This window comes from Lactuca serriola, chromosome 1 (assembly GCF_051521515.1).
Source record: "Lactuca serriola cultivar US96UC23 chromosome 1, Lser_US96UC23_V15, whole genome shotgun sequence".
NCBI lineage: Eukaryota > Viridiplantae > Streptophyta > Magnoliopsida > Asterales > Asteraceae > Lactuca > Lactuca serriola.
Window position 1 is genome coordinate 62,806,170 of NC_136408.1, and position 72,089 is coordinate 62,878,258.

At 37.6% G+C, this 72,089-nt stretch overlaps 1 non-coding gene across 1 annotated transcript; it reads left to right on the forward strand.

Annotated features, from left to right (window-relative positions):
* Positions 1–29,518: 29,518 nt before the first annotated feature.
* Positions 29,519–29,625, forward strand: LOC145080822 (small nucleolar RNA R71). Its single transcript, XR_013695404.1, has one exon. It is a non-coding gene; the product is annotated as a small nucleolar RNA R71 (small nucleolar RNA).
* The last annotated feature ends 42,464 nt before the right edge of the window (positions 29,626–72,089 follow it).

Genomic DNA, 72,089 nt, shown 5'->3' on the forward strand with positions numbered 1-72,089 from the left:
TAATGGACGATATTAGTTTTAGTGTTTAGATAAATATTTTGAAACTTGTAATAGCTAAATCGTAATTGACGTTTGATGATTGAATAAAAGGAGTTTTATTTATAAGTAAAGTTACTGTGTTGTGTCAATTATTTACTATTGTTTCACTTTTGCATCTTTTGATTTCCAGAATAATAAGATTATTCAAATTATCCACAGTCGATCATACTTTGGAAGTAGGTTATGAGGTTAGACTGTCATGAATTTGGATTGTAGATTGTCTAAGGTGTTAGACATAGTAAAAGTATGCTACAACATTCATGAGTGCTCCTGAAATAAGATTTGAGTATTGGATTAAACCCACGCTCACCTGAATCACTTCATGTAATTTATCACGAGTGATTGTGAGAAGATAATATCATATAGTCTTCAAACTATGATATATGAGTTGTTGACTATGAGTTGGTTGTGCATTGACGATACGAAAACACATCAGTAACTTGATGTTACAAAACGTATCGTTGTGCATGATTAATGAGTAGTTAGTACAAGCATATAATGTCGAAGTTCATATGTTCCTTTTATCCTAAGAGTATTAAAAGCGATATCTTGGGCCGCTTGATGATTTTGTTTTCACTTATGTTACAGGACCAGTTAGAAATAATTTGATGTGTTCAGTTATGTTCTATGTTATACAAATCGAAAATCGGGAAACAAATTGCAGGACAATAAGCATGACTATGTTTCATGTATTCGTCCGCATGATATCTTGAGAATAGAGGAATATATGATCGCTTATCTAAAGGACGCATCACTGACTAGGTAAGAGTTCGATAGCGTCTTTTGAAAGCTACGATTGCTAATCGGAGCCTGAAGGCACATCGGTAGTTATAGTTATTAGACTTAACCAAGTGGGAGACTGTTGGATTTAGTGTCTATGCCCATAACTATAACTAGGATGCACTTGACCCGATTGTAGCATGGTCCTTTTGGGTTGCCTTCACCAGTGCAATTTGATAGGATGGACTTTTGAAAATAAGGCTATTTGTGATTTATTAATATATTATAAGTATAATATATTAATTGAGAAATCATATTATTTAATTAGTATTGATCAAGAGTTAATTTGGAATTAATTTTGTGATCAAAAGAGACTAATTAAATATACGGGGACTGATTAAGTAAATCAATGGTTCTTATAGTGTGAGCCAATGATCCATGGTTAATTGGGATGGGCTAAACCAACGTGATAGTCCATGAATAGTCCATGGAGGTTTAACCCATGGAGCCTAAGTAATATGAAAGGTCATGGTGCCTTCGGGTTTGCAAAGATGTAACCCTAGCATTTGTTACATTATAAATGGAATCCCCTAGAGCCAAAATCTATTGCACCTATCATTCTAAGAGTTTAATATTGATTTTGTGCTAACTAGCTTATTCTCTCATGCCTCCTTTTACTACTACATCAAGAGGTATTCATCTAACTATGAGTTTTGTATTGTATATCCTCCATTGCATGCTAGTTAGGATGTATGCTTTGGAAAATTGAAAATGCATGTATAATTATAGAAAACATAGATCCAAAGCATCTAGGGTTGCATGTGCACCATAGGAGTGTTATAGTTCTTAAAACCGAACACGATGAACCATATGCCATCCATGGTTGTTACCATGACACTATAAGCAATTACCACATGAACCATGACCCATATATCATCCATGGGTGTTACCATGACACTATAAGCAACTAACACATCGAACTATGACCCATACGTCTTTTATATATAAATTTTGATTCAAACATAGCAACATAAGAATGTATAGTTTATTATTGTTTAATTCTCGTTTATAATTTTAAATTAAAATTATGGTATGAAGACCTCGTTACTCTTTGTACTTTGTTGACGTTAGATACCCTTTCTATGAAACTAGAACTACTTTAAAACATTTGAATTACTACATATTTAGCACTAATTTGTACAATTTGAATTTTTCATTAGTGGAGATTCAAAATATTTCGCAATTCCTTTCTCTCTAACCTACACACGTTAAGGCTTCATATTAGGGTAAGTTAACTTATTAGAAATAGGGTTTACATTTTTTGCAATCATCTTCGGCGGGTAATTGATCGAAATCTTTCTTCATTACGTTTGTGCACTGACTTTGGCGATATAGGTTGTCACTCATCTACAATTTATTTTTATTTAATTTACTATTGTCGTGATCATCGTTTCTTATTCTCTGATAATCTTCATATATATTATTATCTTAAATTACAACTACATTGGTTTTGATTTCATAATCTATGATTCCCGCACTTTAATTACATGTTAACTAAGTAGGCAATATTAATTGTATTCAATAGTATGCATGTGTAGTAATACCTTCATCTATAATTTATTTTTATTGTAAGATTGTTATCTGCTCATCAATAGTTATCATATTTAATACCTTGGTATTGACTATAGTTTTTTTTATTTTATAAGCAAGAAAGATGTCAAACTTGAAACCAAAAGGAGCATTAGGTGTGAAGGCAACTAAATTCATTGCACCATCGGTTTTGAACCACAACGGGACTTCAACTGCAAAATTCATAAGCAGAAAATTATAAGAGAAAGAAGTAGACTTCCCAAAATTAGCAACCACATCCAATACACCTATAACATCTAGCACCAAATCCCCTAAACCTAAATCATTAACACCAACCATGACTACTACTTTCTCAACATCACTTACAATATCCACACCATCCTCAACATATACATTTAAAACTTCAACAACTGGATCAATACCATCCTCAACACGTACATATACAACCAAAAGTACTTCAGCATTTACATCATTGAAACCATCCTCAACACTGACATACACTACCACATCATCAACACCTATATCTACTACCACAACCTCAAAACCTTCATCGACACTACCATCCTCAATAATTACGGTAACTACAACATCCTCCTTACCTAAAGGAACTACCGCATCCTCAACATACACATCTATCCCAACATCTACCCCAGAATATACCCCATCACCAACACCTATCCCATAACCTATCCCATCACCAACACAACCAACCGTGAGTGGATCTATTGTGGAAAATGTAGAAGGTGAAAACAATTCCTCTGATGATTGTGGACCAGATGGACGTTTAACTGTTCATGTTTGGAAAAAAAATGTGAGTTACCAATCATATCTTACATCTTTTTTCTATGTATAACCTTTTGGTGTACACGCACATATGAATTCTAAACTACAACAATCACATGATTATTTGCAGGCTCATGCCACCATGCCCTTTGTGCACACATTATTATTCGGTCCTTTTTACAAAGAGTAGATCCACAAGGGTAAACTTGGGGAAATGTAAGCAAAGAAATGCGCGAAATATACTTTGAGGAGATCCAAGTAGTTAACTATATGTGATAAATTGTTGTTTCGTAAACATTTACATTTAAACTTATGTTTATATTGTTAACGTGTAGAAAAAATGTTGTTGGGGTGAAACAATAGACTCACTGGTGAGGCAAGCTTGGGCAAGTAAAGCAACACAAAGTTATTGTAACAATGTAAATTTCCAAAACAATTTTTCAATTTCAAAACATACTTTTATTCATAAGATAATATCAAAACATAATGTATCCAATGTTATCATGACAAAAAAATATCCCAGAATCTCAAGACATAAACTCCATGAGTGTGTACGGATCATGCTGGCGCCTTCCCGCGATCCTCACTAGTACCTGAAACACATAACATAACATCTGTAAGCATAATTTCTTAGTGATTTGCCCAAAATACCACATACAACACATACGCCACTCAAGGCCATAACTTTGTGGGACCTTCTGGTCCAAGTGTCTCAGGGGACTTCCGTCCCGAAATCCTGGTAGACCTTCCGGTCCTACCCGTATCGACCTTCCGGTCCATAGCCTCCTGACCTTCTGGTCCATATCATCCTGACCTTCCGGTCCTTATCATTCATAACAGACATAACACACACATAGCATATAACAGCATACAACACATACATCTCATAGCATATAAGACCTTCCAGTCACACTTAGGTACCACTCCAGGTACAGTATAGTGAGAAGACTCACCTCGTACGATATCAGATAATCTCCCGTGCTCGGATACCCAATCTAGCCTCCTCCTATCAACAGAATAACATCCCTAATCAATACTTTCTCACAATCTCATCTCTAATGATGGGTAGAAGACCATTCTACCCCTCCCAGAACTCTCTTGAATCAGCTTGACCAAAACCCTAAGGTCAACTGAAGTCAACGGTCAAACTTTGACCCGACTCGTCGAGTGCACATAGGCGAATCGGCGAGTCCATGCGGGTCCTCTGAATATTCTAGCCTCACTTAGCACGCCGAGTCATCCCTTCACTCGATGGGTTACTCCTGTCATGAATCGCGGGGCAACCCCGACTCGACTCGTCGAGTCCACTTTTGAACTCGGCGAGTTACATCCATGGCAACACTCAATTGACCTTCTGAGGTCAGATCCGCTTCTCTAACCTATAGATATGACCTTCCCATACCCACTAATCACGTAAATGTGAAACCTTTACACTCATGCAACACATATATGGTTCCTTTTGAAGAAATAGCCTCAAAAAATGGCAACCTAAGTTCATTCCTTCCATAAGTCTTCATAAAGCAAGATGGATAATGCTATCCGGACCTCTATGGGTTCAGATCTGAAGTCTAACACATAAAGGGACCATAAACTCATCAATTCAAGCTATAAAAAGGGTATAGAAAACCCTAAATTCATAGATCTTAGCCAAAACAGAAGGAGAGTTCGATTTGCTACCTCAACACTGCAGATCCAAGCTTGGAAACCATAGATTAGCAACCCTCTTGACCTCCTCTAGCTGGAAACACCTTCTTCTTTGTAAAACAACACCAAAAAGGATGAAAATGGCTTGCTCTCACACACAATTCGCCCAAGCTCTCTAGGGTTTCACTCTTTGGACTGGTAGCCGCAAATGAGGGCTATAAGGTCCTTTAAATTGGGATCACGCCCGCAGATTTAGGTTTTTTGACCTCATTGCGGACTCGTCGAGTCACCCTGCCAACTTGTCGAGTCCATTCATTAATCCAGTCAGCAAATCGCGATCCTACTCGACGAGTCTACGCGTCGACTCGTCGAGTCCTTCTCTCTAAATCAAAATAAATGAATAACATAGAATACGTAGGAATCCGGATGTTACAATTCTCCCCCACTAGAATCAGACTTCATCCTCGAAGTGTCGCTCTGCAAACAGCTCTGGAAGCCGCTCCTGCATCTCCAACTTCGGCTCCCAAGTCAGCTCGGAGCCTCTCCGATGTTTCCACTCGACCTGAACCAGGGGCACCTCCTTGTTCCTCAGAACCTTGATCTTACGATCCAAAATCACGACTAGTCTCTCAACGTAATTCAGGCTCGCATCCACCTGAATATCCTCTAGTGGTAACACCGTCAACTCGTCGGCTATACACTTCCTCAACTAAGACACGTGGAAGGCATCATGAATCTAGATCAACTCCGCAGGTAGCTCCAAATGATACGCTACCCTTCCCACTTTCGCGGTCACCCTAAACGGACCAATGTATCGGGGCCCTAGCTTGCCACTCTTCCTAAATCGGATCACTCCTTTCCAAGGAGACACCTTCAGGAGTACGGAGTCTCCCACCTGAAACTCAAGCTTGAATCGTCGCCTATCCGCATAAGTCTTCTGGCGACACTGAGCTGTCAACAACCTCTGCCTGACCTGTTGTATCTGCTCAGTCGTCTGAAGCACTGTCTCAGTGCTACCCATCATGCGCTGCCCTACCTCTCCCTAGCAAATGGGAGTCCGACATCTCCTCCCATACAACAAATCGAAGGGAGGCATACCAATACTCGAATGGTGACTGTTGTTATAGGAAAACTCAGCCAACGGCAAGTACGTGTCCCAACATCCTCCGATGTCCAGCACACATGCTCGAAGCATGTCCTCGAGCGTCTGAATCATCCGCTCACTCTGTCCATCCGTCTGTGGGTGGTAAGCGGTACTGAAATGCAACCTTGTACCCAACTCCTCATGGACCTTCTTCCAGGACCTGGAAGTGAAACGTACATCTCGATCTGACACAATCGAGATCGGTACTCCATGACGCGATACCACTTCTCTCACATACAACTCTGCCAGCCTCTTAGCGGAAGAGCTCTCACTGATAGCAAGAAAGTGAGCGCTCTTCGTCAGCCAATCGACTATCAGCCAAATTTCAATGACACCCCCTTGTGGTCCTCAGCAATTTGGTGATAAAATCCATAGAAATTTGTTCCCACTTCCACTGGGGAATCTCAAGTGGCTGCAACTTGCCATGCGGACGCTGGTGCTCGGCCTTAACCCTGCAACATGTCAAGCACCTCTCAACGAACCACGCAACATCCCTCTTCAAACAGGGCCACCGATAGTCTCTCTTCAGATCCTAATACATCTTAGTGGCCCCGGGATGGATCGAGAACCTCGATCTATGCGCTTCCTCCATCAATATGGTACGTGCCCCTCCTGCAAATGGCACCCAAATCCGATACTGAAAGGTCATAAGCCCTCGGCTATCGGTAACGAACTCAGACACCTGCCCGATCACCCGCTCCCTCTTGCGGTTCTCTGGTGTCACGGCCTCTGCATGGGCCTCCCGAATGGTGTCCAACACCGTAGTCATCACCGTCATCCGCATACAAGTGTCTCGAATCGGGGCAATCTCTGAAATACGGCTCAGAGCATCAGCTATAGCATTAGCTTTGCCCAGGTGGTACAGGATCTCGCAATCATAATTCTTTACTACATCTAACCATCTCCTTTGATGCATATTCAGGTTGGGCTGATCCATCAAATACTTCAAACTCTTGTGGTCCGTGTATATGGTACACCGAACCCCATACAGATAGTGACGTCAGATCTTGAGGGCGAACACCACTGCCCCCAACTCCAGATCGTGGGTGGCATACCTCATCTGATAAGGCTTCAGCTGCCTCGATGCATACGCTATCATATGCCCTATCTTCATAAGCACCGCACCCAACCCCGATATCGATGCGTCGCAGTACACCACAAAATCCTCCATTCCCTCTGGAAGGGATAACACCAGGGCTTCGCAAAATCTCTGGCGAAGAGTCTCAAACGATGGCTGCTGCTCCCGACCCCACGAAAAAGCAACGCCTTTCTGGGTCAACCTGGTGAGAGGCACAGCAATCTTGGAGAAATCCTTGATAAATCTCGGATAATAACCGGCCAATCCTAGAAAACTCCTGATCTCGGTAGGGGATTTCGGCACCTCCCAACTCATCACACCCTTAATTTTGGCTGGATCGACCAATATCCCATTCTGGTTAACGAGATGCCCCAAGAACTAGACCTCCCGTAACCAGAACTCGCACTTCGAGAATTTGGCATAGAGCCTCTCTGATCTCAAAACTCCGAGAATCTCTCTCAGATGCTCCTCATGCTGCTCTCTAGATCTCGAATACACCAAAATATCATCGATGAATACAATCACCGACCTATCCAACATCAGTCTGCATAACCCGTTCATGAGATCCATGAAAGTTGCTGGTGCATTGGTGAGCCCAAAAGGCATCACCACAAACTCGTAGTGCCTATAACGAGTCTTAAAAGCAATCTTTTTTTATATCCTCATCCCGCACCCTCATCTGGTGATATCCAAGCCTCAAATCTATCTTGGAGAACCAAGATGCTCCCTGCAACTGATCGAACAGATTATCAATCCTCGGCAGTGGATAACGGTTCTTGACCGTCAACTTGTTCAGCTCCTGGTAATCAATGCACATCCGGTGTGAACCATCCTTTTTCTTGACAAAAAGGATTGTTGCTCCCCAAGGTGAGCTACTTGGCCTGATAAATCCTTTCCCCAACAGCTCCTGAAGCTGTGAGGATAACTCTTGCATCTCTGTTGGCGTAAGGCGATAAGGTACCGCTCCAAGAACCAAATCGTTGCGAAACTCCACCTGCCTCTCAGGAGGCACACCCGGAAACTCCTCGGGGAAAACATTCGGGAACTCACGCACTATCGGCACATCACTAACCGAACCCGGCCCCTCTACGGCGAAATTCATCACATAAGCCACAAATCTGCTACAGCCCTGCTGTAAGCTCCGCCTCGCTCTAGCAGCCGAACAAAATGTTGACCCAGAACGGGTACCCTCATCGTACACCGTAAGTACTCCCCTACTAGGGTCTCGTATCATCACCAACTGTTGCTCGTAGTCTATAACAGCCCCAAATCGGCTCAACCAATCCATGGCCACTATGACACACACGTCCCCCATCACAATCGGGACCAGATCTATCGGGAACTCAACACTGAAGATCTCGAGTACACATCCACGAATCATGTCCGTAGCATACACCGCTCGCTCGTCAGCTATGGAAACTCGTAGAGGTCGACTCAACGCCTCCCATTGGATACTGATGTGCTGACTAACTGCTAAAGACACAAATGACCGACTCGCACCTGAGTCAAATAACACCAAAGCAGGTACAAAACTCACAAGAAAAGTACCTACGCATATCATAATATAAGCACAATATCTCAAACTCAGCATAAATAAATGAAAGAATACATACCAGCCATGACATCGAGCGTTGCGCGGACCTCCTCTTCTGTCAACTGGAAGGCTCTCCCGCGAGCCTTCGGTGCCTCGGCCTTCACTGGCCGAACCTCAATAGCTTGCACGGCACCAGGGGCACATCCCCACGGTGCTCCCTGTGCTGACACCCGCAGCTGCAGTCACTCGGCCTTCCGGTGTCCGGTTTGGTTGCACTGAAAGCAAACCATGAACTCCTTGGGTCAATCCTTGGCTATGTTCCCCTCCTTGCAACATTTGTAGCAAGCACTTGATCGACAAACCCCATCATGTCCCTTGACGCACTTCCCACAAGTGCGACCCTTCTGGCCTCCAGATCTCGAATTGGCAGGCTTTGGCCGCTTGGCTGCCGGCTGAGACTATGTCGACCACCGATCCTTCCCCTGAGACTCGGCCTTCTCCTAGGCCTGAGTCTCCTGCTCAATCTCCCTCTTCCGGGCATTTTCCTGGAGCTCAGCAAATGTCTGGTATGATGAGTTCGCCACCAACTCCCTAATATCCCTCCTCAAAATGCTCAAGTACCGCCTCATGCGTGCCTGCTCAGACGACACTTGCTCAAGGAAAAACAACGCCCTCTCATGGAACATCCGTGTGATCACAGTCACTGACTCCGTCCCCTGCTTGAGGGACATAAACTCATGTGCCAAACGTTCCCTCTCCACCGTGGAAACATACTCGTCTCTGAACATGACGGTGAACCTCTCCCATGTCATCTCCGAAATCTCTTCAAGAGTGAAGTTTGATGTCACAAACTTCCACCAGTCCTTCGCTCCCAAGCAAAGCTGGTTCAGTGCAAACCGAACCCTCAAATGCTCCGAACACGAACAGGTTTAGAAGCATCCCTCGATATTAGAAATCCATCTCATCGCAGCAATCAGATCCTGCATCCCATCAAACTCCGGTGGCTTCGTGTTGCTGAACTCCCAGAACAACATTGAGTCACCTCCCTGAGTTCTAGCAGTAGCAACAGCTGCAGTAGCTGCAGCAGGCACAGCCTCTGTAGCTGCTGCGTATCGCTCATCAAAAGTCTTAATCAATGTGGTCTTGATAGACCCAAACATCTCTGGAATCTCAGCTCGGATCGCCACAGCCACATCATCATGGATTATCTGACGAAGCTCCTCGTCACTCATGCCGCTTGTCACAAGCTTGTGGCATGTCGCAACCATGATGTCTCTAAAATGCAACATAAAATATCAGAGACTCACTCGAGCATACTCACACTCGATAACTCAACCCTACTTGTTCCTTAGTACCCTAAGCATTCTTACTTGGACTACGCACTGATTCGGTGTCTTCAGTAGTACGGGCCCTATACTACCGTCCACACCACATCAGTATTCACCCCATGTCCTCCTCTTAGGATCCCAGATCACAAGTACTCTACATCTCGCTAGCATAGGCTACCCTTCGGTAGACCTCTCATAAGCTCCTCACTGCTACCTACTTACTCTCAAGCATCTCATAGCAGCAGAAATCTTCCTAGGCTAAGGCATCAGAAATTAGGCAACTCTATTCCTAATATGAATACATAGCCTACTGTAGCATGCATAACATATCATAACATATCTCATAACACATAATGTAAGGGTATTTTGGGAAATCACCGTTCGGGCGATGGCTGATCGTACACACTACTTCCTTCTGCTTTTCAAAAATCCTTTTACTTTTTGGAAAAATTGTTTAGTTTACAAAAAACTTTCTCAACTCCTCAGTTTGAGTTTGCGACAACCATCAATTTCCGGTTAAGTCAAAGTCAACTTAAGTCAACAAGTCAAACCGGTTACGTTGGATAATTACTATATAACTCGCTATTCTAATGAGAGATCATAAATTGAAAAGTTCATACACCTAGATTTCCTTAACCTAAAACTGTGGTAAGTAACGAACCAACCTGATAAAACAATGTTGCATACTCATTGGGAGTGTGTAAGATCCTTAAACATGGCTTAATGGGGCTTACGGACCTTGCATTGCGGAGCCAAACACTCACAAATGTCACACACGAAACCTCTCTCAATCGTTTTCACTCTATCTCTCTTTATCTAGAAATCTCTCCCAAATCTCTCTTTGTATGAGAAATATCTCCAAGAATGTGAAATCTCTCCCAAATCTCTCTTTGTATTTAAAATCTCTCTCAAATCTCTCTTTGTATGAGAAATCTCTCCAAGAATATGAAATCTCTCCCAAATCTCTATTTGTATGAGAAATCTCTCCAAGAATGAGAAATATCTCCCAAATCTCTCTTTGTATGTGAAATTTCTCCCAAATCTCTCTTTGTATGAGAAATCTCTCCAAGAATGTAAAATCTCTCCCAAATCTCTCTTTGTATGTGAAATCTCTATCAAATCTCTCTCAAATCTCTCTTTGTATGAGAAATCTCTCCAAAATGTGAAATCTCTCCCAATCTCTCTTTGTATGGGAAATCTCTCCAAGAATGTGAAATCTCTCCCAAATCTCTCTTTGTATGTGAAATCTCTCCTAAATCTCTCTTTGTATGAGAAATCTCTCCAAGTATGTCAAATCTCTCCCAAATCTCTCCAAGAATGTGAAATCTCTCCCAAATCTCTCTCAAAAGTTCCTTAAACTTTTTGTAGTCTTTCAGGCCATCCCGACCCTTAACCTGGTCAAAAACCGCTTAAAACGGGGTAAAAACGGATAAAAAGGACTTAAGGACCCGAAACCCCTCTTAAGGAGTCGAACCCTCTTAAGGACCCGAAACCCCTCTTAGGAACCAAACTTGTCAAAAGCGAACTTGTCAGAAGCGAAGGCATCAGAAGCGAACCCTCCTGGACCGAACCCGAAGGGTGCGTTCGGGCCCGAACCTCGCACAAGGAACTGAAGCCACCTTCGGTCCATTTCGCCTCTTACCCACTTTCGCCCCATTTCGCTTCCTGACTCACCCGAGCCTTCAGTCCCAGCCTTCTAAGGACCGAACCTAGCCATCTTCGGCCCCCCCTTACGAGAAGCCTCGCAGGAAGAGCATTTCTTCCCGGTTTTTGACCACGATTTCATTTTTAACCCGTTTTTCATCATTTTAACGCGGGATTTTCACCCGAAACTTTATTTTAACATTTAGGGACCCATATCTACTAATTACCCATGTTTTTTGGGATAAAACCTTATCCATGAGGAGTGGGTGAAGTACAAAAGTTGAGTGTTGACTTTTCTTTATTCTATGACACAAGCAACCACTCCCATACCCACTCCATGTCACTATTCACCATCAGCCCATACCTAGTCATTTCATGGTACTTTTCCCACCATTTTTCAACCACACACTTGGTCAAGGGTTAGAAAACCCTCCTCTCTCCTCACATTTCTTTCATTTCCTCTCATTCTTCCATCAAGAACAAACTTCATTTTCTCTCACTTTCTCTCTCTAAAATTCAAGATTCAAGGCTATTCTCCAAGCTATTCTTCTACTTTTGGTAAGTATTAACATCCTCCATATGATTATTTCACTTCATTCTACTCAAATCATTGATGGCTTACACAAACTCCATCATTATTGTGTTAGATTCTTGAAATCTTCAAAGCAATCTTTCAAGTGTTCTTGAGTTGAACACGTCTCTTCTTCAACATTCAACCACTGAAATCACTCAAGGTGAGTTCATACCCCTACATTTTCATGTTTTCTTAAGTTTTTAGGGGGGGGGGGGAATACCAGTTAAAACACCAAGAACATAACTAAACTTTTCTAATAGATTTCATCAGAAACGTTGGACTCCATTCACGGAAAGTTTTGGACAACATAAACATTTTAGTTTTCAAAAATGCTTTAGGGGCAAGTAGTTCCAGTTCTTGTCTTTGAAATGACTACTTGCACAACTCCACACGATTTTTCTACGAATTATGGTGATTTTTACAAAACTGCCTATCATTTCAAATGCCAATCCGGACCAGTCTGTGATTATGGACATTTTAACACACGTTAAAGACTTCCAAAAATCATGATAAAAATTGTGAGTAAACTAGAAACATTTTAGGAACTCTCAGAAGTTACAGATTCAGTTTTCAACTCCGTATGATTTTTCTATGATTTTCCTAAAACAACGTAGAAAGGTTAAAAACTAGTTAACAGCTTATAACTCTCATAACACTTTGTATTATGTTGAGCAAAGTGTATAACAATAAGTTCTAAATATTGAATGTGTTTCCTTGTTAGTTTATCATCATAAAATGAAACTTAGTCATTCATGATAAGATTATTCATTCATTTAGAATGCATATATTAAACTATAATAAGTATAGTTTATGGATTTATAACACCTATGTGTTTTCATAAAAGAGTTCTTATACATTACCACTTTTACCCTTGTTTTGATAAACTGTAATAGGTATGGTTTATGTTTCCATTAATACAAAAAACACAATTCGGAAGGTTTTATTCCCACAGAAAAAGGTTTTACACTAACGCACACCACACGTAAACTTGTTAACTTAAATTGTGAGACATTCTCTTCCTGTACGCCCGAGTGCGGGATCTAAATTCCTAGTAGTTATAATCAGAGTCTCTTCTAGGGAGAACGTGATAGTTGTGTATAGATCAATATTGGGTTAGACACCCCACACCTGAGCTGCATGTAACGGCTAGACTGGCAGGTCTGTGATGACAAGTTTCATTTCAGTTTCGTGATGCCTGAGAAACGTCGTGGCAGGTTCATTCAGTCATAGTATGATTATAGCGGCTCACATATGAAGTTAACAACTCATAAAGTTTACGGGAAATTTTCATAAATTAAAAAGGGGTTTTATGTCGATTTAAAATCACTTTTTATGTCAATAATTACATATATTATTGTATATTTTCAGTCTTGGTATTTAAGACTACACACCATTCATTACGGGATTTTTCTCAATTCAAAAAGGGTTTTACGCCAATTTAAAACCACTTTTATATCTTTAAGTATGACAAATACTTGTTCATTCTCGGTCTCGGCATTTAGGACCACATAACTTCTATAAGGAAAATATTGGATTTTTCTTGATAACACACAACTCATTACAAAGATCGGTTTCCAAACTCTTCATCTCAAAAACTTATGAACTCACCAACCTTTGTGTTGACACTTTTCCAAACAACTTGTATTCTTAGGAATTCAGTGAAATAGGAAATCAACAGCGTTTTGAGGATGGGACGATAAATCGTTAAACAGTTCATTTTGTCATCATAATGTAATTGATTTGAATCATGTAAACATATACTTTGGTGTAAAATTTTCAATTATATTTATGATGGTTGTAGTTACTTTGAGCATTATTATACTCGTTGTTGTGATACTATACATGAAGTCATCCACCCACGTACGTTTCCGCCATCCTTGGTTTGGGGGTGCGACAGATTGGTATCAGAGCATTGTTTATAGTGAACTAAGTGTATCGAACCACATAAGATATACAAACTCTAAATACATTGGGACTAAAGTCTCTGATTTAAAGTTTTCGAAACAATTATGCTTTTAGAAATAAATAGTTTCTTATTAAAAGTATACATGCATGCATACATACTAAGGTCAGCATTATTCTAGAACAAAACAAAAGTAATGATTGTTGAATGGCACAAGTAGGCTTAGGGATGTATAGTCAGGTCTGGGAAGGACATAGCCTGATCAACTATGTCTAACCCAGAAGTGATTAGCATATGCCCGAGAATGGTTGTGGCGTTTCAACAAGACTAAAAACTTACCAATTCTATCTACAAACAAACACTGAAAAGCACAAATCAAACATTGAAAAGCACAAATCAAACATTAAAATACTACAGGAGTATTTTGTAATACTATTACCAACTTATGTGAAAACTAAAGACCCCTATAAGTAATAAATTATAGAGTAGCCGCCTAGTAATTATCTCTTTCGATCATATTCTCGCACGTACAACATAACAAGATCCTACTTACCAGACTACCCCTACTTTCCCAATCAGAGAAATGGTGGACAGTTATGAGGGGAATCAGAAGCGGAACCGGAGGTAATCAACCCTCCATGCATAGCAAGGGTTCCGGCGAACCGTTTCGACTACATCAAACCTATGCCCCGTTGGGCAATCATGATCGAGGGTTGAAGTCGACAGCAATGACAGCAACCACCATGTGGAGACCAACGAGGGTGCTATGACCTCAACCATGGGGGACCGACTGACAGAGCCCTCCCGGCGAAGACCTGGCAGATCGCGAACATTGAGGATTAATACAGGTAGACTACAACCCGAGTTCGGAAACTGCGCGCTACTACAGACCCTACTGTCTCATGTACCCAAGACTCGGAGATAGACTACTATTTTAGAAGCCAAGATTCTTTTTAGAACCTTATCACAGCTCGGGTAGAGGCAAGAGAGTAACGGGGTAGACACACGCCATACAAAGAGAGGATGATTGCAGCCAAGCGTCGATTGGCAAAGCTGCATGGTGCATCGACTTTGCCTCAGGCATCGCAAAGGACGGGTCATCGTGAGTAGAGTTCATACCGCTCACAAGACCTTGTAAACTAGGTTCATAAGTATGCGTTGGTGCTACTCTATTCTATGTGAGAGCTCAACTCTGCGATTTAAGTTTTTATACTAATCGGGAGATTTAATTGCTATCAAAACTTTTCCTTTTAATAAGGTGGTGTGGACCTGCAGCGAGGTCAAGGTCTTCTCTAAAATTAAAATTTCTAGAATCATATTAACAAGATGGGCTTAGGGCATATCTAACAGAATAGAAGGTCTATTAAGTCTTAATCATACCACTAAGCATACATCAAACGGTCGTAAGAAAGACCTAGCTTGGACCAAATTTCAAGGTTTCACTTGGATACAGAACTACTAAATTACATGAATTTATCATTTATAGGCTCTCGTTATGAAATGTTTTCAGAACACCATAAAACAACCGATATACATTACTAAATGAACTAAGATAAACTTAGTTAGAAAACTCGCGACGTATAGTCATTCTAAAAACTCATTATCGTCTCACCTTTAAACATTTTGGTTGAAAGGTGTTTTCTTCGTAGACCTATGGGGTGTGATCATACCAGCACTAATGCACCAGGTCCCATCAAAACTCCTTAGCCTAGTGTGATTGGAAAAACATGACCCCAAGATGAGTAAAGCTTAAAACGCCCACATGAAACCTACTTATACCCACTACCATAAATTCGTCTCAGGAACGTTAGCAGAAACACTAGGAATAGTACAGTAATGTGCAAGAATTTATATATGTGAATATAAATCGTAAGGATGCACTTGAGATAATTATTTCCACTCACGAAGTTGTTTTTCATTGTGAAACAGAGCTATGTCATCACCAGGAGGCAACCAACCAACTAGCAAGGCGCCAACCCTACAGATAGACTCTGCTACTTTTCAGGCTACAGTCACGGCAGCCATGACAGCCGTCATGGCAAAATTCAATGCTAACAACGCCATCAGAGATGGAAGCAGTACTGACAATACAGATTGTCGTAACAATCAAGAACACCAACGGGTGTTTGCCAACGAAGGCGCCTCAGGCCAGAAACCTATGAACAAGAAGCAAAAGTTTTGGGACAAAAAGAAGTGTAACCTACCTCAAAAATTCGCTGGAAGAAACCAATCCGTAGCTGCACCTACTATTACAACAGCAGTCACGACACATGCCGCGACACTAGCCACAAAGTCGGTCACCCAAGTCTCGGCCAGACCATATAAGGGATCACTCCCATAGTGTAAAAAGTATGGCTTCCATCACAATGGAGCTTGCCGAATTTTACACTATAACAACTGCAACAGGAAAGGGCATACCGTATGTTTCTGTAAGGCCCCGACTTAGCACATCGCTTTAACCCCCAACACCATTGTAAGTCCAGTGTGTTTCCTATGTGGCGAAACAGGACACTTCAAAAGAGATTGTCCAACTGAGAGGAATGATGGAGGAGTGTGATGAACACACCAACAGGAGCAGCAAGGGAACCATATGAGGACTTTTGTAATGTTTCCAATGACAAAAACATTAAGTACCATATGTTTGTAATGAATTTGGTATGCTTGCTAAAATCACCGTTTTTCTAAAAGTAGTTAAAATACTCTCTCGTTCAAATCAAACCAAAGACACTCATATATGACCTTAGGATCATTACCTATAAGCTGTGATGACTTTGTTCATACATCAGGATTAATTATAATCAAAATACTAACATCTTGAAGCAAATGATTCCATCCTGACTCCAATTCCATGTCTAGTAGTAGGAATTGAGTGGGGCCACCCACTCAACGATTTCACCAACATCAAATTACATACGACGTTCATATACCGCTCGATCGTAAGGAGACCTGTCAAGGATCATGATATCAAGTATCATTACTAGCTATCGAAACACACCTACTACCAGTGCTAGACACTGTAGTATGAATCATCTATAGTAATAATATCATCGAACCAAAACGGAACACACTGAAAAGAAACACAATATACTCTATCACTCTAATGAGCATTTCTTTCGAATACAACTTAACACATGTTTTACCTAAAGAAATACTGTTGTCACCATTCAATTTCGATTGATATAGTCCTCATATTCCCGATTTAACGGCTACGAAAGGACCCTTCACCTAACCCTCCGAATATCGGAACCTTCGTCTCTCATAAACATGAATTCGACACGGACCTTCGGGTCATCTCTCGCTGTGAAACCCCAAAACATGCACTAGAGGAGTGTTATACTTCCCGAAACCTTATCACAAGTATTTTCAGGAGACCCTTAGGGAAGGTCACACATACAACAGACAAGGTTCAAGCACAGAAGCTTGGAACGGACACGGTTAGTCTACCACTACTACATGTATATGCGAGGATAATGTATAATTAATATTCTACAGACATTGGATGTGTGCTTCCGCCCTATTTCCTGTTCCATGTCTGGTTATGGACTTGGGGCAGAGTCACCCATCCAATTGTCTTGCCAATCTTAAGCACATACGACTTATAAGCGCAAGTTACTGATAGATGGACCAAGTACGAGTCCTGCCATGAACTTTGGGCCAAGGTTGCCCAGGAGGACAAGTGAACGACCTATCATCCGAATAAGTCTAGTCGCGTAAACCAAACCCACGTGCTTCCTACCGAGCTGCAAGAACTGTCAGGTCAAACCTGTGGAACTACTCAACAATGGAATTGAAGAACCAAGCTCCTCACCATGGAGAGCTCCGGTCTTCTCTTCAAATAGAAAGGCAAATTGCTCGTAGGTCCATCGACTTTAGAGGCCCCAACAATATCTCCAATAGAAATCTTACTATCAGCCCCGCAAAGACAAATAGGTCGACCAACCGCAAGGAACGAGGTACCCTTCAGGAGTTGGACCTGAGATCCGAATATCACCAGTCGCGAGTATGGGAGAAGGATGTCCGAGGACAATCCTCCAAATTCGATGCGGACGCTGCAAGTCCGTAGTGATACCCCTAGGATAGGACCAACCCGCTGCAGTTTTCATGAACTTAATGAATAGGTTATGCCATTCTTACTGGGATCAGTTTGTCATTATCCTTGAAAATGTATTGCTTATCTACCCTAGTAGTAAGAAGACAACCAAAAAGAGCAGCTACAACAAACCGTGGGAACAATACGATCAGAGAAGCCTTACCCGAAGTTCTATAGATACGAGTTTTGGAATTGAAGAGTCAAATTCCTAAGACACACTATTATTGATGTGGAAATTCTTGAGGACCCCTTTCAATTAATCAAAACCGTTGAGAAATTGTCAGCACCAAAGGCGTCGACAAGAGCACGCCGAAATTGTAGGTCTCGCTGACCTACCGTCTTAGTTCCTTTAGAACTTCTCGCAAATGATGGAACCCCCTTACGACTTTGACCCTGAAGGGAGCAAACCCTTGTCTGGGAAGAGAAGCAAGAGGGAGAAACCTTTAGAACTCCAGAGTAAGAGACCAAATTCCTCTGGAAGCCTCACTCTGGGAAGGCTTAGTACGCTTCGGAAAGCGTGGAAAGCTAAAACCAAGATAATTAGGCCCTTCGAGATTCTTGTCAGAATCAGCCCTATAACTAGCAACTTCAATCTACCATGCGAGCTTGGTAAAGTACATTCTACCCGCCACGTCTCGAACTTGCAGAACCATCTATCCGACGAGACTCTTGTAATCCCCTTCGACGAGATCGAGTTCCACAAGAGCCTCACCTTCGTGGAAGAACCATAGTGACATGGACCAAGAAGTCAAACGGACGAAGCAACGCCGCTTCCCATTAGTGAGGGTTCGCTGGAATACTAACCAAGAACCTGGATTCACTTGGGAGCACGAGAATCAATCGATTAGGAAGTATCCCCACTTCTTGGCCCGATTATCCATGCCTACTCCTTGCCTAAATTCAAATTTCGGGACGAAATTCCCTCTAACAGGGGGATGATGTGACAACCGTCAATTTCTGGTCAAGTCAAAGTCAAATAAAGTCAACAAGTCAAACCGGTCGACTCAATTATCTTGTGGGTACTAGGGCTTACGTTGGATAATTACTATACAACTTGTTATTCTAATGAGAGATCATAAATTGAAAAGTCCGTACACCTAGATTTCCTTAACCTAAAATTGTGGTAAGTAACGAACTAAACCGATAAAACAATGTTGCATACTCATTGGGAGTGTGTAAGATCCTTAAACATGGCTTAATGGGGCTTACGGACCTTGCGTTGCGGAGCCAAACACTCACAAATGTCACACACGAAACCTCTCTCAATCGTTTTCACTCTATCTCTATTTATCTAGAAATCTCACCCAAATCTCTCTTTGTATGAGAAATCTCTCCAAGAATGTGAAATCTCTCCTAAATGTCTCTTTGTATGTGAAATCTCTCTCAAATCTCTCTTTGTATGAGAAATCTCTAGAAGAATGTGAAATCTCTACCAAATCTCTCTTTGTATGAGAAATCTCTCCAAGAATGTGAAATCTCTCCCAAATCTCTCTTTGTATGAGAAATCTCTCCAAGAATGTGAAATCTCTCCCAAATCTCTCTTTGTATGTGAAATCTCTCCCAAATCTCTCTTTGTATGAGCAATCTCTCCAAGTATGTCAAATCTCTCGCAAATCTCTCCAAGAATGTGAAGTCTCTCCCAATCTCTCTCAAAAGTTCTTTAAACTTTTTGTAGTCTTTCGGGCCATCCCGACCCTTAACCTGGTCAAAAACCGCTTAAAACGGGGTAAAAACGGATAAAAATGACTTAAGGACCCGAAACCCCTCTTAAGGAGCCGAACCCTCTTAAGGAACCGAAACCCCTCTTAGGAACCGAACTTGTCAAAAGCGAACTTGTCAGAAGCGAAGGCATCAGAAGGGAACCCACCTGGACCGAACCCGAAGGGTGCTCTCGGGCCCGAACCTCGCACAAGGAACTGAAGCCACCTTCGGTCCATTTCGCCTCTTACCCACTTTCGCCCCATTTCGCTTCCTGACTCACCCGAGCCTTCGGTCCCAGCCTTCTAAGGACCGAACCTAGCCATCTTCGGCCCCCCCTTACGAGAAGCCTCGCAGGAAGAGCATTTCTTCCCAGTTTTCGACCACGATTTCATTTTTAACCCGTTTTTCATCATTTTAACGCGGGATTTTCACCCGAAACTTTATTTTGACATTTAGGGACCCATATCTACTAATTACCCACGTTTTTTGGGATAAAACCTTATCCATGAGGAGTGGGTGAAGTACAAAAGTTGAGTGTTGACTTTTCTTTATTCTATGACACAAGCAACCACTCCCGTACCCACTCCATGTCACTATTCACCATCAGCCCATACCTAGTCATTTCATGGTACTTTTCCCACCATTTTTCAGCCACACAATTGGTCAAGGGTTAGAAAACCCTCCTCTCTCCTCACATTTCTTTCATTTCCTCTCATTCTTCCATCAAGAACAAACATCATTTTCTCTCACTTTCTCTCTCTAAAATTCAAGATTCAAGGCTATTCTCCAAGCTATTCTTCTACTTTTGGTAAGTATTAACATCCTCCATATGATTATTTCACTTCATTCTACTCAAATCATTGATGGCTTACACAAACTCCATCATTATTGTGTTAGATTCTTGAAATCTTCAAAGCAATCCTTCAAGTGCTCTTGAGTTGAACACGTCTCTTCTTCAACATTCAACCACTGAAATCACTCAAGGTGAGTTCATACCCCTACATTTTCATGTTTTCTTAAGTTTTTAGGGGGGGGGGGAATACCAGTTAAAACACCAAGAACATAACTAAACTTTTCTAATAGATTTCATCAGAAACGTTGGACTCCATTCACGGAAAGTTTTGGACAACATAAACATTTTAGTTTTCAAAAATGCTTTAGGGGCAAGTAGTTCCAGTTCTTGTCTTTGAAATGACTACTTGCACAACTCCACACGATTTTTCTACGAATTATGGTGATTTTTACAAAACTGCCTATCATTTCAAATGCCAATCCGGACCAGTCTGTGATTATGGACATTTTAACACACGTTAAAGACTTCCAAAAATCATGATAAAAATTGTGAGTAAACTAGAAACATTTTAGGAACTCTCAGAAGTTACAGATTCAGTTTTCAACTCCGTATGATTTTTCTATGATTTTCCTAAAACAACGTAGAAAGGTTAAAAACTAGTTAACAGCTTATAACTCTCATAACACTTTGTATTATGTTGAGCAAAGTGTATAACAATAAGTTCTAAATATTGAATGTGTTTCCTTGTTAGTTTATCATCATAAAATGAAACTTAGTCATTCATGATAAGATTATTCATTCATTTAGAATGCATATATTAAACTATAATAAGTATAGTTTATGGATTTATAACACCTATGTGTTTTCATAAAAGAGTTCTTATACATTACCACTTTTACCCTTGTTTTGATAAACTGTAATAGGTATGGTTTATGTTTCCATTAATACAAAAAACACAATTCGGAAGGTTTTATTCCCACAGAAAAAGGTTTTACACTAATGCACACCACACGTAAACTTGTTAACTTAAATTGTGAGACATTCTCTTCCTGTACGTCCGAGTGCGGGATCCAAATTCCTGGTAGTTATAATCAGAGTCTCTTGTAGGGAGAACATGATAGTTGTGTATATATCTATATTGGGTTAGACACCCCACATCTGAGCTGCATGCAACAACTAGACCGGCAGGTCTGTGGTGACAAATGTCATTTCAGTTTCGCGACGCCTGAGAACCGTTGTTGCAGGTTCATTCAGTCATAGTATGATTATAGCGGCTCACATAGGAAGTTAACAACTCATAAAGTTTACGGGAAATTTTCATAAATTAAAAAGGGGTTTTATGTCGATTTAAAATCACTTTTTATGTCAATAATTACAGATATTATTGTATATTTTCAGTCTTGGTATTTAAGACTACACATTATTTATTACGAGATTTTTCTCAATTCAGAAAGGGTTTTACGCCAATTTAAAACCACTTTTATATCTTTAAGTATGAAAAATACTTGTTCATTCTCGTTCCCGACATTTAGGACCACATAACTTCTATAAGGAAAATATTGTATTTTTCTTGATAACACACAACTCATTACAAAGATCGGTTTCCAAACTCTTCATCTCAAAAACTTATGAACTCACCAACCTTTGTGTTGACACTTTTTCAAACAACTTGTATTCTTAGGAAATCAGTGAAACAGGAAATCAACATCGTTTTGAGGATGGGACGATAAATCGTTAAACAGTTCATTTGGTCATCATAATATATATGATTTGAATCATGTAAATATACTTTGGTGTAACTTTTTCTATTATATTTATGATGGTTGTATTTAATTTGAGCACTATTATACTCGTTGTTGTGATGCTATACATGAAGTCCTCCACCCCCGGACGTTTCCGCCATCCTTGGTTTGGGGGTGTGACAGAGTTCAAATACACCCGAAGGTGCATCTGAATCCCTCAAACCAAGGCTCTTATACCAACTTGTAACAACGCAAATTTCCAAAACAATTTTTCATTTTCAAAACATACTTTTATTCATAAGAAAATATCAAAACATAATGTATCCAATGTTATCAAAACAAAACATATCCCAGAATCTCAAGACATAAACTCGATGAGTGTGTACGGATCATGTCGGCGCCTTCCCGCAATCCTTGCTTGTACCTGAAACACATAACACAACATCTGTAACCATAATTACTAAGTGAGTTCCTCAAAATACGACATACAACACATACGCCACTCAAGGACATAACTCTGTGGGACCTTCCGGTCCAAGTGTCTCAGGGGACTTCCGTCCTGAAATCCGGGTAGACCTTCCAGTCCTACCCGTATCGACCTTCTGGTCCGTAACCTCCTGACCTTCTGGTCCATATCATCTTGACCTTCCGGTCCTTATCATTCATAACATACATAACACATACATAGCATATAACAGCATACAACACATACAACTCATAGCATATATGACCTTCCGGTCACACATAGGTACCACTCTAGGTACAGTATAGAGAGAAGACTCACCTCATATGATATCGGATAATCTCCCATGCTTGGATACCCGATCTAGCCTCCTCCTATCAACAGGATAACATTCCTAATCAACACTCTCTCATAATCTCATCTCTAATGATGGGTAGAAGACCATTCTACCCCTCCCAGAACTCTCTTGAATCAGCTTGACCAAAACCCTAAGGTCAATTGAAGTCAACTGTCAAGCTTTGACCCGACTCGTCTAGTGCACATGGGCGACTCGACGAGTCCATGCGGGTCCTCTGAATCCTTCTAGCCTCACTTGGCATGTCGAGTCATCCCTTCACTCGGCGAGTTACTCCTTTCACGAATCGCGGGGCAACCCCGACTCGACTCGTCGAGTCCACTTATGAACTCGGCGAGTTACATCCATGGCAACACTCAAATGACCTTCTAAGGTCAGATCCGCTTCTCTAACCTATAGATTTGACCTTCCCATACCCACTAATCACGTAAATGTGAAACCTTTACACTCATGCAACACATATATGGTTCCTTTTGAAGAAATAGCCTCAAAAATGGCAACCTAAGTTCATTCCTTCCATAAGTCTTCGTAAAGCAAGATGGATAATGCTCTCTGGACCTCTATGGGTCCAGATCTGAAGTCTAACACATAAAGGGACCATAAACTCATCAATTCAAGCCATAAAAGGGTATAGAAAACCCTAGATTCATAGATCTTAACCAAAACAGAAGGAGAGTTCGATTTGCTACCTCAACACTGCAGATCCAAGCTTGGAAACAACGGATTAGCAACCCTCTTGACCTCCACTAGCTGGAAACACCTTCTTTTTTGCAAAACAACACCAAAAGGGTTTGAAATGGCTTACTCTCACACACAACTTGCTTAAGTTCTCTCGGGTTTCTCTCTCTGGACTGGTAGCCACAAATGAGGGCTATAAGGTCCTTTAAATAGGGCTCAGGGGCCTGCAGATTTAGGGTTTCTGACCTCAGCACTGACTCATCGAGTCACCCGGCCGACTCATCGAATCAATTCATTAATCTAGTCAGCAAATCGCGATCCTACTCGACGAGTCTAGGCGTCACTCGTCGAGTCCTTCTCTCTAAATCAAAAAAAATGAATAACATAGAATACCTAGGAATCCGCATGTTACAGTTATGGCCAATATCTCTACAACATGTAGATCCCACAAAGAAACCCACATGCCTTTAAACTAGCTCATATGAATACAAGCTAAAATCTGAGCAGAACAGGAAAAATAGGTGTAACGTTGTGGCTAATCGAGTAGCACAACCTACCTATAATGCTGGTTCCGCAAATCATTTGAAGATAGCTTTTGATTTGGTAATTTTTTTAATGGTACATCAATGTTCATGTTTATGTGTATATTTGACATTTTATGGTATTTATGTAGAAGAGGAAATTAGGACATGATCTACCCCATAGTGAATTGTTCTTGTATACACACACGAAGAATCATGATGGATTTACATTCACATATGAAAAAGATATACAAATTCATGTAATATTCATTTCAGTGCAATTAAGCTTTTATATTGTGGCTAGACCATAATGTCATTCATAACTCTGATATCTTTAACTTATATTATTTTTATTTTGTAGGTGGCCTATACAGAAAAATGAAAAGAGTTAGAAGTTGAAGGTGCTGAATTTGAGGAGGACAAACTATTATATGATGTTGTTGGTGGTAACGACAAAAAAGAATACTTTATGGATTAGGCTCTTTTGCAAATGGGGTTCCCAATATTAATGGTAATATGGATGTATCTTACATTCCGGAAAAAAATGATGAAATGGAAGAAATGAGGGAACTCGTTGCTAAACAAAAAGAGCAAAAACGAAGAGCTTAAAGAAATAATGAAGGCCCAAAAAGAACAAAACAACACAAGAGTCAGACAACTTGAAAAACAACTTTAAACGGAAATGTATCTTATTAATGTCACTACAAAACAATAACACTAGTAGGTCATAAAGTGTTGATATGTTTATTGTAAAATATTTATTTTAGATTAGCCTCTTTCCAATTTCCATGTAATAAATAATCATTGTACTATTTTATGTTATAATGTTCTTTGATTTTTTGTTATTTTTGTTTTTTTATATATTACAATAAAATAATTTGGATTTAATTTATAAATCAACTATTCGTCCGTCCATATGGAATCTTTTATTTAATATACACCACGAAAATTGTTAGGGATTCATAACCAGATAATTTGCTAGGAAGTCATCAAACGGAAATTGCTAGGAATTCATCACCACCAAATTTTCTAGGGATCCACAACCATGAAATTTGCTAGCGATTCAGTACAACAGAATTTTCTAAGGAATCACGACCACGGAATTTGCTAGGGATTCATCACCACGAAATTTGCTAGGGAATCACCACCATGGTATTTACTAAGGATTCACCACCACATAATTTGCTATGGAATCACGACCATGAAATTTTCTAGGGAATCATCACCACCGATTTTGCTAGGGATTAACTACAACAAAATTTGTGATGGAAGAACTACCACAGAATTTGTGATGGATCCTACTACAGAATACCATCTACAACGGATTTCATTCCGTTGTAACAATTGCGACAGAAAGATTGTTTCCCTAACAAACTCTCGCTACGGGGTTTTTTGGGATGGAAATTAGTCTTCACAAATTTCGTCGCTATTCTTCTTTTGCAACGTAATTTCAGCTTTTTGCAATGGATTCCTTCCCTATCAAAATTGCATTTTTCTTGTAGTGTTTGATCTCTAGTCGAATTCTGCCCTCCAAGGGTTCTTAGAATGGTTTTTCTTCGTTAATTGTCGTAGCCCTAAGGCCTCTACCCTCTGGAATTGACCTAATGTTTGAAATATTTATAATTACAAATGAATTATCACCTCTTCGTGGTTGACTGCCACCACGTCATGGTCCTCAAGTTTATCTTGTATTCTCCAAGTCAACATCAAGAATTGCGAATATTCCATTCACCACGTCGTGGTTGTGTCACCACATTGTGGTCATTGAGAATCAGACTTATCTCAAGACACGAAAGTCATCCGAAATTTTGTCTAGTTTTCAGATCATTTTGCATCACATCAAGCGGACTTACGAATCGAGAGATATGGTCAAAATACTAATGTGTGGTCAAGCTGTCTAACAACATCATTTTTGTGTCTTTTACTTGCCTATGCTCGCATTTTCCTGCTTCCTACGCCTCGTTTTCTTCCTTTTGATCCCAATCATGTATTCACTACTTCAAAATATATTTCAAACATAATATATACCTTTTATTCCAAAATAATCATAATTGTGGCTAAAAATATTAGAAATATGCATTAAATACATTGTTAAATATGCACATATCAAAATACACCACACTTGGCTCTTACTTTCCCTCAAGACAAACTGATTAAATTATTATTATCATACGAAGACTTTAGCAACCAACACCGCACAAGACAGTCCATTTTGAGCCTCCCCATTTGAAGGTTTGTATCGATCAGATACACTTCAAGTATAAAGCAAAAAAGCAAACTAATTTAAGAAAAATAAAGAACCGAAAGTGAATAACACAAGGACTTCCCCAATCCTAAATAATCACAATTTTCATAAACACTTCCCCACTTCTTTTGAACAACACTCATTTTATGCATCCCCTCGAATATATCCTCGGAAATCTTTCTTAACCTCAAGGTAATTTTTGATTAAGCCCCCAAGGATACATACTGAAAAATAACCTGGAAAATTAAAAAAAAAATACAATAAGTAACTTGGCAAATTTCTCCTTATTCTCAAGTCTTTTATTTATTTGGAGCTTTTCTTCATGATATTTCTTGATCTTCATAGCTTTGTAGACTCTTACTCTCAAACTTTTGCAACTTGTTTTTATTTATTTTATTTTTTTCTAGATATTTCGTTTTCACAACTTTTTCACTTAAAACTAAAAACCTATAAAAACATATGCTTCAGCAAGGGAACTTAACTTCAACCCTTATTAGTTAGAGGTATTAGTTTGTAGTGCAATAAATACATAAGCTTTTCTGGATACATTTTTGGTACACGATGCTAAACATGTTATAGCCCTCAAACTAAGTCATGTCTTGCTTTTGTTCCATGATTTAACTAGGATAGGGAAGCCACAAATACACTATAACATATATTTGCTCAAATAAGCATTGAAACTCGCATCGGAGTGTCCCATACAACACTAGCAACCCAGATCACAACATAACAATTTTTTTAACTAAATTCAATTTTAGTTTATTATTTCAAATCTTAATTCTTTTTTTTAAATCCTATTCATTTTTCAAATTTTTAATCAAAATGTTTGTATTCTTGTATTCTACCCCTTACCCCACACATAAATGATGCAATGTCGCCATTGCATGCTTAAGCAATAAAAGAACATAAAATTAAAAAAGGAGAAACTTGAACAAACTCCCCTAGGATAGTAGTGGTGAGATCGAATTCTTGAAAGTGCGTGGAAAAGCTTGTACATCTCGTATAATGGCTAGAGATAGTACTTATGGGCTCTCTTTGCGTGAATATGAAGGTAAATGTGCCGGTTCAAAATGAGCCAAAGAACCATCTTCAAAAAGTGTGATGATCATGAGCTACAAAGTAGAAAAGCAATGCCACGTCATGTTGTCCAAGTAGAAATCATGATAATCGCAGAAAATAAGAACACCAGGTCATGGTTTAAAGATGTCACGACGTGTGTATAGAGTTGATGAAATTCAACAGCAATAAAAACAAATGTCATGATGTGGTGATGATGGGCACATTGTGTTGACTTCTCATTATGCTTCGTAAATTCAAAAGTAATGCATCAACTCTTCATAATGTTTAGGACCATTCTCGATCTTTTTTCCAGTAAAATGCTCCAAAATTTTTCTCTTCTTCATGTAGGAGCCCCATACTGATTTAAAAACATGGTCTTTAATTATAATCTTCACAAATCACACAGCTTCTTCATCTATTACGCTCCTTCACCGATTCACTTACTGTAATACTAAAAAATAAAATCAGAAGAATAGCGAAACGCATCATTATTCGGCTAAAATAAATTAAAGCTAAAAAATGAAAACTAAAACTAAAAGTAAATACAGTCGAAAAGAAAATTCAAACTCTAAAAACTTCGGGTTGTCTTCCGATAAGCGCTTCTTTTTGAGGAGTTGTAAGCCAAACTCATTTCCATCTATGTTGTGTTTGGTGGAAGTATAAGATCCTCGTTCTCCATCATCTTAGGACTTTTTCGTTTGTAAGCAACACGTTTGTTGAATGCCTTTCTTGAACTTTCTAGCATTTTTGGGTTGACATCTTCATTATGCTTCCTCTTGGGTTCTATTTTCATTCCCGTGTCTTTAGCTTTTTGTGTTGTTTCTTTCCGGGTTTTTCTTGTCAAAATAAGGCTCCTCATTCTCTTTTTCATTAGCTTCAGTTGGCTCTGTGAATTGATCTAGTAGTCTTGTAAAAACAAACAACCCGAAATTCATTGGCATTGACATTAGAGGTTTCGAATAATTCATTTCCTTTTCCAATTTATCATCAAGTTCTTTATGCTCCTTGAACTTTGGGTTTCATTGCTTCACCAAATTTTATTTGGCACAAGATGGGAAAGAAAGAGGCGGTCGATACAGATCGACTACTGAAATATCATAATCTTCTTTTATCGCCCACGATGTGGCATTATTGCCTCTATACCGTGGAAAATGGCCAAAATCACAAATCTTTTCTTCTTTTGCTTTTCCTTCAGGCGATTGTTTGGACTACTGATCTCTTGAATCAATGATCCCCATGTGCTCCGATTCCTCCTCTTCTTCTATATAAACAACCATGACGTGAGAGATTGAGATTGGCTCGGTTTTTCTTGAAGGTGAATTCGGTAGCTTTTCTTGCACAAGCTTTGTTAATTTCCCAAGTTGCATGTAGATGCTCATGATATAAGCTTGTTGTTCTCTAAGTGATGCATCTTTAGTATCATGTCATTTTTTGCTAGCTTCCATAAATCTAAATAACATTGACTCGAGAGCAGATATTTTCTCGGATTGGAGTTGTTCTATTTGGTAAAGATCATGCTTTAGTTTTTAAATTTCTTTTGTATCTCTATCTCTTTTGTATTCAAATTCACAATCCCTTGTAGAATGGGGTCCCCCACAAGCTCCGCATCTATCTTGATTTGATCCATCTATTTTTGTGATCCTTTCTTCCATTGCATCGAGCTTTGCAAGTACTAAATTGATAACATCTTGACCTCCATATTTACTTGATTTTTCTTTGGTGAAGTCCTCCTTTGAGTTGTTATACTCTCTTGAATTCTTAGTGAATTCTGCGATCAAAGCCTTATTTGTTACTGGATCCTTCCTTTTCGTGGGCCCTTGCGAGTCTAGAAGTTGGCGAGTGCACGCATTGACCCCATCGTAAAATATCGAGATTTCTTATTGCACATTGAAGTCATGTTGAGGGAAATCTCATAGCAATCTCTTGTAACACTCCCAAGCTTCATGTAACGACTCACCTTCTAATTTTTTAAAATTTTGTATGTTCCTATTAAGCTCGCCACTTTCGAAGGAGGGGTAAATTGGTTTATGAATTCAGTCTTAAAATCATCTTATGTTGTGATTGCTTCGAAGGGAAGTGATTTTAACCATTCCTTAGATTCACCATTCAATATGACTTGAAAAAGTCGATACATCACCACATATTTAATCATGTTTGGTGCATGAAAATAGTCAGAAATTTCCACCACCTATTCTATATGTTCATAAGCGTCCTCGTGGTCCTTCCGATAAAAGGTAGATCTTTTAGCATGCCAAGAATGTGTCCCAGTAGTTCGGACTTTGTAGTGGTTGGGATTGTTGGTGGATCAAGACCCTATCTGTTTTTCGCTTGTACTCATCCATTGACATCGTAGTGATATCCCCCATTTTTCCTGCTAAAACAAAATTATAAAAACACACGTAAAACAAATAAAAACTTAACTAAGTAAAATAGAAAAAAAATGACTAAAACGTTACCACGACATCGTTGAAGTTCAAACGGAAAAATAAAATGAAGGCTGAAAAATAACTTTTTGTGGTTTTTACCCCACAAATAGGATCGAATAACTTAAAACAATTAAGTTATAACTAAAATAAGTTGTTCCACGGCAACGGCACCAAAAACTTTAATGTGCATTTTATATACCTATCTAGCTTTAAATTTATAAACATAGCTACTTAGCTAAATGATGCACTTATTGACAGTATACCTAGTCATATTATAGAATAGTTTGGGTAAGTCGGGTGTCGATCATAGAGAATGGTATTTAATTAATAAAATAACTACTAAAAGCTAAACTAAGAAAAAAAACCTAAAAGTGAGGGTTTTATCTGATTTTACAAGTTCATAAAAACTTAAACCAAAATACCTATTTAATGACTATAAAGACGACTTAAAACCAAGAAAAAAAATACTCTCGTTTAGCTTTCAATCCCTCCTTTTTCCTATGGTTGATTTCAAGACAATGGAGTAATTCTTTTAGTTACCAAATAAAAGTTACTTGTCGTCGTGGTCAGACTAAGGGTCCGTTTGATAGTGAGCTGACCGGGTCCGATCAACAATTTTTGCTAACTCGGTTCGAGTCAGCCCGTTTGATAAATCCCAAAAGTGACCGACTCGGTCAACAATAAGCGACCCAAGTCCTGACTCGGTCCGCTTAAAAAATGTGGCCAAATGAAACAGAGATACAATAATCCCATTTGTGCCCTCGCAATCGCTTTCTCCCTAGTCTTCTTCCTCAAACGATAAACGAGAATTCACCCATGTCACTCCTTCCTCCGCTCAGGCCACACTGTGCTCCTCAACCTTCGCTGATGTCCGACAACCCACCATCACTGCCGCAAGAAGCATGTTCGCCGATTACAATATCCCAAACGGCTTCTTTGATTTCGATTAACCAGTAAGAATCTTGATTTCACATATTTTTCATCTTTTTGTTTGATTATAGTTCCATCATATTCATAAAAAAAATTATTTAGAGCTTGTCAGTCCATGAAATAGTATAAAAGTTGAACCTTTGATTTCAAATACAAGATTAATATGGATTTTTTTTGCAAGCATACAGTTGCAAGTTTTTACTTGTAGTTCTCGTTCTACGCTATAATATGTTATACTAAACTTTTTTCTTTTCCCTTTTGTTCTGAGCACTTGATTGTATTCATGTGATTATGTCAAGAAGGCCCAAAATGTTGTGAGGGGTGAGTTGTATCTTCGTGCTTCAGAGTTTATCAATACCCCTCCCTCAACACTTTAGTGGTGTTTTATTTTTGTTGTTTGGAACGGTTTTAATTACCTTATGTTTTTCCCCATTTTCTAGCAATCTCTCCAAATCTAATCATTAATGTTTACTGTTTACATCTTTTCTAGTGTTATTTCTTATAAAAGATAGTTAGTTTTAAAGTCAAGCCAATGCTACTTTCTTTACATAACAAAGGGAATTACATTGGATTAGAGTCAAGATGGACACAGAAAGTAGCGAAAGTAGTATCAGGTGGCATGGAGCATCAATACAATCATGAGTTCAAATTTTTATTGTTGTTAATTTATGATTTTTTTTATATAAGCGGACCATTGTATGTCATATTTTATGTCTCACTCTTTTATGGTGTTTTGTATTGTGATTTTTCGCTCTTTTGGCTTTATTTATTTATTTATTATAAATGATGTATGTGCATGAGGTTAACAAATTGTTTACTTGATTGCTCTTTTCTTATGGGAGCATTCTGTGTTCTATTTTTCTGTTTTCTTATTAAGGCAAGCATTGTGCATTGAATAATGTATCTAATTATAACACTATTTTATTAAGGCATCAAAGTTCATTGTCTTTTCTGGAATCTATAATAAAATTCATTGTTCTTTTTGGCTCTATATGAAGTTTTCCATCAAGGGTAATATGATCATTTTTCATCATTCATCACAGTCAGTCAAATATATTATCAAACAACATGGTTTCAGTCAGATGTGGACCCAATCAGGAGTTCTAACTGAGTCAGTACTAACTCAGTCGGCAACTATCAAACGACCCCTAACTAACATAAGTCAATTTAACGACTTTAACTCCAATGATCTTGTAAGTTAAGGACATTAAATTGATTTTAAAGGTAATTTGGAATTTGAATGATAGAATCTGTAGACTACTAATCTTTGGTCAAGTCTAGCTATCGAGCAAATATTATGATCAAATAATGTTCTTTAACACAATTAAGCAACAAACTTATCACCTATACTAGGATATGACTAATCACTAGCTCTAACAATTTGATGATCATAAATAGCTAAGTAAATCAATTTCATGCAATTAATTGTAGTTTAACTACACAATCTTGAGACAAGACAATAAAGATAGCAACTTTAACAACCTAGGTTTAGATTTATCAAACAATATTTAAAACTAAAACTAACTTCATTAATCCATCAAACCTTAAATCAACACATAGTAATTAAGAGTTTATCTAATCTAAACGAACGCAAGGGTTTTTAGCCCATAATCACAGTTGGAAAAAAAATATAAACAATACGAAAAATAGGCTAAACATAATTAAACTAGGGAAATTTAATGTGTAGATGCAAATCCTTGCTCAAATCTCTTTATCCTTTGATCTCTAGTCGAATTATGCCCTCTAAGGGTTCTTAGAATGGTTTTTCTTCATTAATTGTCGCAAACCTAAGTCCTGTACCCTCTGGAATTGACCTAATGTCTGTAATATTTATAATTACCAAAAACTGTTCACCACATTGAGGTTGACCGCCACCACGTCGTGGTCCTGAAGTTTATGATGTATTCTCAAAGTTGGCGTCAAGAATCACGAAGATTCCATTCACCACTTCATGGTGGTGCACCGTGTCGTGGTTGTTGGGAATCTGTAACACCAGCAAAAATTAGGTCAAAAATAAACTTGTTCAGTAACCATACTGGAGTATGCTAAGTGGTAGATATCGTAACAAGGTTTCCAAAAATATAAAGAACACTATAATCTGAGTTATAACGAAGAAGTTATGACCAATCGAAGATCTGCAACAAAACCGGTAAAACATTGTTAAGCCTAAAACACGAAGTTTTAATAAAATACTTTTTAACCTTAGGTATCTAAATGAAAGTCATAGATATCATTAAACCGTAAACAAACATAAAAAGAACGTCCAAATCTGACTTTGTATGAGGAAGTTATGATTTAAAAAGTTTCAGACATAGCAGTACACAGCTAAAAACTCGAAATAGAGATCGATCAACTTTTAGTCGACGCAACCTAAATGAGAACCGAAGATCTCGACAATAGCGATACAACGGTAAAAAGACAGACGAAAACGGACGTCGGATGAAAAAGTTATGGACTTTTCACGGAGTTTTCGTGTCCCTGCCTACTAAAAATAAAAATAATAAAATTTAAATCAAAGTTAGCCAATGAAGTCAAAACAAGAGTTGTAGAGCATAATCTCACCTACGTGTGGATATAAAGAACGTCGAAAATGGAGCTCGTATGCGAAAGACATGACTTTCTGGAGTTCGGGGCACAAATTTCGACGTTGTGTCAGGGTTGTCAGAGTTCACGACGTGAACACTAAAGTTCATGACGTGAACAGTCTGACTGACCCTTCCAGAGCCACTTGATGAGTGACACATGCCATGAGCAAATTGGGAGCAGACTCACGACGTGAGTATATAAAACTCACGACGTGAGACCCAAAATTCACCCTATAAATAAGGATTGAGGGCAGCCGGCTTTGGTTGTTTATTTTCATCTTTTCCCCTACTTCTACTCTATGTTAAGCCTCCCGAGACCACCCCGAAGCCTCGATAACACCCCCAACACACGACACAAGTCCCAAAGTCCCGAGATTTCTGAGATTGACTTTTTTCCAGTCGAAGTGCTGCCCGAGCAAAGCCTCAATTTCATCAAATCGTCACTCCTAACAAGTGAGTTCATACCGCTACAAACACACTTTAAATACGTTTTTAACTGCTTTTAAACACTTTTAACAGGGGAATACAAGTAAACACACGGCTAAAATTGCATGAAACATCGATCTCTTGCTATACTTTTCATACTGTTGTTTTAACTATCTTATGAAGTTATTATTATGCAAAACACCTCACAACACAACTTACCCTCCGGGGATACAATCTGTTTTATAAATGAAATATGTTTTATTTATACGTTTGCATACTACATCATATCAAGGGTAACCATTTCAACTATAACATTATGTGTGTGCGACAAATCACAATTTGTTATTATGCCTTTATTAACACTGTAGAAAGGGTAATCATTTTGGACATAAACATACACACTTTTGCATATGTGACTTAATTGTTATCTCGAATTGTCAAAAGATTTTTCATTATATTACTCGTGAACATCGTTGTTAGCAATCATGTGATGTCATATGGCTTTGTTTGTACCAAACGAAAGTCCCCACCTATAACCAGAGTCTCTTGGAGGGAGAGCGTGACAAGTGTGTATAGATCTATACGGGGCTGACAAATCCGCACCCTGACTGTTAGCTACAGTCCCCGGGGTGACAAATGTCAACATTAGGTACTGCATCTAGTATAGTTGTGAGGAACTCACAACACGCAGAAACAATGACTCATGCATGTAGTAATACATAACTCAATCATTCTCCGGGGGGGGGGGGGGGGGGCGTAATAGCTATATTATAGGGTATTATCAGCATGTTCAGAATTCAAGATAAACACTTGCACAACTAGTTTTACTTAATAATAAAACTATTCATCTTCATTTCTAAGCACAACATATTTGCTTACAGGTTACAGTCTTGGTCATTAAGACTGCATCTCATTTTAGGAAAATATAGGATTTTCTTGGTTCAAACATTCACTTTATACAATAACGATTTACAACATCATCCTTAAGAAAATATCGGATTTTCTGGAAAACATACACGAACTTTCGAATGGCATTCATTTTCTCAAAACACTATTTATGAACTCACCAACTTAAATGTTGACACTTTTTCTTTGAAATAACTTGTATTCTCAGGAAATCGCTAAACCAGGTTAGCAACTGCTTTTGAAGACTTACGCTCAGGCGTTAGTTTAATCTTTTGGATATCATATTGTAATTGACTTTTGCAAACATGTAATACTACAATCATGTAAACTTTTCAATTATGTATATGATGGTCATGCGTACTTTCTTTACTATTCATTTGTTATGATATTTTACATGACGTCCTCCGACCCCAAATGTTTCTGTCGTTCAGGTTCGAGGGTGTGACAGATTGGTATTAGAGCATTGTTTATAGTGAACTAAGTATATCAAAAACATTTTGATATACAACTATAAACACAACTAGGAAAAAACACTCTGAGCGAGAGTTATACTTTTGAAATGAAATTTTTATAAAGTATACATGCATATATTATATAACAGGGTCAGTATCATAATGGAAACAATATAGAAGTATTATAGATGAGTTGTGCACTACACGTATGCCTTGGGACATGTAATCGGGACTGGGACAAATATAGCCTCATCAACTATATTTATCCAAGAGCCGACCAACATATGCCAGGGGACAGCTACAATGAACAAGTCTAAAACTTACTAAACTTATAAACTTTAGAAATAAACATAACATTTAGAATACTATAGGAGTATTTTATGCATACGATAGTTTAACTTTGATGTTCAACCTTATGTGCCTTAGTTCTAGACAATCCTTATCTCCTTATTCTCATACAGACACAATGGCTGGATTCCATCTACCAGGGGATCCCTACTACCCGAACCAAGACTGTGGGGGTTGGGTAGAGAATGATCCAGAAGAAGAAATGCAAGAAGACTCAGACCCAGATTTCGAGGACAATAACCTACCCTTAGTGACTCTGATCCAAACTCCTAATCCTCGACCGAAATTCCATGAGCTGGGAAGATCTCAAAATCTTGATGCTGGAAGAATACTGCCCGATGGGCAAAATCCAAAAGTTAGAGCATGAGCTATGGAACCTAAGGATGACCGGATCGGACCTAGTCACTTATACGGCCAGGTTCAGTGATTTGCCAGCCTTGTGCCCAGGTATGGTAAACTCGGAATCGAAGAAGGTGTAGAGGTATATTTGTGGATTATCACCTCAGATCAAGGGGCATGTCTTGGCCTCTAACCCAATCACGTTTGACAGCGCGAAGCGCTTGGTTCAACGATTGATTGATCACGGTATTAAACAGGCTACTATTACCGTTGTTTCGAAGCCACTGAAGGATATAGAGGACCGAAGGAAACCCTGGAATAAGACAAAGGGGGAAACCATGAAGGAGAACCCTAAGAGTCAACAGTTAGTGACAGCTCATGTTGTTACTATCCCTACCACCCCATACCCACAAGGTCGTACAATGGAAACCATCTTAAGTGCAATCGATGCAACTTTTATCATCACGGACCCTGCCGTGAAATGCATTGCACTAAGAGCAATAGTAAGGGACACACCGTCCGCTACTACATGGAACCAACCCAACCAGCCGCTCCAGCCGCAAATATGGGAGTAGACCGTACTTATTATGAGTGCGGAGCAACGGGGCACTTCCGAAGGGACTGCCCGAAGGCAAACGACAAGAATGTTGGTGGAGGAGGCCGAGTATTTGCAATGGGCCAAGAGGAGGCTATTGCAGACCCCACGGTTATTCCGGGTACATTTCTCCTTGATAACTCATTTACGTGCATTCCATTTGATAATAGGAGTGGAGAGGAGTTCATTGAGTCACAAATTTAAAAATATACTCAAACAAACACCCCAATCATTAAGCAAAACCATCATACTAGTAATAACAAAGATAGACTAAAAGCACTGAAAACACATATGTAGAATGCACTATCCTACTAACGAACACTTGTCCTGATCGACTTCACAATTATTACGATAAGAAGTTCCCAATTAGCTACTAGAAATGGATTGGCTTGGTCTTCACCATGCCAATTGCATGTGCCATGAAAAGACCCTTCACATTCACCGTTGGCTAACGAAACTCTAACGATTTATAATGACAAACCCGACACAACTCCCAAATCGTTTCTAGTTTCAAAATCCCGTAGCACTCATGTGAGAAGTAGTATATCCTTTGCAACCTTCCCGAAGTATTATGACAAACTATCTAGGAATAGCATACGTACGACCAGTCAAGTTCAAACGCAGAGGCTAGGAATGATTACGATTAACCTATGACTGAAAATGTGTATGCAACTTGTATACATAAGGTGGTAATAAGCGGACAAGATAAGAATCCAACCATGAACTTCAAAACGAAACAACATGCATTACGAGTGCACAATGCTAACATTTAGATAAACATAGAAACCCAAATCCACACAGCCTATACCGATCAAAACAACAGAAAGGATAAGGAAGGTCTGCAGGAACATCCACGCTAGGATCTGGATTCACTAGAGAACAAGAAGATCAAATGGAATACAAATACACTCACCTTTCCTCAACCATTGAAGTCCCAGTCAAAATGCAAATTTCGGGACGAAATTCTCTCTAATGGGGGGATAATGTAACACCAGCAAAAATTAGGTCAAAAATAAACTTGTCAGTAATCATAATTGAGTATGCTAAGTGGTAGATATCGTAACAAGGTTTCCAAAAATATAAAGAACACTAAAATCTGAGTTATAATAAAGAAGTTATGACCAATCGAAGATCCGCAACAAAACCGGTAAAACAATGTTAAGCCTAAAACACGAAGTTATAATAAAATACTTAACCTTAGGTATCTAAATGAAAGTCGTAGGTATCATTAAACCATAAACAAACATAAAAAGAACGTCCAAATCTGACTTAGTATGAGGAAGTTATGATTTTTTGAAGTTTCAGACATAACAGTACATAGCTAAAAACTCGAAATAGAGATCGAGCGACTTTTAGCCGACGCAACCTAAACGAGAACCGAAGATCTCGACAATACTAATACAATGGTAAAAAGACAGATGAAAACGGATGTTGGATGAAAAAGTTATGGACTTTTGACGGAGTTTTCGTGTCCCGGCCTACTAAAAATAAAAATAATAAAATTTAAATCAAAGTTAGCCGATGAAGTCAAAACGAGAGTTGTAGAGCATAATCTCACCTACGTGTTGATATAAAGAACATCGAAAACGGAGCTCGTATACGAAAGATATGACTTTCTGGAGTTCGGGGCACAAATTTCAACGTTGTGTCAGGGTTGTCAGAGTTCACGATGTGAACACTAAAGTTCATGACATGACCAGTCTGGCTGACCCTTCCAGAGCCAATTGACGAGTGATGCATGCCATGAGTGAATTGGGAGCAGACTCACGACGTGAGTATATAAAACTCACGACGTGAGACCCAAAATTCACCCTATAAATAAGGATTGAGGGCAACCGGCTTTGGTTGTTCATTTCCATCCTTTCCCCTACTTCTACTTTATGTTAAGCCTCCCGAGACCACCCCGAAGCCCCGATAACACCCCCAACACACGACGCAAGTCCCGAAGTCCCGAGATTTCTGAGAAATTGACTTTTTTCCAATCGAAGTGCTGCCCGAACAAGTGAGTTCATAACCCTACAAACACACTTTAAATACGTTTTTAACTGCTTTTAAATACTTTTAACAGGGGAATACAAGTAAACACACGGCTAAAATTGCATGAAACATCGATCTTTTGCTATACTTTTCATACTGTTGTTTTAACTATCTTATGAAGTTATTATTATGCAAAACACCTCACAACACAACTTACCCTCCGGGGATACAATCTGTTTTATAAATGAAATATGTTTTATTTATACGTTTGCATACTACATCATATCAAGGGTAACCATTTCAACTATAACATTACGTGTATTCGACAAATCACAATTTGTTATTATGCGTTTGTTAACACTGTAGAAAGGGTAATCATTTTGGACATAAACATACACACTTTTGCATATGTGACTTAATTGTTATCTCGAATTGTCAAAAGATTTTGCATCATATTACTCGTGAACATCGTTGTTAGCAATCATGTGATGTCATATGGATTTTTTTATACCAAACGAAAGTCCCCACCTATAACCAGAGTCTCTTGGAGGGAGAGCGTGACAAGTGTGTATAGATCTATACGGGGCTGGCGACTCCTCACCCTGACTGTTAGTTATAGTCCTCGGGGTGACAAATGTCAACATTAGGTACTGCATCTAGTATGGTTATGAGTAACTCACAACACACGGAAACAATGACTCATGCATGTAGTAATACATAACTCAATCATGCTCGGGGGGGGGGGGGAGGGGGGGGAGGTAATAACTATATTATTGGGTATTATCAGCATGTTCAGAATTCAGGATAAACATTTCCACAACTAGTTTTACTTGATAATAAAACTATACATCTTCATTTCTAAACATGGCATATTTGCTTACAAGTTACAGTCTTGGTCATTTAAGACTGCATCTCATTTTAGGAAAATATAGGATTTTCCTGGTTCAAACATTCACTTTATACAATAACAATTTACAACATCATCCTTAAGAAAATATCGGATTTTCTGGAAAACATACACGAACTTTCGAATGGCATTCATTTTCTCAAAACACTACTTATGAACTCACCAATTTAAATGTTGACACTTTTTCTTTGAAATAACTTGTATTCTTAGGAAATCGCTAAACCAGGTTAGCAACTGCTTTTGAAGACTTACGCTTAGGCATTAGTTTAATCTTTTGGATATCATATTGTAATTGACTTTTGCAAACATGTAATACTACAATCATGTAAACTTTTCAATTATGTATATGATGGTCGTGTGAACTTTCTTTACTATTCATTTGTTATGATACTGTACATGATGTCCAACGCCCCCAAATGTTTCCGCCGTTCAGGTTTGGGGGTGTGGCAGAATCAGACATTTCTCAAAACACAAAAGTCGTCCGAAATTTTGTTTAGTTTTCAGATCATTTTAAGTCACGTCAATCAAAGTTACGAGTCGTGATATATGGTCGTAATATTGACGAGGGGTCAAGTGGTTCAACAACATTCTTTTTGTGTATTCTTCTTGCCTAATCTTGCATTTTCCTGCTTCCTGCTCCTCATGTGCTTCCTTTTACTCCCGAGCATGTCTTCGCTGCTACAAAACATATTCAAATATAATAAGTACCTTTTGTTCCAAAATAAACTTAATTGTAGCTAAAAGTATTAGAAATATGCATCAAATACATAGTTAAATATGCACGTATCACATATCGATGTTAGGATAATTAGAGCTTCCCTATAAAACCTATTCACGAAATCCCTGAGGGATTCCTTAGGATCCTGAACCACCTGATAGAGATCACTAGTGATATTTTCTAATGTTCCACTACAAGAAAATTAGTTGTTAAAAATATTAACTGAATGTGAAAATAAAGTAATAGAGTAAGGAGGTACATCTAGTAGCCATTTTAAGGTTGATCCTATGAGGGTCTACCAAAACCCTTGCATACGCAAGCTTCCTTCAAATGAGTGGGAATTGGGATAATCACTATTCTTTCCCTATATTGTGCCACATGTTCTTCAGGATCCATAGTCCTATCGTAAGGCTTCATACTAGGATTTTGGAAGCGTTTTAGGACTTCGGTATCAACAATCGCCAAAGAAAATATTGAAATCATGTGGCTCATTTTGGAAGCTTTCGGTATAGGATGGACCACCCCAAACACACTCGAGATCATCCGCCTTAAATGTTGAAGTTCCTTGGCCATGATCAGGCTTATTCTTGCATCAACACCCATGGAGTTAATATTAAAAGTATTATTATTCACAGAGGTACCATGATCCTTATTATAGGGAGTGCAAAAGGTTTTGTCGGGATCCTGGATCATATTAGTTTGCTCTTTTGGAGCTGTACTCCAAGCGCGAGTAGGGGCTGGTGTTGAGGATCCTATCTCGTGGCGGTTTCATGAGGATCCTACATTGTCAAAGTTCAGGATCTGGGCTGCAAGATTAAGGGTGCTGCTTCTTGGGGTTTCGTGGATCTCCGCCCTCATTCTCTCTATTTCCTTGAGTACCATCATGTTGTCCTCCTGCTACTGAGTGACTTGCCGTTGCAAATTCTTCATCATATCAAATAGCTCATTATTGGAAATTAGTACAGGAGGTTCCTAAAATCCTTGAGTGGCAATTGAAGAGGTGTTTTTCTTCGGTGCCTTAGAAGCTTTTTTTGGAGCTCCGCTTGGAGGTGTTTGAATATTTTAGAGGGAAATGAGAGGAATGGAGGAAGATGATAAGGTTGGTTGGGAAGACGTGATTCTAGAATTATAGTGAACACCACGACCCCACGTTGGGCACTAAATTGTTTTAGTCGAAAATTGATCAAGTATAATTCAATCAAATTGTATGAGAGACCGCGGTGTTAGGATAATGCAAGTGTAGAATAATAATCAAAATGAAACAAGTGAGTTACAAGGAAATCCCATGATTGCATATAAGATCTCCGACATAAAACCTTGGAATGTGATAATAATCACCTGCCTTGTTGCTTTTTATTGAATTTAATATGAGATTACATAGATGATGAAGATAATACGAGTACAAGTGTAATAATAGAGTTAATTGTGTGTATGGTGTGCAATTTACATGTGTTATTTATAGTCTAAGCCAAATAACAAAATGTCCGATATTTTTGGGATCCTCCTTGAACAAGCATTTGTACGATCTTTGACTTGGTATTCCCAAGTCTTTTGCTTGGTTGATGTGATTCCCCGTCGAAAATGAGTATTGTGTTCACTAATTCTGCACATGTGAGAAAAAGAAAAAAAGAATATAGCATTTATAAATATTAATGATAATAGTCAGGATCTTGAAATATGTTTAAGGATCCTCAGGCTTCATGGATATTAAGGATCCTGAATATGATTTTGAGATCCTGCCCCTAACATATAATAATTTATAATAAGATTACATTTAATTATATAAAAGAATGTATTTTGGGTTTTTGAAAAATAATATTATCCACTCTTTTGTAAAAAAAAAATAATAAAAAAGACTTTTTGCATGTGTCTGTAATTCTAGCATGAAAAATAATATGTAAAAAAAACTTATCTATGAAAATGGAAAAATGTTTTTTTAAAACATGCAGATGATGTAAAAAATATGTTTGTATGCAAATAGAAAAATGTTTTTTTTAAAAAACATGCAGATGACGTAAAAAATATGTTTTTAAAAAACTTATAAAAATTTGAAAAACAGTTGTTGAATATTTGTAATTTTTGATAAAGTTGGTAAAAATAATAAGTTTGGCCAAAATTATACATATGGGAAAAAAATTATGGTGAAGGATCTATGTCCACCGACGTGTTAACCTTGTCACCTTCATACAAAAAAGAGGGATGAAGTGTCGAAGAGGATCCAACCTAGGTGTGGAATTGTGTCTTCTTAACCTTTGAGTTCGTTAGACATAGTTTATTCTCAACTTTGTTCCAAAATAAAATTTCATTATGTCGGATTGAGGTTTATGCATTTTCAGACACGGTATTATTGTTTTTATATGTTGCGCTCACATATAGTCTCCAATGGTAAATATTAACTCCATTTAAATTATATTGAATTACATTACCTCTATATCTTATACAAAAGATTTGATTAAACATAAATCATATCGTAGGTAGAAAGATGGTCGGCACTGGGCATGATATTTGAATTTGTGTATTGCATACCAACAAAGGGGACATAAATTAACAGTTTGCGGGCTTGGTGGACCCACTTAACGAGTGGGTAACTTTCTCTGGGCATCAGCAGTAAAACCGTGTTGCCGCTACCGTGTGTGACAACCGCAAGTGATTTATCTATAATTCTCGTTTTTAATTATATAAAATTTAAGCTTTTATTAAGGCTGCTGAGTTTAAATGTTTTATTTAGGAAAAAAAAAGAGTTATGATATGTGTGGATTAATATGGAATATGTCCGTTGTGTTGGCAAGATATATTTGAACTTCCTTGAGAATTAAAAAAAAATATATATTTGTTAGTATGTATTTGTATCAGTTTGTTTTGTTTTGTATAAGACCATAAGGTATGGGCAACTAGATGTAATATCATTTTGTTGCCACATCACATGCCACATCATCAATGGTGTTATAACACCAAGTGAGGAAATGGGCAACATGTTGTATCTTGTTATGACACCAACTTTTTTTCCATTTTATAATTTTTTTTTTATTTATTTCGATTTTTTTTAAAATTGAGACAAATATTTTTTAAATATAAAAAATAAATAAAACATAATGTTTAAAAATTATAAAAAACAATTAAAAAAATTTTTAGATTAAAATTAACATAAAGACTAAATTACACATAATATCCAAAAAATAAAAAAAGAAATAACATCCAAATTCAAAAAAAAAAAAATACAATGTTATTCGTTATCGTTATTGTTACCATAGAAGATATAATCCGTCAAGTCCTCTAGAAGTTGTCTGTGTTTATTTGTGTCCTGAATGCCAACAACGCGATGCAAATAATCAGTTGTTCCTGGTTGAAACTGAATGTGTCTGGGCTCCGTTGGGATATAGTGTGCAATATTTCGCCTTTTATCTTCTACTACCATGTTATGCATTATGATACATGCATACATGATATATCGTAAAGTTTCTAAATCCAATGGTCGTGCTGCATGTTCGACTATATGTCACTTCGCCTTCAGCACTCCAAAAGCACGTTACACGTCCTTACGTGCTCCTTCTTGTCTTCTCTTAAAAAATTTGTCTCGTTCTTCAACCGGGTGGCAGAATGCCTTCACGAATGTGGAATACTGAGGATATATTCCATCTGTAAGGTAATACCCATATTTGTATTCGTTTTCATTCACCGTGAAAGGAGCATCCGGGGCTTTTCCATTCAAAAGATCGTCGAATATTGGCTACTGATCAAGAACGTTGACGTCGTTGTTGGAACCCGCAACCCCAAAAAATGCATGTCAAATCCATAAATCTTGAGAAACGACAGCCTCTAAAACCAACGAAGGTGATATGTGATGACCACTTGCGTATTGTCCTTTCCATGCTACCGGACAATTTTTCCATTTCCAGTGTGTGCAATCAATGCTTCCGATCATTCCGGGAAACCCATGGCGTTCTTCATGCGCCGCATACAATTCTTGCAAATCATGCAACGAAGGTTTCCGCAAATACACGTCTCCAAAAGTTTCAACAACACCCCTTGACAATGTATGCAAACTCTCTCTTGCGGTTCTTTCAGACATTCTCATATAGTCGTCCATGGTGTCGGGTGAGTCCCCCACAACCATCAAACGAATGGCCGCAACACATTTTTGCAACGTTGTAAACCCCCGTCTACCTCTAACATCATATCTTAATTGAAAAAATTCGTACCTAAACATAAATTAACTACAGTTTAAAAATATATTGCATATGTTGTAAAATTAAAGAAACATGTAGTACCTTTTTATTTATTTTGTATATAAATATAGTAAACAAATGATACCGGCTTTCCAACGTATTGGCGATTCGTAAGAACACATCCCTACTCAAACGAAATCTTCTTTTGAAGTCATTTGCCCCGTATACACAATTATCGCAAAGTAATCACGATATAGATGTTCGTGTCCTTCCTCGCGATTTCTGTTTAACATTGCATGTGTTGTTAGTAGCGGAGCTGGGTCTGGTTGTAGCAGGTCGGTAGTGTAATAATGATACATCATCCTAAAGAAAATATCGTCATCTGAATCATCGGACGAGTCGAAAGGATCTATTTTTTTTTTTTTTGAAGATAATTGAAAGTATGTAGAGAGGAGAAGAGAAAGTGTGTGAAAATTTTAATGAAATGAGAGGTATTTATAGGATAAAATGTTTTTTTTTAATAATTAACTTTTTTTTTCAAACCGTTGCAAATTAAAACTCAAACAGTCAATTTTCTTCCGTTTCTTCCCGTCGTCACGCCAACGAGAATCACCCTCGACGAGTTGCAACGAGCAGGGGGGCAGTGTTCCCTCGTTACGACGGCGTCGAGAGATGCCACATCACCCGCGTCGAACCTCGTTTGGCCCATACCGACTACTCTAAGCCTTTGTAGGGCTCACCCCATTGTAATGTTGTGTGTCTACATATTGTGGTCAACGAATGAGAATGGATCAAGGGAAAATACTAGCCTAGTCTATTATGTATCGAAGCTCCAAAAGTCTATTTCTTAATTTATCTCATTCCTTTTCTACACTCGACCTTATCTCTCTTCTCTCAACCACTATGTCCGGCCATAGCTATTGTTTGGAATTTTTAATAAAAATTATGTACTTTTATTAAACATTATATTATATATATATATATATATATATATATATATATATATATATATATATATATATATATATAGATTGTATATTTTTATTAATTCCTAGTGAGTAATATTCTCATTCGTGAGAGGTTTAAAACGATATGAGAATAGAAAATGTATGAAAGAAATATCTATACTCAAATATAAGTATTTTAAAATAAATTTAACAAATACAATGGTTGTGGGAATATGCCTCACATTGGAAAATGAGCAAATTCTTAGTGGGTTTATAAACATATATGTGTAACGGGTTTATAAACTTCTATATATGTTTTACTCCAACATCTATGTGCAAATAATGGATTTTGTAGACAAAATTACATGTGCCCAAATAATAGATTTTATTTTGTAGACAAAATTTAATGAACTCGTGTGTGGGCTACCCTTGGGAACATAAAACAAATTTGTTTAAGGGAATCTTGTCAAACACAAGTCTCACTCCAAGTGATTATTTATTCTTAAAGAGATTATTCGCTAAACTGTGTCAATCGCGTTTGTTTCGATTAAACCGAATTTCTTCTCGTTTTAATTTATGCTAGTTGTGTTATATATTTTTTTTTGTGAAAACATATTATATTTGGGTTTTATAAACTGTCATAATCGAGTTTGTTTCGATTAAATTTGTTTTTTTATAAACACATTCTTATACTCTTATTTTATTTTCCTAAAATGAATTTTGTTCGATTAAATTTTAGTTTATGTAAACAAATTTTTCTTTGACTTCTGTTTTTTGTAAGTGAAGCTGTTTATTGTTCTTTTAGCAGTTTACTGAAATTGATCGCGTTAGTGGAAGATTCCTACATTTTATAAAGGCACTTACAATCGAGTATGCTTCGATTATATTAGTTTTCTTTATTTAGTTTTAATTTTGCAATATCGTTATAGTCTTTGTGTAAATATATCCTTTTGTTTTGTGTAAACAGAATCTGTTGTTTTGTGTAAGCATATTTGTTTTGTGTAAACAGATATATATGTTTTTGTACACAAATTTTGTTTTGTGTAAACAAATCTTTTTGTTTTTGTAAACAAATTTTGTTTTGTGTAAATTGATTCGTTTTTTTCATTCTAATAGTTTATTTGGAATAATTTTTAGAATGGTAGAATGCGCTTTGAACCAATACTAACACAAAATGTGGCCATGATTACTGATCTTATGATTATAGTATCGGAGGCAAACCATTTAGATGGAAATTCAAGAGGATGGGGGATGGACACCGAAGCCATCCGTCATGTGTGTCATAACAAGAAAAATTTTAGCATCTAAAAGATCAAAAGATCTTAGTGTGAAATGTAGCCATCTCAAGTATCAAGGGTGTTGGAGATGTTATTATAAAAATTACATCGAGGAAAGAATTGAAGCTTAAGGATGTTTTGTATGTCCCAAAGCATTGCAAGAATATCGTATTAGGATGGTTGTTGAATAAGTTTGGATTTAAACTTGTGTTTGAGTGAAACAAGTTTGTTTTGTACAAAAAATGGTACATTTGTGGGAAAAGATATGCTATGAATCGCATGTTCAAAATGTATGTAATTGTGAAAAAGAAAATGAATGAAACAGGTACTTAATCTACATATATGCTTGAGTTTTCAAAATGTTTGGCATGTGTAACATCGATAATTTTAAGCTAGACATTTAGAGTATAATCGTTGTAATTATACATTTTAACAAACAATTAAAATCGATAATTTAAATAATTGTTCTTCATATGTATTATGAGTTAATAAGTAATTATGATATAGACATTAAGTGGACAAATATTATGATTATATAATATTTGTAGAAAACCTTAATAAAAAACTTATTAGTAAAACATAAAATAAAGAGTAAAAATAAAGATTATTTTGGAAAAATAATCTTAATGAAAGTTGTAGTAGTTGGGATGATGATTATGTGGATATAAAGAACGCTCAAATCTGACTTCACATGAGAAAGTTAGGATTTTTCTAAGTTTCACGTTCAAATCAATATGACAAGATGCATCGTAAAATGTGAAGCGGAGATAGGTTACTTTTTAGCCCAAGTTGCCTAAAAAAAGTCATAGCGAACATAAATAAGAACTTGTCGATATAAAGAACGTCAAAATATGACTTCGAGTGCAACATAATACATCTGTGTGCGCCATAGAAATAGAAATCAAAATCGGTTGATTGTTAGCCAAAACAATCTGAATAAAAGTTGTAGTACTCATTTAATATGAAGTCAATGATATAGAGAACGTTGAAAACGGAGATGTAAAAAGAAGTTATGATTTTCGCAGAGTTATTTAAAGTCAAAGTCTTCTCGGACCGTAAAATGAAAAATAAATTGAAATTCAGCCGACGGAATCTAAAAGAATGTTGTAGTACTCGTTGATACTTACTAATGAATATCTAAATAACGTAAAAACGGAGCTCGTATGCGAAAATTTTGAATTTTACAACATAATTAAAATTCAGCGAACGATATTCCGACAAGTGGCGCTTCGGTTGGACGACAAGAGGAAAGATCAAACTTGCTCTTAGATGTCGACACGTTTCCACGGAGCGGCACGCCCTCTTGAGATTTCTATATATACTGCGTTTTTCTTTTTCATTCATTGCTCAAAATATTCCTTCTACTCTCAAACTTCCTCGAAGCCCTGAGGCCTTGTTCTCATACTTCTTAAGTGTTAGTAGCGAAGCTTTGAAGCATCAGATAGGAATGGAGCTTTTGGTTTCAAAGTTTTGCCTACGTAATGTCCAATTTTTCGTCAATCAACTTATAAGTTGAGTTATACTTACCATATTTAAGTATAACTTATATTTATGTTTATAATCATTATTGTGAACTTATAAATAAACTTATCAGTAATACAAGTCATTATATTGACCGATCTATTTACAGGAACGATGACAAGTTAAGATTAGTGAGGTGTTTAAAGTGGATTTCCCAAATAGTATATCTACATATGTCAAAAACGGATCCTACGTCCGATACGATCTTACTTGGTTGTTTCTCATCAGCTATACATTAGTGTTTTGTTTGGTATTATTAAGTAATCTTGTAGAAACTTATAACGATTAAACTTTATAAATACGAACAACTAATAAGGCTTATTAATATTCATATTTAGGTCGTTTTAAAGGGAAATGTAAAGCATCGGTCAAGGATCTTTCTTTCCCATGAGTCTTACACCTATATCAGGTGAGTGCACACATACTTTCATGAACATAATTTAATACCATAATTTATTAAAAAATATTTAATAATTTGTGAAAGTTTATATGTGAAATTTTTTGATGTTTATTATTTGGAATATTTGTTAAATGTGTATTTGATAACATGCATTATGTGAACCAGTTATGGTTAGTTATTCGTTAAATTTTTTATATGATGCTATTACGTGATAATCTTAAAAATAAATATTTTTACTTAAAAAGATTATTGAATGTTAAAAAAATTTAATACTCTGCTACGACAACTAGGGATGAGCAACAGACTGAACCCGGCCCGAACCGGACCGAAGACCGAAAACAATCGTGATTTACCGTAACCAAAAACCGGACCGGTTTAAGGTGTATCCGGTCTGGTTTCGGTCCGGTCCGGTTCTAGGTACCAAACCGGGTTTCGAGTTTTGGACCGAATTAGACTTTGGGAGCGTTGGATACGGTTTAGGTCGGGTCATGTTCCGGGTAAAAACATCGTATTTCCATTTTCATCTAATGTAACACATAGATGTGTTTAATTTCCTTTATTTTAATCTAAAACAAAATACAAAAATAATTAAACATATATATACCTTAGTATATCGAAGGTGTTCTATTTTCATTTGTATGTCGTTACTGCAACGTGGAGATATGAGTTTGACTTACAAGATGGAAAGAGAAACCAAGATGGATCATGAAAGACGTTAGAAAAATTGATTTACGAAGACAAGATGATGACAATATAGGACAGAACTGTGGTTGATATTTTGTTAGCAAATTATTATTTTTAATAAATATGTTTAAATATTCAATCAACGAAAAGAAATTAAAAACACCCACGGAGAAACGGAGACAGGATGTATGGCAATACAAAACATATTCCAATACAAATATTAAATATAAAATATTGCAGAGTAATGTTCAAGTGATTATGTATTTATTGAAACTTACATATTTTAATTGAAGGAAGAAATTTATATGAAATCTTTTTTGGAAGATGGCTTTCAGAAGGAGGAACAAACACTCACGAATATTCTTTTAAAAGATTTTGAGATCGGTTAAGCTTCCAGATGATCAAATCAATAAAGTTTTCGTAAACCCACACAAAGTTCAAATATATTTAGGCGAATAAATCATAAATTTGACCAAATTATTAAAAAAAAAAATTGAATACCATTTATGATAAATTACATATTAAGAGAATGTTACGATCACAAAAGTTATGACTTCCGTTTCTTATGAGCTTAAAAAGACATGTACTATGTGCAACAAAAAAATTGTGCAGTGGTGTATGGTCATATACATAGAAAGGAAATAACATTTTGTTTTTGGTCCCGGTTAAAACCCTTATTTCGGGTACGAGGTCAGGTCCAAACCCGAAGTCCGATTATTGTTAAAAATAAAATCCGAAAACCGGCCCACTAATATTAATATTCGATTTAGTCTGGGTCTGGTCCCAGTTTTTTTCCGGTCTGGTCCGGTCCAATGGGTCGTATGTTCATCCCTAACGACAAGTGTCGTTTAAAGAAAAGTTAATATTAAATTGTGATTACAATGATTGTAATCACGTCTAAGTTCTAAACTAAGACATATAAAAATATTTATTAGATCTAGTTATGTTGGATGAATGATTAAACGTGTCTTGTATTCAGATAATACGATATAAACATGAAAAATGTTCGGAAATACATTATAAGCCTTATAATCTTATTTGGTAATAAATTATTAATTATAAAGAATGTTTAGTTCAAGATAAAAAAAAAATAGTATTAAGTTACACCATTTGTTGTAAAAATATTACATAGACAAGAAATTGTGTTGATTACATGCTTTGTAATCTTGTTTAGTTATACATTAGGACTTAAAGGAGATGTATAGTTCTATTAATCTTAGATTTTGGGTAACATCATATTAAGGGTGTGTGCGATAGAAACGGAGAGTAGAACTATGTTTTATGACACTATCACGTGGCGATGTACTGTTTACATATTGGAGTACGAATAGTATTCCTTTGGATATTAAAAATTGGCAGCTCCAGATCAGACAGTCGAAGGGTATGTCTGGACCATCTTCCACATTAGGATGACAACACTTGACATTCTAGGTAGTCTTGTGAGTTACGTTTCTAGTGTAGGCTCATTACCCATAGATGTATATGGAATGAAATACCATATTCATCGAATACTATAATGGATTAAGTGCCTTTATGGCATATACCAGCAAAGGGATCCCCTACTAGTGTAGTCAAACCATTACTTTAAACGATTAATCAGGAAAGGTATTTCTTCCTGATAATCATGTACTAGGATTTGTGAGAATCAATTCGGATGGGTATGTATGGGTTAAATGTTTTATAAATACCTAGTGTAACATCCATAAAAATCATGACAATTTTAAACTTTTTAAATAAAACCCAAATCCATATAGTGTTTACAAAATAGTTTTCAAAACATTTCCGACATCAGAGTTCTCCCAAAATCATAGATCATAACAAGAAGATGTGTACGGTCACACATTTGCCTTCCAACGGTCATCCGAAGTACCTGAAACATAACCTAAAACAGTAAGCCAACGCTTAGTGAGTTTCCCCTAATGCACCGACACATAACTAAATACATATACAATAACAACATGCAATGGGTCCACAACTAAAAGAAAAAATTACCCTTGAGCCCACAACATAAGTCTGGTTTGCACTCAGAGTCTACAGTTTATGTCTGGCTTGCTCCCTGATTAGATCAGTCATTGGACTGAAATACCATCAATCCCTAAATATAAGTCTGACATAACTCCCGATCCTCAGCTCGTATCGGGAATACTCATGAGCCCTCAGTATGAGTCTGGCATGCCTTACCTGACCCTAAGCTCATATCTGGAATGCTCTAGGGTTTGTTGGCTACCGCACGGATTAGTACAACCTAAACCCAACACAATATGTCGGCATATACCAGATAATAAACATATACATATAATCATGGAAACAGAATTACAGCTAATCCTACAGATCTACTAGACTAGCATATCAATAATCAGCATAATCGTGCATATCTATTCCATGCTCGACATATCAGCGAATATCAAACCAATGGGTTAGCCTTGGTGCCTTCGACCCGTAAGTGCAGTGAGGGAAACTCACCTCGCAAACTGACAAAAGCTGATGAGGTCTCGACTTTGAATCTCAGCTCCAACTATCTCTTATTCCAACCAAATGACCAATCTCAATCAAAATCCCAAAATACCCAAAAACCCTTAAGGTCAAACTTGGTCAAGTTGGTTAAACTGAAAGTCAAACCGCTCAACCAACTAAGTCAACTGAGTCAACCCAACCGAGTAAACTGAACTGAGTCAACTCAACCAAATCGACTTAGAGTGAGTACGTGGGGTGTACACTGATGGTATGTTGGGCGTACTCGAGTCCTCAAATGTTCACCGCCATCTGGGTGGTTGACCTCGTACGTAGGGCGTACTTCAAGCACGTGTGGTGTACTCCCAATGTTGAATCAAGAAAGTAACCCTCTTAAACCTGAATCTAAAGTCCTCCTCACTACCACGATGCTGCTTCTGCTACCGCAACGAGAAGCCATCCACAACCACCTTGTCTGGAACAAAGACTTAGTCTTTAACTTATGTTTTTACAATGTATTGTCTGGTGTACCTTGCATGGACACTTCCTTTAAATTATAGTCTTTGTTTAATCACTTGTAATGTTCTCGGAACTCTATAAATAGAGTCTTCCGCCTATAATGAAAAGCACATCTCTTATCTTACATATCTCTTATTTCTTACATCTGCTCTTACTTCTCTCATTACTCTCTTATTCTCGAAGATCTTGTAGAATTTAAATTCTTATCTTAAGATCGTAATCTCTCCTTTGGAGAAAGTCATTCTTGATTTAATCACTTTAAGCTGATCACAATTACTAACTTGGTTTGAATGCAATCCTTGTTAAGAATTAGCTTAGTGTTTACTTGATATAACTAGGCGAATGTCCGCGCGTTGCGCAGAAAAACCTATATAGTTGAATTCTTTACAAATATATGTTTTTTTTAATATAATAATAACGTTGTTGTTAAATTTGATATAATAATTCGTATACTAAATTAATATAATATATTGATTATTTTGAATTATATGATAATATATACATCTATTATAACTGCATAATGTCAATCGTTTGAATGACTTTTACACGCGAGTTACAAATGAACAAAATTAAATATAATATATGGTTTAATGTTATTTATAGTTGTTGTTATTGTTGATCAAATTTATTAAATTTTATTGTTTTAATTTTTGTTATTATAATTATTTAAAACATCAAACATTGTTTTTGATTTTAAAGGTAACAATATAATCATTTATATATATATATTTAATTTTAACTATTATTATTGTAAGATATTTTAAGCTACTTATTTGAAAGATTTTAACGATTATAATAATATCTTTAGGAAATTATTTAGTTAAATTGAGATTCCAATTTAGTTTTTGCATTTATCACTACATTTTATCACTTTTAACTATTTACAAAATATTTTTTGGTTTTTTAAATGGAACTGAAATTTATATTTAAGTTAACACTATAATGTTATATTTAAATTAGCAATTTAAGTATTTTGCCTAAACTGTTCAAAAGTTGTAGCCTTAAACTGATAATGGTTTACATACACAACATTTTAAATCTAATAAATTAAGTATAATATGTTAAAAGTTAAAGGCATAACTTTATAAGTAGAAGTAAAAATATTATTTTAAAATTAAAATTTAGTTTATTTGTGATTACACTTTAGGTTTGATATTTATTTAACCTTATTAATCAACTTATAATCATTATTAGAAAGACACTACATTTGATCACTTTTAACTATTTACAAAATATTTTTTGGTTTGTTTAAGTTAAACTAAAATTTATATATAAGTTGACTCTGTAATGTTATGCATAAATTAATAATTTAAATATTTTATACAAATTGCTCCAAAATTATATCTTTTAAAATGATAGTGGTTTACATCCAACAATATATTAAAACTAATAAATTAATTACAATATGCTAAAAGTTAACAAACATAACTTTATAAGTAGAAGTAAATATATTATTTAATATTGAAATTTAGTTTATATATGATTACACTTTAGGTTTGATATTTATTTAACCTTATTAAACAACTTGTAATTATTATTTGAAAGAAATTGAAAAGTCATGGGAGTTTCAAATGAATGTGGTGAAAGAAAAAATACATGGGAGTTTCAAATGAATGTGGTTAAAGGAAAAATGCTTCCTTTATAAGTATATAAAGATACTTGTTGTCAATTATATTTCCTTACATTTTCATCATTATATTTCCGCATCTAATTATCTAACTTTCTAACTCTAACTTCTTATTATTGTTGAGCTTTATGATCCTTTAAGTTAAACTTATTCCGCATTATAACTTGTTCTAACGTTTTTTCAAGTGTGTTTCTCAAAAGCTTTTCTCTCAACACCCATAACCCTAAAACTTCCATCAACAACTTAATGGCTAAATTTGTTACGTCCAAATTACAGATATGTGGCTAAAATACTCCCAGGAGTCATAAAGTCTCCGACTTTATCACTTAGCATGCACAATAACTACTTAACTCAAGGTCTTATTCCATTAAGATCTTCTACATGATGCATGGAGCAAAACTAACCATTTGGAACCCATTTATATTACTCGAGACCCTTCAAAAGCACTGAAAGGACAAATTAATGGGTCAAGATCATGATTTGTTCAAAAATCATTATTTTGGGACCAAAAAGAGACTTTAAAGACCAAAAACCTAGATCTACAAGATGAATTGGAAAAGATGAAAGCTTTATACCTTTTGAGGTTGCAAAGAAGCTATAAATCTAAGATCTACAATGCACTCCACTCCAAGATCTTCACACCAACTTCTTCTTTCTTCAAAACCACACCAAACTCTCTTACAGGCTAAAAAATTGGCTTCTTTTTGCTCTAGGGCTGCTTGAGGGTCGAAAGTTATGAAAGAGGCTGGACAAGAATAGGTTTTATATCCATAAAGATGCTTAAATATGGTCCAAGTCCCCAAAATTAAGGTTTTGCATGCCACCCTCATACGCCCAGCGTACTAAGGCACACCTTAGTACGCTTAGCGTACACCCACGTACGCATGGCGTACTCATCCGACCCAAAATCCACAAAAAGCCACTTTAGGCACCTTTTCACCATTTCTCAACTCATGGACCAAAATGCAATGTACAAACATCATAAAGCCCAAGATTAGAAGTACCTTAACATCGGGATGTTACAATTCTCCCACACTTGATCTAGACTTCATCCTCGAAGTCTTCCGCGACGAATAACTCAGGATAATGCTCCCCCATCTCAGCCTCTGGCTCCCATGTCCACTCGGAGCCTCTCAGATGCTTCAACTGTACCTTTACCAAAGGTATCTCTTTGTTGCGTAGGACCTTCATCTTCCTTTCCCGAATAGTTATCGGCATCTCAACATAGTTCCGACGCTCGTCGACGTGAATATCATCCAATGTAACCACTACATCAATGTCTAACACACACTTCCATAACTAAGAGACATGGAAAGCCTTGTGAATCTGACTAAGGTCGCTCGGAAAATCCAACCTGTACGCCACCTTTCCAACCCTGGAAATCACCCGACAAGGTCCAATGAAGTGAGGACCCACTTTCCCCCTTTTCTTGAAGCATATCACACCCTTCCAGGGGGAGGCCTTCAGAAGCACCATATCATCAATTTGAAACTCCAACTCTTTTCGTCGTCGGTAAGAATAGCTCTTCTGCCAACTTTGAGCATTCTGCGATATCTGCCTGATCTGCTCGATACGCTCCATGGTCTGAAGGACTACTTCGGTCCTTCCCATAACTCTGTGACCAACCTCTCCCCAACAAACCAGGGTATGACACCTTCGACCATACAAGAGCTCAAATGGTGGAGTACCAATGATGTAGTGATAACTGTTGTTGTAGAAGAACTGCACAAGATGTAGGTAGGAATCCCAATTCCCACCAAAGTCAATAACACCGGCCCGCAACATATCCTCAAGGGTCTATATAGTCTGCTCACTCTGTCTGTTGATCTGTGGATGATATGCACTGCTGAAATGTAATCTCGTGCCCAGTTCCTCGTGGAACTTCTGCCAAAATCGTGAAGTAAGCCGAACATCTCGGTCAGAAACAATGGATACCGGGACCCCATGCCGAGTAATGTTCTCCCTGACATAAACATCCGCCAACTTTTCGGCTGAAGAACTCTTCCGGATAGCCAAAAAGTAGGCAGTCTTGGTCAATCGATCCATGACGACCCATATAGCATCAAAACCCTTTGCCGTCTTCGGTAACTTGGTGATAAAATCCATGGTGATTTGCTCCCATTTCAACATGGGAATCTACAGAGGTTGAGACTTTGCATGCGACCTCTGATGCTCGGCCTTGACCATCCTGCAGGTCAAGCACCTCTCGATATACCAAGTTATCTATCTCTTCATGCACAACCACCAATAACTCAATCTCAAATCCTGATACATCTTGGTAACCCTGGGTGTATAGAAAAGCGAGACTTATGAGCCTCCTCCAACACAATCTGCCTGATCCCACCAGAAACAGGAACCCAAACCCGACCATACCGGGTCAATAACCCCCGACTATCTATGACAAATCTATCTATCTCACCCCCGATATGTCTTTGTTTCCAGATCTCCTTATGGACTCCCTCTACCCGCTCCTCTCTGATTAATCCCAAAAGCAAAGAATCAACGGATATCCTCATACACATCTCCTTAACCGAAGACCCAGTTGAATTGCAACTCAAAGCATCTACTACCACATTCGCTTTACGCAAATGGTAAAGGATCTCGCAGTCATAATCCTTAACTACGTCCAGCCACCTGCGCTGCCTCATTTTCAGGTGCGGCTGATCCATAATATGCCTCATACTCTTGTGATCCTTGTAGATAGAGTAACGGACCCCAGAAAGATAATGCCTCCAAATGTTTAGGGAAAGAACCATTGCCCCCAACTCTAGGTCATGCGTGGAATATCACATCTCATGCGGCTTCATCTGCCACAGACCATAAGCAATCATTCGTCCTCTCTACATGAGGACCGCCTCTAAACTGATGATGGATGCATCATAGAATACCACAAAATACTCAAATCCTTCTGGGATGGTCAATACAGGGGCCTCGCATAACCTCTGCCGAAGAGTCTCAAATGCTGACCGTTGCTCAGGGCCCCATCGAAAATGCACCCCTTCCTCTTCAGACGAATGAGAGGTACCACAACCCTGGAGAAGTCCCGAATAAATCTCCGATAGTACCCTGCCAAAACCTAAAAACTCCTAATCTCTTAGGGAGATTTTGGAACCTCCCACGACATAACAACGTTGATCTTGGCCGGATCGACCAAAATCCAATCCTGGTTAACGAGGTACCCCAGGAATTGGAACTCTTGAAACCGAAACTCACACTTCGAGAACTTGGTATAAATTAGTTCCCGTCTCAAAATCCCAGAAGCTCTCGAAGGTGCTCCTCATGTTGCCCTCTAGTCTTGGAATACACCAAGATATCATCAATGAACACGATAACAGATTGGTCAAGCATCGGAATGGATACCGAATTCATGAGATCCATAAATACAGTAGGCACATTGGTGAGATTGAAGGGCATCACCACGAACTCGTAATGCCCATAACAAGTCCGGAACGTGGTCTTCTCCACGTCCTCATCTCTCACTCTCACCTGATGATACCCAGACCTCAAATCAATGTTGGAGAACCAAAATGCACCCTACAACTGATCAAAGAGGTCATCAATCAACAAAAAAGGATAATGGTTCTTCACCGTTAACTTGTTCAACTCCTGGTAATTACTGCACATCCGGTGTGAGCCATCATTCTTCTTGATGAACAGTATCAACTCTCCCCATGAAGAACTGTTCGATCTGATGAACTGATTGCCTAGGAGCACCAGCAGCTGAGATGACAAGTCTTGCATCATAGGTGGTGCCAAGTGGTATGATGCCTTGGCAATCGAGGCTACACTTGGCGCAAGATCAATCCTAAACTCAACCTGCCTTTCTAGAGGCACACTGGGTAACTCCTTCGGGAGTTCATCAGCAAACTCCCTGACAACTTGAACCTTTGAAACTGAAATCTAATCCCTAACCCGAGTATCAACCACATATGCCAAATAACCTGTACACCCGTGCTGAATATACTGACGAGCCCGGGCTGTCGAACAAAACCCAGAACCAACCCTTGTGCCCTCCCCATAAATAAACAGTTCTCCCCCACTTGGAGTTTGAACTACCACTCGCTAGCCCTTACAATCAATCACGGCCCAAAACTGCTCAGCCAGTCCATACCCACTATCACGCATACATCCCCCATGGGGATAGGTATCAAATCAATTGGATAAGGCACCCCAGAGATCTCCAATATACAACCCTGATACACTGCGGATGCAGAAACCCCATGTGTCTTTGGCATTGGAAACTCGTAACAGACATTCTAACTCGCCAACAGGCATATAAAACTCCCTACTAACAGATCGAGATACAAAGGACCGACTTGCGATCGAGTCAAATAACACAAGAGTAGACGAAGAGTTCACTAGGAACGTCCCTATTAAGAGCACATACATGAGCATAACATAAAACATAGTCAACAAAATAATAAATAGAAACATACCGGTCGCGACACATGGTTCTGACCTGGCCTCGTCTGTCGTGAACTAGAAAGAACAACCTCGAGCCCTCGGGGGCTCCACCCTGTCCTGAATCCCGTTTTTGACCCTCATAATAGCCGATGTTGGAGCCTGTGCCAGCCTAGCAGCAAGCGAGGAACAATTGGCCTTCATATGACCAACCTGGTCGTAGTGGTAACAAATACTAGAGCTGAGTGTTGGGGCCTACTGGTGGTAATCCCTTGCCACATGGCACTTCCGACCATTATTGTGGTACCCAAAATATGATTAGCAAGCACCCTCATGAACCTTGTCGTACTTCCCACAAGTGAGGCCCTTCTGACCCCCATATCTGACATCACCGGCCTTGAACTGCTTTGACACAGGATGCGAATGCACCGAGGCCGGTCTCTGCTCCCTCGTCTGGAGCTCCATCTGAATCTCGCACCACCTGGCGGCCTCCTGCAACTCCAACAGTGAACCATAACACTGAGTAGATACAAACTGCCTGATTTCCGTCTTCAGGATCCTCAAGTAATGGGCCATCAGAGCTTGCTCAGAAGCAGCAAACTGAAGACAAAACGTGGCCCTCTCCATGAACATCTTGGTGATCTTCATCACCGACTCTGTCCTCTGTCTCAAATCCAAGTACTCCTGAGTCAACCTATGACGTTCCACCAGCAGAACATATCTAGAACATAACATCTCCACGAACTCCTCCTAAGTCATTGTAGTCCTCTGCTCAGGAGAATACGAGTAGTAACAAGTCTCCACTAATCCTTCGCTTCAGACCTCATAAGGTTCAAAGCGCAATTGACCTTCTGGTCTGCTGGGAAAGAGCAAGTGAAGAAGCAACCCTCAATGTCAGACAGCCACATAATGGCTATGATCAGATCCTCAACTTTTTCGAAGTCGGGGGCTTCGTATTATTGAAGTCCTAATACTTGAAGACCCTCCTAACACCAACCCCAGCAGCAAAAACGGGTGTGGTGGCTGCAGCAACAACCTTAGCGAGAGCAGTGTATTGCTCATCAAAGTACTCCACCATGGCGCTCTTAATGGACCCAAACATCTCTGGAAACTATGAATGAAAGTAAGTAACAATCTCCTGCTAAAGGATCTCCCTAATCCTGTCCTCTGACACAACCGACCCATTCTAGCCACCTGTCCATGATCCTGATCCAGATCCTGCCTCGAAACATCGCTTCATCACCATACTGAAAATGAACAAGAGAGATATCAGGTAATATGCATATCATACCAGAGGAACCAACTCCCAACCAAGCCCTAGGGGTTGTGACTTCCCTGTTACGCATATGAGTCTTGTGCTTCCGGTAGTACGAGACCATACTACCTTCCACACCTACCTGTATTTGTCTTAGAGGATCATGACAACAACCCTAATAATACACACTAGCATACACATAAACTTAATCCTTACCTCCTAGAAATAAGGCTAAACATTACGGAATTGGCCGACTGACCCCACACAACACATCTACTAACCTTGCAGCACTCGTGTATGCTAATCATACATAACACTAGATCCTATAGACAGTCGAATACCTGATTCTACCCTAACCCTTCATCAAAAAAGAATAGGAAATAAGGCCAAACCAAACATTCTCAGGCTATGGAATCTTTGTTATGTATAACTATGATGCATACACTACACAACCACAATAATGATGTCAATTTCATATAAGGAAAACCTTGGGCTATTAGGCATCATATAATAAGGCAATTCTATCATGCAAATCCTGAAAATTCCTAGCCTATCACTAGCATGTTGTTCTAACATATCACAAGATCAAATAACAGTGTGGTAATTTGGGGTCTACTTACTGGCTCCGACTGATCGTACACATATCCTCTTTGATTATTTTGAAAACAATTTGAAATTTTTTATTTTCTTTTTAAAAAAATCCTTTTCTTTAGCTTGAGACTGGATTCACATGGGTGTTCCTCCAATTCACTGAAACCAAGGCTCTGATACCAACTTGTAACATCCATAAAAATCATGACAAATTTAAACTTTTTAAATACAACTCAAATCCATAAAGTGTTTATAAAATTGTTTTCAAAAAATTTCCAACATCAGAGTGTTCCTAAAATTGTAGATCATAACAAGATAATTTGTATGGTTACGCCTTCGCCTTCCCTTGGTCATCCGAAGTACCTGAAACATAACCCAAAACTGTAAACCAATGCTTAGTGAGTTTGCCCAAAGTACCAACACATAACCAAATAACATATACAATAACAACATGCAATGGATCCATAACTAAAAGACTGGATTACCCCTGATCCCACAACATAAGTCTGGCTTGCCCTCAAAGCCCACAACTTATGTCTGTCTTGCTCCTTGATTAGATCATTCATCGGACTGAAATACTATCAAGCCATCAGTACAAGTCTGGAATATTGCCCGGTCCTCAGCTCGTAGCTGGAATGCTCATGAGCCCTAAGTATGATTCTGGCATGCCCTACCAGGCCCACAACTCATATCTGGAATGCTCAAAGGTTTTTTGGTTACCACACTGAGTAGTACAACCTCAACCCAACATAATATTGACATATACAAGGTAATAAACATATACAGATAATCATGCAAACAGAATAAAACATAGTTATATAGATCTACCAAGCTAGCATATCCATAACTAGCATAATCATGCATATCTATTCCATACTCAGCATATCAGTGAACATCAAACGAATGGGTCGGCCTTAGTGCCTTCGACCCGCAACTGTAGTGAGGAAAACTTACCTCGCAAACTAGAGAAAAGCTAATGAGGTCGCGACTCCGAATCTCAGCTTCAACCGTCTCATATTCCACCCAAATGACCAATCTCAATCAAAATCCCAAAATACCCAAAATACCCTTAAGGTCAAACTTGGTCATACTCAAAGTCAAACTGGTTAACCAACTAAGACAACCAAGTCAACACAGCCGAGTCAACTTAGCCAAATCAAATCAGAGTGAGTATGTGGGGCGTACATCGAAGGTACGCTGGGTGCAATCGAGTCCTCACATGTTGACCACCATCGGGGGTGGTTGACCTTATACAAAGGGCATACTCCAAGTACGCGGGCTGTATTCCTATAATTCCAAATTTTCCATTAAGAGCTTAATGGCTAAAGCTCTTACGTCCAAATTGCATATCCATGGCTTAAATGCTCCTAGGAGTCATAAAGTCTCCAAATTTATGACTTAGCATGTGCAATAAGTGCTTAACTCAAGGTCTTATTCCATTAGGACCTTCTACATGATGCATGGAGCAAAACTAACCATTTGGAACCCGTTTTTATGAATCGAGACCATTCCAAAGGTATGAAAGGACAACTTAATGAGTCAACATCATGATTTGTTCAAAAATCATTATTTTGGGACCAAAAAGAGACTTTAAAGGCCAAAAACCTAGATCTAAAAGATGAAGTGGAAAAGATGTAAGCATTATACCTTTTTGAGGTTGCAAACAAGCTAGAAATCTCAGATCTACAATGCACTCCACTCCAAGATCTTCACACCAACTTCTTCTATCTTAAAGACCACACCAAACTCTCTTAAAGGCTAAAAAATTGGATTCTTTTTGCTCTAAGGCTGCTTGAGGGTCGAAAGCTCTAAAAGAGGCTGGAAAAGAATAGGGTTATGTCCATAAAGAAGCTTAAATATGGGCCAAGTTATGAAAATTAGGGTTTTGCATGCCACCCTCGTACGCCCAGCGTACTAAGGCGCACCTTAGTACACTTAGCGTACGCCCATGTACGCATGGTGTACTCATCCAGCCTGAAATCCGCCAAAAGCCATGGACCCTTTTTCACTATTTCTAAACTTATGGACCAAAATGCAATGTACTAAAATCATAAATCCCAAGATTGGAAGTGTTGATACACAAAGTGACCCTCTTAAATTTGATGACCCGCAGTTGTATCTCCTACCACGATCGCTTCTCTCTACCGCAGTTTGTTTGGCTACCGCAACCGCAACCTGAAGATGTCAATCGCAGTCTCCTCATCCAAAATGTAGTTTTTTTTACCTCACATGACTTGTCTTATTAGCATTGTATTAACCATTGAACCTTGCATGGTCACAATAAGTCAGTAGTTTAGTGTTTTATATTCAGGATGTAACTTTTTGAGGCTCTATAAATAGAGTCCTCTTCTTCAAGGAAAACTTACCATTTATTATCATTTCTTATCTCTTCTTATGATATGTTGAAATATCTTACAAATATCATTCTCTTTTATCTCTATCTTACATCCAAGATCCTCTTCATCTTAAATTGATCACACTTACTAACTCGTGTTTGATTGCAAACCATGTTAAGAATCAGTTTGATGTATACTTGATATAACTTGTTGCTATTTATATTTCCTTTACATTTTTGCAATTTACATTTCCACAACTAACTATCTAACAATTCTAACTTATTATTTTTGAACTGATATGATCCTTTGAGATTATCTTATTCCACAATCATATCTTGTACTAACGTTTGTTAAAGTGTTTCCCAAAGTTTTTCTTTCAACAAGAAGTACCTTAACATCGGGATGTTACGCATATATATATATATATATATATATATATATATATATATATATATATATATATATTGTTTGTTTTTTTTGGAAGACAAATCTACACTACTCCTAAACTACGCATAATACCACCTATGTCTCCAATTAGTCTGTAACCCTCAACCTCTAGGAGAGAGGGGAACACCCGGTACCGTTGGGCTAGAAGGCCTTTGGTAATAGTTGGTTTTTGTAGGTTTGATAATTATTAGTTATTATCATAATAATATTGTGGGATAAACCGTATGTGTCTTACCAGGTTTCCCAACCTGACCCACTCAATTGATATGAATCACAAGTTATAGAGATAAAGCTTCTAGAACTTGATTAGGATGCCGAGTAATTTTAAAGACAACCTGCATTAGTGTTTAGGACCGTTAGGTCTTTACACTGTAACAATGTTATGCATTGATTATGACATCCTTAGAGTTTTTTTATTTTGAAACATCTTTAATCATATATTTTAATAAAACGAAACAATTTCCACAAAATGTTTTATTATACTAGAATTGTTCGTAAACAAAGATACTATGATTTTAAAGGGTAAAGATTTTTTTTTTTTTTTGGTTTTGAAAAATAGGGGATGTCACAGTTGGTATTAGAGCATTAGTTTAAGGGAACTAGCAATTGTGAGGATTTATAGAGTTAAACTTAGAAGTGAAGCGATGATGGTAAGAGATGTGTCTAGAATATTTTAGGTAGTATACGTAAATTAATAATAAAGATACAAGCACTGGAATATTTTAGGGTATAAACCTTAAATTATATTTTGTGCTATAAAACAATTATAGCATGCCTTAGGTTGTATACCTTACTTGCTATTAGGAGCACTAGCATACTTTAGGATTAATGCCTTATGTGCTAATATATGCTAAATGTTATGTGTTATATCATGCTTTAGGTTACCTTTTTAAATGCTAATAATTGAAAGAATTTGAGGTATAATGCCAAACTTCATTCAAAGGATAAAAATTTATGTGTTTGGGTATTTAAACATTTAACAGTCGTATTAGAACTATCATGATATTTTTCGAGGAGATAAGAGTATTAGATTAAGGTTTCTAAGCCAGTAACTAAATTGATATATTCCTATAATTAGAAGCAAAGTTATTTTTGGGTTGCTCTCATGACCAGAAATAACTTGAAATGATATTTGGAGAGTGAAGTATAATTTATTAGATTATTATATGATTAATAAACTAATTGGAAATTATGGAAAAATAATTTGTTAATATATTATCTGATTAATAAATTAATTGGAAATAGACAGTTGATTTGTTAATTTATTATGTGACTAATAAATTAATATGAGATCAATTATTAAATAATTGATTTGTTAATTTATATGATTAATAAATTAATGTGAAATCAATTATAATTGATAAATTATTAATCAGAATTAATCTGGAATTAATTCGAGATTAATTGGATTTAATTGAAGGTGCAATAGGTGAATTGTAATTGTTCAATCGTTGAACAAAAGAGGCAATTGTAGAAGCATCCATATAATGGACGGTTTAGTGGAGGTCCTTAGGGTTTCCAGAACCCTCATGATCACATAAAAGGAAATGACTTGAATTAGGATTAAATGTATTATTTAATTAATTGAAATCTTGATTTTCCTGAAAGTTACCTAAACTATAAATATGACCCTTTGTCTTGCGATTTTCGTTCACCACATTACCTAAAGCCATAAGAACAAAATTCCCTTAATATCTCCTCTCTCCTCCTCATTATATGGTTTCTAGTTTTTGGTGTGAGCCATTAGAGGCATCATCCTTTTGGTGCTTGCTTTCCAATGAAATTCAAGAGGATTTGATTTGATTATTTGCTATAATAATCAAAATGTATGTAACCCTAATCTTTATGGTAATTTTTATTTTTATAGTCTGTCTCTACTGTTTCTTGATGTTCATAGGTTATTGCTATCAATAGAGAAAACATAAACCATTTCTAGGTTGCATGTGAACTTAAGGGTTAAAGTGTTTTTCCGCCACATGATTTTTTTTATAACCTAGAAAACCCATCAGTGGTATCAGAGCGGTAGTTTTGTAATTGATTTTGTACAATAGTGAATTGATAAAACACTACAAGAAAAATGACTTACAGTCATACTAGAAAAGTATGACCATATGCAATTAGTGACATTTTATATTTTCACTGAAAGTGTGACGGAAGGTGACGCCATCGTATGGGTCTTATGGTCACTTTAAAATATAGTGTCCGTATGATATGAAAACATGTGGCCGTATTATAAAAGTGTGACAAATGTGTACGGAAATTTTTTCCTTAAATATCCAATATTGTAGCATTAAACCGTCAATCGACACATTTATTTAGTAACTGTGGTGACGGTATATCACCAACTTGCGACATTCATGATGTTTTAGTGTGGTTTTTTTCTAATATACTGTCACACAGTTTAAAGTTTATTAAGACTATTGGGTATCTTTTGCAAACATGTAATTACGGTGAGCATGACTATGTTCGCTAAATAGCCACATGTAATCAATTCCATAAGTGGCGATTTAGTAATAATTAGTCACAAAAACAATCAATTTTGGTGACTATTACCTATCGTATAGTGACACACAATTAAGTGAAACACGATCATAAGTATTATAAAGACACACATTCTATTAAAATTAAGGACTATTGGGTATCTTTTAAAAACATGTAATCGGTGTTCTAAAAGGCGCGCCATGGCGTGAGGCGTCGCTCCGCCGTTATGAAAAGTCTCATAACATTGCTGTTAGGTGTGGCGTGTGGCAAGGCGTGATATGGCGCGCCATGGCGCGTTATGGCGTGTTATGGCGCGTGTTTTTTTGTTTGAGACACGGTTTTTTGCTCTTTGTTATGTCTTTTCTAATCGGAGATACACGTATTGTGGTTTTCGTTAAATTTTTGTTACTAGTTATTGATCTAACACTTATAAAAAGTAGTTATATTTAATATAAATTTATATTTATGTGGTAATATAATTTTAAATTAATACAAAATCGCCGCCTTACATCACGCCTTGAAAAACGTCATGGCTCGCCATGGCTCGTTAAGCTTGAGGCTTGACCATGCCGCCACGCCACGCCTCACGCCATTTAGAACCTTGCATGTAATTATAGTGAACATGATCATGTTCGTTAAATGGCCACATGTGATTAATTTCATAAGTGGCGATTTGCTAATAATTAGTCACAAAAACAATCAGTTATGGTATTTATTTGCCACATCAGCTTTTTTTATGTTGTTATTGTTCAATTTATCGTCACAAAAACTTTAGAAAAAATGATTTTAAAACAATTGTAGACTCATAATTACTTTACATTATGGCTATTGTTAATCATTTAGCCACATATCAAAAAAAGATGTAAAGTCACTATTGTATAATTTTAGAGACATTGAAAAACTATAAAACATGGCGAAATTTATATTAAAACCACAATAGTTCAATTTTATTTTTACTTTTTCTATATTGTAGACACATCAAAAGAATATAAATTAAAGTAACAAAAACCCGACAATATGAAACAATATCAAAATTCAAAATTCGATATTATTAATAATTGAAATCCAAATTCATATATTAAATTCGTAATTAAAATACGAAAAAAAATTGTACTAATTGCAAGTATTAAAATATGGTAAATAAAGCAAAACATCATAAACCAAAAACAAGACATAACTAGGCATTCATTTTGTTGGTATTGCTCTTTGTCTTCTTAAGAAGGGTATTAGATGAGATATAAGTTGGTTTCTATTTCTTTGAGTTTTGAAGTTCATGGTCTTGAGTTGATATCATATTTGGTACCTATACCAACCTTGAAAAAAAAATTAGTACATTAAAAACTTAGTAGAGTAGTTTATGAAGGAAAAAAAAAGTGTAATGCACAAAGAAGTTAACATAAACAAACCTTTGAATCGGCTTTCATAAGTTAAAGTCCCAAATGAAAAAGCAGAAATTAGTACAAAAAACTATAACAATGATGATCTTGCGAGGTGATGACATACTGGTGTTAAGGGTTCTGATGGTTCCTTGGTTGTGAAAGCATCAAGAGTTACAACTTACTGTAATGAGTGTTGTCGCCCCAATTTGTCTATGTGCTGCAATAATCGAATTAAAAATAAAAATAAAAACAATGGTGGCACAAAACTTTAGGAAGTATGATATTTGAATTTTGTTTGACCTGGAAATGGAAGGGTTTTTTTTGTCATTTTCCGAATCACATATTTACAGGTCATTTTCTACAACCTAAAATAAAACCAATAGGTTTAGGTGGTGGTTGTGAGTGATAGTAGTGACTATCATGGCGGTAAACAGTGGTCATTGTGACAACCCAAAATTTCCATTTTGTACGAACATTATCAATTCAATAGAAGCTAGACCAGTTATAGTCAATTTTCAGACTTTTTCGTATAAGTTTGAGTAATCCGGGATTTGCACTTCAGTAAATATCAGGAGAGTGGATGCATCTTGGTTTTGTGCAACACTGTTATTCCAAAACTCTGATATATTAGAGATCATTTCAGGAATAAAAATATTTTCTGTCGAAAATATCTCAGGACTATAAATAGATTTCTGAACTAAATTCATTCATTATTCACATTTCCAGCTAGAGAAAAGCCATTTTCTCTCTTACGGATCTTTGGGTTTTCATCCCAAATCGTGAGTACACTTCTCTAGTTGTTTCATAATGCTTATTATATGCTTAATAACATAGATTACATGTCAAATATGTGAGATTCGGGAGTTTACCGCCCAAGAACGTTCTTGGAGAGTAAACTCCAAAATGAGGTTGAAATGATACCTAGTCCCATTTCCTTGATAACTAACTAGCTTAGGCTTGTATGTATGTATATTTGAGGCTAGAAAACAATCAAAAACACCAAGCTTAGGGTGTTCACGGCCCAAGAACTTCTTGGACCGTGAACTCCAAATTCAAGGGCCAAAATGTGCCCTAATCACTCCTAAAGCTTTAGACATTAACCCCCATTTATTCCTGGCTAAATTGTGGACTTTAAAACATCAAAAGCACCCCCTTAAAGTGAGTTTACGGCCAAGGTAATACTCATAGGTCGTAAACACCAAACAAGGGCACCAAAGTGTGCCTAGGGTCCTCATTAGCCTTAAACAAATGCCTAGAAATTATCCTACTTGTGCTTGGGACTTGAAAGAATAAAAATACCCATCCCATGAGAGTTTACGGCCGTAAACTCTAAGGGAATTGGCCTTGGGTCCGTAAACTCCTCAAGGGAGTATTTCTATGCCCTAAACTACCCAAAGAACTAAACCACCAAGTAAGACTTATTCAAGAAATCAAATAGCACTTCAAAACACCATGTACCACCAAGTTGGGAGTTCACAACCGTAAACTCAAGGGTTTACGACCGTAAACTCCTTGTGTGGAGTTTATTGAATGTTAAACACATATATAAGGCCTTTTGGAACATTAAACCCCTTTAGCCTTGTCCCACAACAACTTAGATGCAACCATTAGGACCTATAACACTTGTACAAAGTGTTTACATGTTCCTGAGTGTCCCAACTAAATTTATTAGTTATTATTGGATAATTAGTTATATATATGTTCAAAATATGATAACTAGGCTCGTGCATGTGTACAAGTCTCCGTCTGCCACCTAAAACAGTATCCGACACTCCATCCAATCCACTCACAACATGTGAGTTCATACCCCTTTAATTAACCTTTGAAATACTTTTAAATGTTTTAAATGCTTTTATGGGGGGGGGGGGAATACAAGTTGAATATTTATAGTTATTACATCAATCACATGTGATTAATAACTATAAAACCAATGATTTTAATACTGTTCACACCGGTTATCAAACTATTTTACTTTAAACTGTTTTACAAACTGTTTTACGTACCAAATACTTTTACTTAAACTTTGTTACACTTATTATAAATTGCATGCCCGTATATGTATAGTTATATAAGTAATGTTTAAAAGACTTAGGAAGGCTATCCACCTTGTTTCCTTTTCCTCGATTTGGATGTGGTCTGATAGGATATCGGGTACTCGTCCGAAGGTCGTTTAAATATTAATTATATATCATGTGTACATATATAGACATAAAACTGCTTCCATATTCAGGCGTATTAGTTACATCATTAGTAAGTTACCATCGGGGTCACACAGGATCATACTACTAAAATTTCTAGATCAATGAGTCAGTTCATTCATGAGTCAATACTTATTACTATGAGAACATATACATTACATTACTATGAGTACATATACAACTATACTAGCAAGAGTACATATACAACTATACTAGAAGAAGAACATATACAACTATACTAGGAAGAGAACATATACAACGATAGTAGAACAAGTAACATTACATTACATATACATGAATACGTTAACAATTGTGATCCACTATATCGGAGCATGCCTTAAATGTCATGGCCCGAGTTGTAGCCAGAATTCTCTTGGAGGGAGAGCGTGAGTTTACGTACTGGATTGACTATCCTACACCTTGCTGCTAGCTACAGCTGGACCTGCAGGTCTATGGGTGCCAAACGTCTTTCCGTTTTTACGACCATTCGTATGTCGTTGTTACCAGTCGATAGTATGGTGCAATTAATCACATGATACCTTAATATAAATCCGGTTTAAGGTAGTTAGTACAGCAGTAGTTCCTATAATACAACACTACAATACTACAATAATTTACTCATTACATATATTTAGTGATTATTTCACTTAAACATTAATGTACAAACTATATTTTGTTAAATGATAGATACACTGTGGAAATTACACACTTTTACAACAAACGAGCATACAAAACAGTTAGCCTTGGTAGAAGGCTACTTTAATAGAAAATATAGGTTTTTCTGAGAGATTCAAACTTTTACAAACACTTACAAACATTTACATACATTTTACAAAGTTACACTAGAGACATGTTCAAATGTTTTGATAACAAACACCGACACTAAAATACTTATGAACTCACCAGCTTAATGCTGATAAACTCTTTCAAAATAACTTGTATTCTCAGGTCGACAGTAGACAGGTACCGAGGCCAGCTTTTGAGAAGATGGAGCGCATCCAAGACTCATCTTATTATTTTGATTTATATTATTTTTGGTGTCTATAACTGTTCAGAATGCTTGTATTAAAATTATATATTTAATGCAATGGATGATGTTGTTTGCTTATTTACTTTTACTGTGTTGTGATACTTTACATGACGTCCTCCGCCCCAAAACGTTTCCGCCGTTCTTGGTTTTGGGGTGTGACAGATTGGTATCAGAGCATTGTTTATAGTGAATCAAGTATATCAACCCATAAAAGATATACTAAACTATAAACCCATTAGGGATTAAAGCACTCTGACCAAGAGTCTATACTTTAAATATTAAAATATTTAATTAAGTATACTAGTCTGCATTCATACTAAAATCAGTGTCACAATGACAAGAACAAAAGTATTACGATTGTTAAATATCGCAAGTGAGCTCGGGGATGTATGGTCAGTCCTGGGAATGGCATACCCTGATCAACTATGCTGGTCCGAGGAGTGATTAGCATGTGCCCTAGAATGGTTGTGATATGTTAACAAGTCTAAAAACTTGCCAACAATACCACAAGAAGATCAGTAGAACCTAAACTTAAAATACTATAGGTGTATTTTGTACTACTAGCTACATATATACTATATTCTTATACCTCTCTTCTCACGTAGATTTAAATGGCTGGATTCCATCACGGCGACCCGTACTTTCCAAATGAAGGCAATGCCGGGTGGATCGAAGAAGAGCCCGAAGATGAGCATCCAATCCCTTTGGATGATCACCTCGCAGAAGGTTTTTCTGATGGATCTGACTCCGAGCCTGAAGTCAACAACCTACCGCTAGTAGGTCAAGCCCCGAACAACAACCCCGACAAGCTTTTCCAGGTCCTACACCTTTGTGGGAAACCAACTTAAATCGCTAGAGTGACGAACAGGGTCAACCCTTACCTTACTTTGGGGACCGAAGCTTTTACAACGTCAGCGAAGGTGGTTCTGCTAACCGAGCTCTGCCCGTCATTATCCACAAAATAGCTCGTAATGTTGAGCAAGGTCAAGCAACCATCGACCGGGTCATGGAGATTGATGCCAACTCTGGTGTCAACACAGTCCGCATCCGCCGTCTTGAAGAAGACATGGAACGGACCCGGAGAACCAATGAAACCCTGCAGCAACAGCTAGCTGCCTCCCGAGCTGAAGTCTTGGAACTTCGAGCCCGCCAGAGGGCTCAGGAGCGACACCTTCAAGAGATGTTTCGTCAAGTGTCAGACCTCAGGGCTCGCCCGAGGAATTCCCATCGCCGTTAGATGATTTCTAGTACATCTCTGTCTTTTGGTTAAGGAAGAGCCTTTAACATCTGTGCTCTAAGTAGCACTTGTCTGTAAATATTCCTAACTTTCAGTACTCTATTTAGGAATCTAAGAACTGTCAAACTTTTCCGTATGGTATGATGTAAGACCTACTGTTAGGTCGATTTTCCCTGAACTTATTACATCAGTAATACCAGTATTATTGACGTCTATCTAATCTGTGGAAAATCTTTACATTTGTGTTTTCCTACTAATATTCTTTGTTGTGATCTCAAACACTCATTCAACTGTTGGACTATGGTTAGTTAGTCCATGTGTCACTCTCACCTTACTTACAAATTGATTCTTACCACCTTGCTTATCTTTATAAAATTATAGCTGAAAGATGCCTCCTCGCAAATCTCCCCGGAATAACCCTGCACCTCCACTGCCTCCTCTGCCTCCGGTCATCGATACTGCAGCCCTGAATGTTGCCGTAGCTGCAGCAGTGGCAACTGCCATGGCTCAGTATCACTCTACTGACGTCAGCAGAGGTGGAACCCCTGTTAACTCCATTCCGATTGAAACCCCTGTGCGCTCGAGAGAGTGCTCCTACAAGGATTTCACTAACTGCAAGCCGAAGTCCTTTCATGGACCGGCAGAGTCATTGCCCTCTCGCAATGGTTCGAGAAGACTGAATCAATCTTCGAAATCTGTTCATGCCCTGCTGCGAGCAAAGTCAAATATGCCGCATGCACCTTTGAAGGAAAGGCCCTAACGTGGTGGAACGGCCACGTTAAAGCTCTAACCCTCGTCGTAGCCAACGACATGGGCTGGGAAACGATGAAAGACCTCATGATTGAGGAATACTGCCCAAGGGGCGAAATCCAGAAATTGGAACAGGAACTTTGGAGCCTGACCAT